Source organism: Meriones unguiculatus, chromosome 5, assembly GCF_030254825.1.
Source record: "Meriones unguiculatus strain TT.TT164.6M chromosome 5, Bangor_MerUng_6.1, whole genome shotgun sequence".
In the NCBI taxonomy this organism is placed as follows: domain Eukaryota; kingdom Metazoa; phylum Chordata; class Mammalia; order Rodentia; family Muridae; genus Meriones; species Meriones unguiculatus.
In genome coordinates, this window is record NC_083353.1 from 1,778,874 (window position 1) to 1,841,245 (window position 62,372).

Genomic DNA, 62,372 nt, shown 5'->3' on the forward strand with positions numbered 1-62,372 from the left:
TGGCCCCAGGGGGAAGGGCTGGTCCCAACAGGCTACTGCTCCCCACCCTTTAGTCTCCAGTTCCATCTCTCTCCATAAAGTTCAAGCTGCTCCAGTCCTCTCTCTCCCATCTGACCGCCGCCTGCTCACACATTGTGGTGGCTCCTGCTGCAGGCTGGCTGTGTAGCTGGCAGGCTCGTGGGTGACCTCCTCCTCCCCGGCTGCATGGCGTGGAAGCATGTCCTAGAGGGAAGGTCTGGGGTGGCATGGCGGTTGACAGGTCTCTGTCTTCCTCCTCCTCCACTGTGCTTCGGGGTGGCAGGCTAGGCTCTGTGTGTCCCTTGCCCCGCCTGGCTGTGGGGTGAGGGCGGGTCTGTGTGTTTCCCCACCCACACCCTGTGGCACGGTAGACCACAGGTCTCCTCTTCCATACTGTGCTACCTGGACTTGATTTTCGAGCCCTCGGCATAAGACAGCTTTGGCCACCAAGGCCACCAGGCCTAGGATGAACAAAGGACTGCCATCTTCTCTGCTCTCGACTGATAGAACTCCACCCCCAGCAAGCTGTCTCTCTGCCCAGTGTGAGGGGGAAGGGGGGCAAAGAAACTTTGAAAGCAGCCAAATGAGTCCCAGGCATCCACTGGCCACAGGAGCTAGTCCCCACCTGTTGCATAGGGTTGTGGTTAGCCAGACTGCATGTCACCCTTGCCCTCTTCAGGGAATGACGGCGTCTTTATGATGGGAGCCAAGTCCAACAGCATGTCTTATCTCTAAGCTCTGTCTTTTGCCACTCAATCTACACACCTCCTCATAACCACCTATGAACAATTTGCTGAAGGGCCCAGTGGCCCCTGTTAACATTCCTCTTTGCATCTTTGTGTTTCTCACATTGATTAATCTGAAGGCCTAAATATTTTTTTTTATTTGTATATGATGTTCATTTAGACTGTTGAATTCTTCTGCCGTGTTAGGTCATTGCTCAAGGAAGGGATCCAGAGAGAAACAGAAGAGAGAAGGAGGGAGACATAGAATGAGGAGAACAACAACAAGGAAAAGGAGGAGGAGGAGGAGGAGGAGGAAGGAGGATCAGGAGGAGGGGAAGTGCTGTGACTAGGAATTAAATCACTGTGTCTCAGCCACAGTCACTTGATCTCAATAGCTTTGCAGTGTTGAAGAATTGGGTCTGACAGTGGGGACAATCTATGGACCCAAGTACACATGTTTAGAAGGCAATTGGCCAGGCATTTCGTGTCCATCTAGTGAAACAATAGAAGTTGCATCCCAATGAAGACCTATGAGCTCCCTAGCGACAGGGGTTTTGTCCTAGCTTACAGTAGTGGGTATGGAACTTCCTCCTGTGGAGTCTGCCTTGAATCCAGTTGGAAGGCTGTTGATCTTTCCAGTGGTAGCCGACCCACTATTGCACAGGCTGTTCCAGGATTTTTTCAATAACATGATCAGATATCATACATATCTTTCCAGACCATAATACCTCCATGAATTGTACAGTTGTGTCTGGGCCCTGTACCTGGCATGGACTATCTCCCAGCCTCATTCCTTTAGGTGCGCCTGTATGTCTCTTCATGGCTTTCCAAATCTGCATAACACTCAGGGTTTAGCAGCATGTCACTTATCTAGGAAAACCTTCTCCAGAAGACAAGCAGGACCAGGCAGGACCCACGATCTCATAACCAATAGTGTGACTACAAAGATAACCTTGGTGAAGCACTCTTAAGATTCCATTGTCATAAGTTCTGAGCAAGTGTCAGGTGATCCCAGAAGCTTCCAACTCATAAGCAAGGCCTACGAGAGTGAGGAGAGGTTCTGTCATTTCTGTCAGCTGCTTCCTCCCCAGATTGAGGCTGGGTGCAAAATTACGAGAAGGAAGCCCCAACATAATTAGCTCTCTGTAATCCTCAGCCACTCTCTCTGAGCCACTGCATCTCCACATCCTCCAGCTCTCCCATGGCACCCCACTTCTCCAGCCTCGCTGAGCTCAGTGCGTCTGGTCGAATTTGCTCCAAGCTCCCCATGGGGACGGGGGACCAGGCTTCTGCTCTGCCCCGGCTCACCACCTAAATCCCTGGGTCTCAGAGGCTCTGGTGTGGCACTGTAGCTGCAGCCAGAGATGTTGCCTCTGCTCACCACCATGGCTGGGCAAACCACCTCCACCCCAGCGAAACCTATTGCAGGAAATAAACGTCCCCTCCTTGGTCAAGCTCGACTATCCTCCTGGATGTCATCTGTGAACTGATCCTCTGGCTTTCAAGGCTCCAGCAGCCACTTAGTTAGGATTTGGCTTTCTAGCTGTTTTTTCCCCTGTAGGACTTCTGGCTCTAAATAAAATGCTTTACCTTTTCCTTATCTCCTCTTGGTTTCTGTCTTTGCAGACACTTTAGATGCTGGTCTAAGTCACTCAGGTCTGGGAAAGCCTCTCCTACTTTAGAAAGATTTTGCCCCTCCACATGGCTCAGCAAAGTTTTTAAGCTCTGCATCCAGCTTTGAGGTCCCTGCTGGACCAAACTCTTTAACTCTGTGAGCACAGATCTGTCTGGCCTTGTGAACTGGAGTGCAAACAGAGCCTCTATGTCCAGTTCCTCCACAGCAGCTTCCCCCCCCCCCCCCGTGGTCCTCCAGCTCCTGACATGTACTCAGGCCTCAGAGAACAAGTGTTCCTAAAGGCACTAATAAGCCCATCCACCAGAAACTGTTTTCCCTCCTACTGTCTCACTTCTTGCAGCCTCTGCCTTCAGGAGGGGTGGCCAGGACTCAGTTCTTCTGTCTCCACAGCAGTCACACTGTACATCATAATACATTGTACATCATTCCTGTGGAACTCCAAAAGACAGAGCAGGGCTCTCTCTGACTACATTGCCTCCCTTTGGATCCGTTTCCCCTAACTGGGCTGCCTTGTCTGGCCTCAACAGAAGATGTACCTAATCTTTCTGCAACTGATATGCCAAGACTGGTTGATATCTATGGGAGGCCTCCCATTTTCTGAAGAGAAAGGGAGGAAGTGGGGGGTGTGGAGGGGACAGGCAGGGACTGGCAGGAGCAGAAGGAGGGAAAGCTTCAATCTGGATGAAAAGTGGATAACTTAATTAAAATATATCAAAACAAAAATATATATCAAAACTTAAAAAAGACTCAGCTGCACAACTGTCACATATGTGTAGGGGGCCTAGGCCCATCTCATGCATGCTGTCTTGTTGGCAGTTCAGTCTCTATGAGCCCCTATGGGTCCAGGTTAGTTGATTCTGTAGGTCTTCTTGTGTCCTTGACCCCTCTGGTTCCTCCAATCCTTTCTCCCCCTCTTCCACAGAATTCCCCAAGCTCCGCTTAATGTTTGGCTGTGGGTCTCTGCATCAGTTTCCATCAGGTTCTGGGTGACGCCTCTCTGAAGTTAGTTATGCTAGGCTCTTGTCTGCAAGTATAACAGAATATCATTAATAGTGTCAGGGGTGGGCTCCCTCTCATGGCTGGGGTCTCAAACTGGGCCAGCCATTGGTTGGCAAAATAAACCTTCCATGTTCTAAGTCAGCTCTCTCCGGTGTTTCTCACGCCAGAAAGCTGACTGTCACACCACACTAAGTTCAGTCTTACTGTATCGTCCGCCCTGACCCAGGCAGCTGTGCATTCTCCTGATGTCCATGAGAATGCAGGGGAAACAGAGATCACTGTGAGCTACAGAAACATTGCCTAGAGGAGGATGTGCTGTCATGTGCTTTTAATCCCCGCACCCAAAAGACAGGACCAGGTGATAGATCTCAGTGAGTTCAAAGCCAGCCTGGTCTACATAGAAACCTGTCTCTATAATGACAGCTCTTCCATATATGTACAAGCAAGACTTATCTGTGGAACAGTTCCCACAGGTGAGCAGAAAATTAGGATGATAACAGGTGACCTGACCCGGCCCAGCTCTGAGGGAGAGCCCGAGGAGGAGTAAGAGCTCTCCAGCCAGGACGCGAGGACCCCACACAGCTACACTCTGAACCTCACTCTCCAGGGGAGCTTCCAAAGCGCTCCCCACCCTCCTCTCTCCCCTCTTCATGTTCAGAGGTGTTTCACATACACAGGGGTCTGCACCGCGTGAGTGCCCGGTATCTGAAGAGGTGAGAAGGGGCAGTGGACCTTGGAACTGCAGTTACCGTGGCGTGCACTGCTCTGTGGTGGACGGGAAAGGAACGGGGGTGGCCGGAAAAGCAGTCTGTGCTCTTAACTGCTCAGCTGCTTCTCAGGCCACAAAAGGAGCTTTGGTTCATGAGAGCTGCTGTCAATTGACAGATTGAATGACAAGCCTTCAGAATGACTGCCTTCACTCAGCTTGGAGTCCCACTCCCTCCCAACCAAGGGCATCACCTGCCCCTATACCGTACGCTGAGGCTATCCATTTAATGCGAGTATATGGGTCGGTGATAAATGACTTCAGCAGGGATCACCTGTAAGAAGCATGTGACACTCTTCCTGAACTACGAGTCTTGGGGAAAGGAACTGTCATGTCTGGGTTGTGTGTTTTTAGCTGCCAGGTCACAGCCATGTGGGGCTGCTGTAGCCTTGTTGCAGGCTGGAACTCAGGCCCTTTTCATACATGGCACATGGGATTCCTTTGGCTTTCACCTGCTACAAGGACTCATTCTCTGTCTTTACTCAGCAGATAGAGTCTTGGGTTTCCCCTTGGAGCTGACTATCCAAGTTTGCATCAGTGTTCGGCGTCTGTGTTCCTGGACACGCATGATTTTTTATTCTGAACCTAACAAACCATATTCCATCCTGTTATCCAGTTCCTGCCGCTCCATTCCTGTTACAGTCCTGACAGTGGCAGGGAGAGAAGGAAACTTTAATGTTTGCTTTATTTGGCAGACCCTGAATTTGGAAGAGAGAGGAGGGAGGAGCACAGATAAGGAGACTGATGTAGTGACAATAATTTCTGTTTCTTTAAAATATGAATAATTCTATGAATAGATGAATACATTGTAAAAAATAAAAATTATATAAAAATTGGAAAAAACCCCACAAATATAAGTGTTTCTGTTTTAATCCCAGGTGTGGGAATATGGGGCTGCTGTGGACTGTCAGCAGCTGCTGTGATTTGCCTCGTGCTCTAGCAGAGGCATGCTCTGACAGCCCAAGGTAGTTTCTGTGGATGTGTGACTTAGGAATTCTGGAAATTTTCAGAGCGGACATAACCCTGAGAGGAGGGGTTGGTGGTTGGTGGTCATTTAGGGAGCTTGGTTGTAGTTTCTTAGTAGCTGTGGTCAAAGAAGAAGCGAAAGAAAAGAAATTAGGTTCAGGGATTTTCCTATTTCCTCTCTCCTGTCTAGAGTTAGGGAGTGAAATTAGAGAGATAAGGGATAGGAAAAAGAAGACCCTACAAAGTAGCAGAGACCAACTACAGGCTGATGCTCTGGAAAAAGCAAGTTTGGGGCCATTTACAGACAGAAAGGGCCATGAAGGAAGGCAAAAACTTTGTTAAAAAGGAGACTCAGAAGCCAGGCTGTGATGGTGCACACCTTTAATCCTGGCACTCAGAAGGCAGGGGCAGGCAGATCTCTCTGAGTTCCAGGCTGCACAGAGAAACCCTGTCTCCAAAACCAAAACAAAGCAAAAAACAAAAACCTCAGTGGAAAGTGCTCAGGGCAGGGCAAACAGAGCAGGATTCGGTGAATGTAATAAAGTGAGGCTGGGGCTAGGAGGACCAGCTTATGAGGAAAGACACCCTTGGTGCTTGCTTTTCCTCTGAAAGAACGCTGATGACAGGTGTCAGTTACGAAGACGAGCATGCTATGAATGCATTGCAGTGACAATTCTTCGCACAGTGTAGGGCTCCTGGGAGAAGTCCCAGCTCCCAGCGGCTGCAGATTGGTGCTAGTTCATGGCAACTCTAGGATGAACCCTGAGTTACAAACCAGCTCTAGCCACAAGTCAAAATTATCTCTGGGAAAGATGAGAATTCTTTCTGCTCACATGGAGCTGACTGGGTTGCCAAGGGCTGTGTAGCTTTTAGTAAATGTGGCTTTTTAGTCTTCAGGTTTTCTCTGGCTGCTTTGTGGGTTTTCGGGCTCTTCTCCTGTCTCCTAACAATATGTCTTAACACACTACAGGGGACTGAGAGATGGTGCTAGGTCCTTCATTTTGCTCTGACCTTGGGAGAATCCAGGGATTGTAGCAATCAAGGCTGAACCTGAGCTCTTCAAGAGCAGCTTTCAAGCTAAGCCGCTTTCTCATCTTCACAGTCATTTTCTTCAAAGACACCACTCTACAGTAAGGAATTATAGAGCAAGAAGGAAAAGATCCGAACACAACAAACTCATTTCTGCTGCTCTCATTTAGTTGGGATTTCTTTTTTTTTTTTTTTTTTTTTTTTTTAGGAAGTCCTGGGCTAGGGATACAGTGTAGCTTTATGGTGTCACTTTCTGGCCCAGTCAGCACCCAATAGTCTTGGGGCCCTTAAGATGCTGACAAACCCAATCTCCCTCAGTGCCAGCATCTCTGATCCTGGACATGTGGGATTTTTGCTTCTAAAACCCGACTGTGTTCTCATTTCTTCATCTGATTTTTGTTACCGTGTTGATATTATGTCTGGTAAAGAAACTTTAACATTTGTTTTCACTCAGTTTTCCCCTACATTTTGAAAATTCCAGACAATGTAGAGTCACAGAGAGAGCACTAAGCAAGAATTTGGTGCCCTAACTTCATTGCTGGTTCTAATATCGGGATTGTCCCTTTGGATAGGGCATTTCCTCTCCCAGAATGAATCTTCGCCTTCCACAGTGGAATAACGAACAGACTGGGCTCTGGGCTCTCTGACGGAGTGAGTCTTTAAGAGCACGATATAGGGAAGGACGCCAGAGACTTCCTCATGCCTTTCCACAGAAGCAGAGAGAGCTGGGGGTGTGGGCAGGCGCACTCAGAGCCGCACTCAGAGCCAAGGCGCTGCTCCGCCACCCTCCACGTGGCGTCTCAGTGTCAGTGCTGTTCAGCACTGTGTTGGGATGAGGGAACTGCCTCCTCATCTGCCAGCCCTCCGTGAGCAGCGTGGTCTTGGCGGACCTGGCTGGAGAGGCAGCTGTGTCCTCCTCAGGGCTCGGTGTGCAACCCTCCTGGACCAGGGGTTTCCAGTTAGAACTGGGCCTTCAGGAGAGAGCAATGGGACTGTGTGTCATGTCTAGGGCGCAAGGGCAACTGTGCTCCCTGCTGTGATCTTCCAAACTCCCTAGAAACAGTGCCAGGACTGCTTGCTCAGGTGTCTCCTCAGCACGTGGGCTGAGGCAGGGGGTGGCCACCGCTTCATGGCTAACCTCTGCTGTATGATGAGGTCCTAGCAAGCCTGGCCTCTAAAGTGAAACCCTGTTATGTAATACAGACTTTTTTCTCGTGTTGGGCATAGATTTAGACCCACTTTAGTTAAAATTCTTGTAAAGTGTGTGTCTCTGCCATGCATGTTTTGGCTTCCCTCCTCCCTCAGTCTCCCAGCTGCAGTATTACACGTTTGTATCACCATGCTCATTGTGATCATTGCGTTAGCAATGCACACACCAACGGTCTCCCCACAGAGGAACCTGCTTTCCTACCTACTTGCTTGTCTGGTGACAGGCAGTGGCCTTACGGAACCCCGGCGCTCAGACCACCGGAAGCGCAGGTCCTGCGGGTCTTCCACAGCTGGCGCTCCAAGTGAGCCAGGTCCACTGCAGCTGAAAAGAAAGGTGAGCTGCAGGCAGTCACAGGTGGCAAGCGTAAAAGCCCTGGCGCCCTTTTCTGCGCTTAAACCACACATTGAAGTTCACATCTTCCTCCAGGTGGTCCCATCACGTTCTGTGTTGCCAGTGGATCAGAGCAAACAGATCGCTACTGTGACCAGTTTGTCTTTAGAGAGCATCACACTTCTCCAGGACACCTCGACCTCCCAGCAAAGTTCCTGACAGGCTTGTGCAGTGCTCTAGCTCACGGGGCTCCCAGCTCTCAAAGGTTTACTTCCTTCTGCTGCTTCTCAGACCTAGTCCCAGACATGCTGAAACAAGGGACCCGAGCTTTCCTTCCTCATTGTCCCCCAAGTGTGCCTGCAGACTTCAGCATGTTACTGACCAGACTAATGAGCACAGCCCACCACAAAGCCTGCTGCTTCCGGCAGACTGTATTGTGGAAGACGAGAGGTGTGTCCCCGCCATGCTGAGGTGTCCCTCGTTGTCTCGGTGGCATCGGGAGGAGCCTATGTGATGACTGCTGGGTCTATGTTCACGTACAACCCTCTGGCGTGTGTGCACACCCACTGACTGCTATAAGTCTTCTAGTGCTAATCTCAATAGGCTGCTTGTGAAGGCTGTTCCTTAAATGCTCCCGAGAGCTCCTCTACATTGTTCTCAAGGGGCACAGGCGTCCCTAGTCCCTGCTCTACCACTTCACTGCCATAGCGAGAGTATCCCAGGTTGCGCTTGTTCTAAATTTACTGACCCAGTCACCACATGTGGGTGTCTTATTTGCTCTCGTTTCTTAAAGGAGAGCTCCCCGCCCCCCACCTCACACACACACACACACACACACACACACACACTACACTAATGGAATGCCAGGAGACTAGTTTTGATGTTACTGTCTCTTCTGTCTCAGAACGACACAATCTCCATTGGTGGTTGTCAGGACACCAGTCTCTTCTAGGCCAAGGAAGGTGGATCTGAGATCCAGGCCAGCCAGGGCTACATAGGCTTTGTCTCAAAGCAGTGAGAAAATGTGCAGAACGGACTGGTAGGGTGGCTGAGCAGGTAAAGGTGCTGGTGACCTGGGTTTGAGCTCCAGGACCCGCATGACAGGAGAAAACTGATTCACAAACCTTTTAGCCTCCACACAAGTGCAGTGGCATACATGAGCTCACAGGCCTACACTCACTCATAAATGTACAAAGTGCACAACGTGGTGAAATGGAGGCCAATGTCACCTTTAAGTAGTTTTGTTATTTCAGAGGAATGGTTACACTGGGAAATGGATTGTTGAACTTGGTCTTTGAGGAGACGCTGTTACCAGGCGGGGGAGGGGCTAGGGCAAACAGTGCTCAGAAAAGGCGCTGCTCCTGTTTGCTCAGGTTTCAGCTAAAGCTGTCAGGGGTTAGAGGGTCAGTCCCAGTGCCCAAAGGATGTCAGAAGTAGCAGAGCAATCCCTCTCAGTACCCTGCCAGCCTTTCGGGCAGGCTGTCTTCTGGCCATGGCCTTTGTTCATCTTCTCAGCACACCCAGAGGGTTTGCAGCTGAACCTAGGGGTCCACATGTGCATTCTGGTAAAAGACTTGTGGTTTTTGTGGAGTTTATTCCACAGCTGAACTTTGAGTCCTAAAGGAGAGCACGTTTAAAAGCGTAGCTACCGAATATGGTAGACTTGACAGAAAAGGTTGCTCTTCAACACAGAATTGTTAAGCCGTGTCTGGACAGTGTGACTTATCCATGTTGCTACACTGACTGGAGAGGCGGAGGGAGGCTCACGGGGAGAGCTGCAGTGCCGCGTTGAGACTGGCCTCCCGAGAGCCCGTCATAGGTGGTCTTCCAGCTGCTCCATAGGAATACATGTACTGAGCGGGGACGCCCCTTCTTCCTCGTATGTTAGTATATGGATCCGATGAACTTAGGAGGGCTGAGCTTAGTGCGGTCCGTTGCTTTGTGTTTCCTCGTAAGCTGAGCACTGAGGGAATGCAGAATTGAATGGGAACTTAGCCAGTACATCTGTCTAAAGGCCTGCTGCCGTTTTGTCACCTATGAGTTTTCTGTAGCCAAGGAAGCCAGGATTACAGTTTTGGCTGACAGACTGAGATGGCATGGTGTATTCTTGGCTATTAAAGTGCTCACGTAGCGTGTGGTTCTTAGTTGGTGAACGCTCACGGAGTGGAGGAAAGCATGGTACTTCCTGCGAAATCTGTTACCTAAGTGTGTGTGCGCTTGCAGGGCCTAGAAGGGCACACCGACCTGAGCTGCTTGTGACTGGGGGACTGGGTTCTTAGATTCCTGTGATTTGCTTCCTGTAATGCACATATTAAAAAATAAAAGATTCTTTTAAAAGCTTAAAAAACAAAAACAACAAAAACAAAAACAAAAAAGACACCAGTCTCCCACCACCAGGGTGACTTAGGATTGTAAGCGATCTTGGCTAAAATGTCAACAATCAAGCCTTTCCTGTCCCTCCTACTTTGGCCTGGGAAATAATATCCTAGATATGGCATCAACACTTTACAAAAGCAGGCATCTACAGGCAGCTTTCGTCCATACCATGAATTTCTAACATGAGAACTTGCAGTTTCCAGCTCCTTTTCCGTGTCTGACCCTTGCTCATCCTGCCTCCTATTCATGCTTCTCACCTTTGCTGACAGAACGGAACTTGACAATGTCATAGTAACCATGTTTCTGGCAGCTCACACACATGCTTGTCTGTGCTAGCAAAAGACACATGGGCCAAAGTTGGTGTGTCATGACCCATGAGTAGGAGACTTAGTTCTTGAGAATCTGGCCCACGTGGCCCAGCTGTTCGGCAAGAGTTGGCAGGTAAGCAGGGTGTGTCCATGTTGGTGTGCGCCCCGTGCAGTCTCTTCTGCTGGATGCTTTGTGGAGAAACTGAATAAAAACAGCACATACAGATGCTCTGTTGGCACAGGGACAAAGGAAGAAGGTGGTTCATCTCCTGTCTCTGTGGCTGACGTAAAGCTCCAGAGCAGCACAGACCTGTCTCCTGTCAGGTCAGAACCTGGCCTGCTCAGGCCCTGAGCACTGGGCAGAAGGAGAGCAGCAGAGAGGATCACCATGGCAGGTCTGGGGTTAAGTCATGAGTGAAACACTGCTGCCTCTCCCAGCCTGTCTTCTCTTTTCTGACAGAACTCTTCTAACTCTTCATTTCTGCTTTGTGTCTCAGACTGTCAATGTCATTTTTTTCCAGGACGGAGAACCCGAAGGGCCGCCTCCTACAGAGGTACACCAGGGAGTAAAGCAGCTGGTGGTGAAGGTCAGTGTGAGGATCCCAGAGACGAGGACTGGGTGTCAGCTCCTCAGCTGGTGCCTTTGGACTGTGCTGTGCTGCGGCCAATGGAGCCTGCGATTTTACCCGCCTCGTTCATATTGGGGGCATAAAGGCCATTTCCAGTGGTGTTATGGAGGATTCAGGAGGGTGACCTGCGGACAGACATCTGTGACCTTTCTGCCATCTCTACAGCAAGAAACCTGACCACAGTGAACATAAGGTGCTTCAGATCACGGGGGAGACCTTTGGATCAGGTGCTGGTCCATAAGGCAGCGCTTCTCAACCTGGGGGTCACGGCCCCTTTGGCAAACCTCTATCTCCCCAAATATCTATATTATCATTCAGTAGCAAAATTACAGTCATGAAGTAGTAACAAAATTATTTTATGGTTGGGGGTCACCACAACATGAGGAACTGTATGCAAGAGACAGCATTAGGAAGGCCGAGAAGCTTGGCCCTGAAGCTTTGTGCAGGCACTGATCTTCCCAGGGGCCTGCAGTGGGCCTTGTTGGGTACAGTTAGTTTCGGCTCATGGAGCTGATCCCAGGGCCCTGCAGTGCTCCGGTGGCCGCCAGGGACGCACGCTGAGTCACCTGCACACACTGCGTGTCTGTCCGCTGGGCTGTTCGTGTGCTGGTGTTGATGGTCAGCAGGGGCCGAGCTGCTCTCACTCAGACATTTCTAAAGCACTGAGTGAAAGGAGTTTATTACATGACATCTGTAATGTCACTGAAGTCAAGTGATCTTCAGCTGCAAAACTGGAGGCTTCATTTCCAATTGGAATTCAGCTGAGACCAAAACAGCAAGTCTAACTGTGGAGCTGGTTTGGCCGTTCAGCCTTGCTTGGGATACAGATACACATGTCAGCACAGCTACGGGACGGAACTATAGATGACAGGTTAGAGGGACAGACAGTGAAGGTGCACCAAGATTACAGCAAGGAACTGCAACTGACAGGTTACAGGGAAGAGTGAAAATGAATCTGAGATTATAGCAAAAATTAAAATGAAGACTTGAGATCCTCAGTCCAGGCAAGAATGAGGATCTGAGCTCTAGCCCAAGAACTTTGGTGTTGTTAAAAATAATGGTAATAAAAATATTGCAGAGTTATGCTTGCAGCATCAACAGAAGGCAGCTTCAGGTCGCCCGCTGGGGCTCACTGGCCAGCCAGAACAACTGTGTGAGTTTCCAAATGAAGACCCTTTCTCAGAAAACACGAGGCGGAGCACACTGGAAGTGTACACAGAAAATCTCTGTCCCACCTCCACACTCACTTGCACACATCTGCACATGCACACACACACACGTGAGTGAAGTGGGGTCCTGAGAAGACACTGAAGACAGCCGTGTGGCGGCTGAGGAACAGCGGCACCAGGGTTATGGAGGCGAGCACGGACTCCACGCTGAGGTGCAGTCATCCCTGTGCTGGCTAGGCTTTTTCTTCCGAGATTTTAAGTCCTTTTCTCCTTCCGTAGAAGAAAAAGGAAGTGGCACGGAGTGCTGCCTTCTGGAAGGACATGAAAAAAACATTCTACAAAAACCTCAGAAAGGTTTGCCAAAGGGGGCTCTCATTCACCCTGGGCCAGTGGACGGTGAGGAAGAAAACTGCAGTGGGGAGGGTGGCCCCGGTTCAGCACGCCCCCCTACAAAGCCTGAGGCCTCTTCAGCAGGAACCACACCTTTCAAGCCAACACTGGCGTGTGGCCTAGGGGAAGGTCCGAGGACCCAGCTCCCAGCACATCATCAGCTGCTCAGCCTGGGGACAGTGACGGCAACAAGGCCAGGTAAGTCACCACCGGTTCCTGACTCAGAAAAGACTTGTGTAGAAGTGGTCCCCATTGCATCCGGGTCGGCCACACAGGTGGAGCCTGGAGCTCACTGGTAAGGGAAGGCAGAGCCGGTGGACAGGTGTCTGAAGTCCGGGGCACCAGCACCACAGGGAGTGCTGCGTCCCCTTGTCCGTGTCCCCAGTCTCGTTTGCTTCCATGGTCACACTTGCTGTGGTACCAGAACCTCATGTGCTGAGTATGCCTGTCTAGTAAAAATGACCGTTGACTTGGATGAGTCAAAACCTTTTCTCGAATGAGGAAGATCTTCACATTGCAGTGCTCTGTCTCAGACATGGGCGAGACAGCCTTGCCCGGCTGTAACCACTATGCCTCCTGATGAAGGGCAGAGAGCCAGCCTTCTCCAGCCTGGAGCCTGTGCACTCAGCAGTCCATACACTTCCAGATGCAGGTGAGAGTCGGATGCCTTCTCCGGCTGTGGGCCTGTGCGCTCGGCAGTCTACACACTTGCAGAATGCGATGAAGGAGCAGGAGTAAGCTGCTCAGTTCCTGTTCATCCTTAAGAGATGATCAGGAAGGGGTGGCTGGTCCCAGCTAAGCCAAGAACCCTTCGCTGCAGCTTTGCCGGGTCTGGTGCACCATCTTCACAGGTGGCGCCTCAGGCCACAGCATTTCCAGGCTGTGTGTGTGCAGGGGTCGCCCTGCTGTTCCAGGGTCTCAGGGCGCTGCCCCATCCAGACAGCATTGCTCTGATGGGGACACGAAGGCCATATGCCTGATCATTCCCACAACAGGTGTTCTACAAGGTGAAAATCTGGAATACTGGTAGTTTGGCTCAGTCCATCTCTGAAAGGCACAGACCAGGGAAGCCACTTGTATGAGTCTCAGTCTGAGTTGAGAGTCCCAACAACCCAGGGAAACATAAGCCCACACCTCAGAGTCCAGAGGCCAACCGGCCTAGAGATCTGAACTAAGGACAAAGAAAGCATGTCTACCCGAGGACAGGCACAGGAAGTGTCTTTTCCACAGCACTTCGTCCAGTGCAGCTACCAGAAGGCTTCACACTGCCACCTGAGTTGAGGGGGGGCCTTTGCCTAACTGAGTCCGTGAACCCACACAGAAGTTTCTTTAAAATTGTTTCACAGTCAAATCCAGAAATATTGCTCTGCCCTCTCAAGCTGAGAGCAAAGTCCGCAGTCACAGCTCTCAATCAGTCTTGGCCTGACTTTGGAGAAGAGATTTTCTGTTCACTTTGGGTCATTTTGGCAGAGGGGGAGCTCGTGCAGGAAATCCAAATGGCTTAGCATTTCTCTCCCAGGATGTCATTGCAGTTCCTGTGCCCTGTGGTCATTGTACATGACTTGTGAGCACGGTTCCTCCATTTACCCGAAAGAACGTTCAGAGAGGGATAGAAACACGCAGTGTCCTGTGTGAAACACTCGTAAAGAAAGGAAAACTTCTTCCTCATCTGACATCATTTCTTCCCCCTTGGCTTCCAGTGATTCTCATAGAATATATCCAGGGTCTGTGTCTGTACATGTCGCTGCAGAGAGGGAAGAGTGTGTGGCAAGCCCTAGCCACATGGGCAGTATCACTTTGTATTTGATTTTCAGAGACTCTTGAATTGAACAATTTGCTTCAGTGCTATAGTTAGAAATATTCATTCTAGGGGTGGCAAATGCTGGTGTTCCCAGCCATTTGCAGACTGAGGCTGGAGGCTTCCCACAAGTTCATGGCCAGTCTGAAATAGTGAGGCATTGTCTCACAGGAAAAGAGAGCAGGCAGGCAGACAGGCAGGCATGGGGCAGGGAAGCAGGCTCCTTGACTAATTCTAGATGGAGGAGGACCCAGTTCCCTTTGTGTCTTGTTCTGAGCTCCTCTAGAGGAAGGAGGACTCAGTTTCCTTTCTGTCTTTCCTGTCCTGAGGAAGGCCTGGGGATACAAATCACCCAAGGTCTTCGTGTGTGTCCACAAAGCATGCAGTCCTTTGCAGAGATGAAGACACCTGGGATGGAGAGTGCTCAGCAGTGTGTCCACTAGGAGATGTAGGAACTGTGAGGAAGGCGAGGCTACTGAGGGGAGAGCGTGGTCCCATTCCTCATTCCCAAACAAACCAGGGAGTGTTGTGAAACAAACCTCACCCAGGCCTTAGATGAGGAGGCAGGAGCAGGGAAGCTGCTTCAGGCAGCAGAGGGATGGGGCTGTTTCCAGAACACCTCAAGATCCCTGAGCAGGCCTGCTGGCTGCTGTGGGAAGACCCTCTGCCTGGATGAGCTGAGGGACTTCTCAGGTTTATCTCAGTATCAGGATGGGCTGAGGGACATCTCAGGTTCATCTCAGTATCAGGATGCGCTGAGGGACATCTCAGGTTCATCTCAGTATCAGGATGCGCTGAGGGACATCTCAGGTTCATCTCAGTATCAGGATGCTCTGAGGGACATCTCAGGTTCATCTCAGTATCAGGATGCGCTGAGGGACATCTCAGGTTCATCTCAGTATCAGGATGCTCTGAGGGACATCTCAGGTTCATCTCAGTATCCGGATGCGCTGAGGGACATCTCAGGTTCATCTCAGTATCTGGGCCTTTATACAGTGCCCCAGCAGAGCCCAGGAGCAGCCAAGGTGGTGAAACACTGAGGAAGGGGGGACAAGAGTCATTCAGCGGGGTGGGCGGGGCCTCACTGACTAGGAGAGAGAGAGAGGACTCAGAGAGCCCCAGGGGATTGTGATGGGTTGTTTCCTCTTGGCAGGTGAGAGAGGTGTACATCATAACACGTGATTATCCCTACAGAGGGCCTGATCACTGTCACGCGCAGAATGAGGAGAGCTGCTCTTCATTCAGGAGGACCTGGGGCTGCACTTTAGGCTGGATCCACGTTAGCAAATCTGACTTCCCCGATGGTGGGGCTCCTCTTCTCTGTCCCTTAGAAGCACACTGGGCAAGTCCTTCTCTCAGCTGAGTTAAGCCATTCCACGAGTTTGCTCTCTGAGAGCATGTGAGTGTTTGTGTTCCAACAAGGAAGGCTTTTAAAACAATTGTAAACTTTATCTGTTAATAAAAGTGTTTTTTTCAAAGTTCCAGTTCCTCGTGAGCCCGGATGGTGGAGGTCAGCTGTCACAGGCAAAGGTGAGCATGCTGTAGAGCCCACACCTGAAAGCTGTATATTGGGAACATTTCAATAAGCCAAGGGAGTTCTTTCTAATGGTTGCATGTTCTTCTTTATGGGGCGGACTTGCCTTTGTGCACGCCCAAGAGCTCCTCCACGTCTATTTTCCAGCATACGTACATGCCACACATGCTCTGATGATCGCCAAGGAAACACAGTTCCTTCCTTGGAGTGTGCTTCTCAATGCTGTTCTTTCAAGACCTGAAATCCACAGAACAACTGCTTTCCTTGGGATGTAACAGGTATAGGAGTACAGCTGGGTGGCTTATTTCTAGATTTGGGAGCTCACAGCCCCTTGAACTCAGCTCTCGGGAAGTGCTGACCTGCGAGACATCATCTTGTGCCTTCATCCTTTTCTGTTCAATTGTATAAATCATTACTGGCTTGCATGCTGTGCCTGGGGACACAAATGGGAGATCACACGAAAATGAGCACCTCTTCACACGAGGCAGAAGGCACTACGTTCTCCAGGAGGCAAATACAAGGTAGGGACTGTGGGCTTCAGAGGCGGAGGGGCCACACCTGAGCTCACTTATGGTGACTTGTAAAGACGACCAATGGGGAGTTTCATGGGGAGGGTCAGCACTGAAAAATTACACTGTGCTCCTGGGTCAGCTAGTTCTGTTGGCTGAGATTTGTGGTTGGTATCAGAAAGGCATAAAGATATGGTTGACATGACCCATCAGAGCCATGCTCTCCCCATGGAGCCACATGTGGTCAGGAAGAACCTGGCTTTTGAGTAAAGGGAGAACTCCTCAGGCAACTTCCGGAAGAATAATGCTATGACCAAAGCCAGACTGCAGAGGTGAAATGAAGGAGTTGCAAGACTGGTTGAGGTGTGGAGGTCAACTAAGGTTTAGGGGTGCTAACACTGAATGATGATGAGAGGGTGATGACGATATGTGGGGGGACGTGGGATCCCAGAGATCCAGGGAGTGAGGACTAGGAGGTGACAGGTCTGTAACAGGGCAGGCTTGGAGCTGGGCTCTGAGGATGGCAGTGACCTCCCATAAGCATGAGTCGGGCATCTGAAGGAGGACTGACTTTGGAAGTGGGGTTCAGTCCTAGTGTGTGTAATTTAAGGCACTTGTGAGCTCAGATCTGAGGGGCCATGGCTGGCAGTTGGAGGCAGATTTTGGGCAGCCAGATAAAAGCAGGAGAGGGACCTGGAAGGCTTTTGCCTGGAGCTGGCCTAGGAAGCCTGGGGAATGGGAGTGCTGGCTGCAAGGGAAGTGATTCCCTGCAGCTGAGGAGGAGGCTACAGAGGGGAGAAGGGGACACAGTGGGGGTGAAAGACAAACAAGGCTGCAGGAGAGCTGGTTATGAGGTTCCCAGAAGCAACATAGCAGGGACAGTGGCAGAAGGAATTCAGGATGTGACCCAGGGCCAGGCTTCAGCAGGAAAGGATTCAGATCTCCTGCTGGAGTTGGAGCTCATTGAGGAGGTTGGCTTCATGGGTTGTAGGCCATGGTGGGCAGAGACTGTAAGGTCTAAAGGATCATGGGAAGGTGGGAAGTGTACTGCCACACTCCTGGATTCCCGGCGCTCAGGTGGGTGAGCCTGCTGGGTGGTGAGTTTGGAGCCAGCCTGTGCTACACAGGAAGACCCTGCCTCAAGAAAAAAGTCATCGCATGAGAGTTATGGCTATGGTGGAGCCTGTCACTACTGTCACACTGAGGCTCGGATCTAGGGGCAGGGAGTGTGATGAGGCCACTCTTTGCAGAGCAGCCTGCAAAATTCTGGGTTAACAGAGTACTGGCATGTGTGGGAATGATGAAATGTTTGATTGTGGTTTTGTCTTTTTTCTTTGACTTCTTTTAGTTATCCAAATGCTTGATGTTTTAAAATGTAGCTTATGTCTTCGTGCACATACATGAACAGTGTAGTTTAATGACTCCTTGAGCAAACATCTCTGTGCATACACTACTTAGAGAAGGAAAAAGGAATCTGCCAGGAGCCTGACCCACCTTTCCCACAACCTTCCTCTGAGCCTGACCCCTCTCTTGCTCCCACCATCCTGTCCTCACGTTCTTTAGAGCTCACCCCTAAGTGTGCCTCCCTGCACGCTGCCCCTCGGCACTGCTGGGTCTCGCCCTTGTGAGATGCAGCGCTGAGGTACGGAACTTCATCCGCTTGCGTGGTACAACGTCTGCAAGGCTCACCCCACTCAGCCGTGCACTTGTCTGGGGGTTTACACCCGGAGAGCCGGGGGGGGGCAAGGGCGTGAGGTAACGTGACGGTCGGACAGTACCCCATCAGGGCGGCAGAGGCTCCTCTCACATAAGGAGAAATCACACAGGTCCCATGGACAGGACTGAAGCAGGCAGCTGAGGATCCAGAGAGATGCTGAACTCATGTTTGAGGTAGCCATGGGAACTCTTCGTGAGGATGGAATGAGAATCAGCTGTTGGCAGATGGAAAGCAGAGGTGTTAGAAGCTGGAATGTTACTGTTTACACATCAGGTAGAAGTAAGCCTGGATGAAGAAGAGTCTTGCCCTCAGTGAGGGACCATCTAGGAAGAAATTCAGAGAACCTAGGCTTATTTTGACCTCCATGAATCAGGAGGACAAAGTAGATTGTTCCCTCTTCCTTCTCCACCTAGCACACCAGAATGTTCCCCTGGCATGCTTTGAGGAATCATGGTGGGGCAAGTCGCTGAAGCTCCTTGGCCTACCTTCCTTGGTGGATCAGGCATGGCTGGCTGGGCTCACTGGGAATCCCTGGCTTAGTCTTCTCAAAGCCTTCTCACCCAGACAGCCTCCTGTGCAGTTGATTTACAATGCCATTTTGGGTAGCAAAGGATGATGCCTGAATCCGTCCCAGTGGTGTGTTCCCCTGGACACAAACAGTGAGCATGTGGGGTTCAGGTCTAGAGGGTACAAAAGCAAAATTCTCCATGGATCAGACTATTTAAAAACTTAATAAAACAGAGTACCTTAACTGTTTGCTGTAACAGCCTCCCTTTCAGGGACATAGTCTGATTAACACCAGCTGCTTTGAAAAGATATGGTGACACCACTGAAGGTTTTCTAAGACAAACCTCAGAAGACTCCTCAGGAGCCCGAGGTTTTACACATTCCACTCCAGACACTATCTGAGTGCCATCTCTCTTCACTCCCAACGCCATGTTTCCTCTGAATTCGTCAGCAGAGCTAGTGTCGGGAAAGCCAAGAACCAGCCTGCTTTCCTTTGCAGTAAACTTCTGTGCCCTGGGTGCTGTCCCAGGGTCTAGCAGACTCTGGGTTTAGCCTTCCCTCTTTATCCTCACACTGGTAGATCTGAACAGACCTAATTCTTTGCTTGATTCTTCTTCCTACTCATTTCTACTGCTGAGTTCCTCTGCCCCGTTAGGTGTTTGTGCCTGCTGAGAGCATGAAGCAAGTCGGGCTGGTGTAGCTCAGTGGCTGGGTATGTGCTCAGCAGCTGAAGGCCCTGGATTCTGTCCCCAGTAACATGGGGAAAGAAGTAACAAAGTATGGAATCCATTAGCTTATTCAATAGTTAGGAGATGTTACTTTGTTCTTCATCAATACCACATAAGCTAAGTAAATTCCCAGCAATGCTTATAAAAGAAAGCATTTAATTGGGGCATGTTTATAGTTTCAGAGGTTTAGTCTATTACCATTGTGGGGAGCGTGGTGTCATGCTGGTAGTCATTGTGCTGGAAAAGCAGCGGAGAGCTCTACATCTGGATCCACAGCAGCAGGAAAAAGGAGCCACTGGGCTTGGCATGGACTTTTGAAACCTCAAAGCCCACCTCTACTGACATACTTTCTCCAAAAGGCCACACCCATTCAAACAAGGCCACCCCTCCTGTTCCTTCTCAAGTAGTGCCAATCCCTGACGACCAAACACTCAAATCTATGAGTCTATATTCAAACCAGAATAGCCAGCTATCTGAATACAAAGGAGAAAGCCAAGTAGGAGGGCAAATCAAACATATTTGATTCTGGAATTTAACCTAGAAAGTAGGTCTCACCTCCCTAGAAGTGGTTTCTTCTCCCAGTTGTGTGCATCTCGGTGCATCAGATCAGCCTCGGATCAGTGACATCCTGGCACTTTACTCCACATCAGCTTGGACTTTTCCATAAAGTTGGGAGCCAAAAGAAATGCAGCAACATAGTGAAAGGACCAGAACCCTGTCCCAGAAATGTGTAAGAGCCAGGGATGTAGCCACAGAGACCCAGAGAAGGCTAAGATCCTGGGATCAGAGTGCTAATCCCAAGAGGCAGAAGTGTGTGTGTCACTACACATGTGTGTGTGTTTGTGGTTTGCATCATACTCCTGATCCTAACAATAAAAACCAAATGAAATTTCAGCTTTCTTTTGTAAAACATATATATAATTCATTACTTTTGTTTATTTCTGTAACTTCATTGTGGAGTCTTTTAAAAACAGATAATGGTTTTATGTTAATTCTGTGTCTCTGTAGATTTGTGAACGTGAGTTTAGTGCCTGTTGTGGTTAGAAGAGGTGATCCAATCAATGCCCTGGATCTGGAGTCAAGCAATTCTGCTCCCCTGCCCGAACAGTCGGTGCTGATAAACACAGCACCGTCTCTCCAGCCCTACCGCGCAGTCTCACGAACCAAACACAGATGAGGGCTCAGCTAAGTGTGAGGAAGAACTATGTAACAGTTCTGTTCCACAACACCTAGATCTATCTTGGGATATAATAATGTTTAGGTACCAGGATGCTGACATAGAGATTGTACAATCAAAAAAAAAAAAAATCCTGGAACAGCAGTGCCAGGCCTGGAACCCAATGTAATGAACCTTTCCAAACCTGGCCATGGGGAAACACATCTGTAACGTCAGCACTTTGGAGGCTGCAGCAGGAGGATCACCAGTTTGAAGCAAGATGCGCTACACAGCCAAACTGCGTCAGACTGACAGACTCTCAGGGCTTTGTATGTCAAGGGTGAGCATGCCTTCGGGCACAGAACACCTCACCTTTACCATCTGATTGGCATCATGACTCCAACACTGCAGTGAACTTACTGGTCCCCATAAAGACTAGTTCACAAATGACTCTGGAAAATCTGTGCAAAGATATATGGGAAGACACTGCCTCTGACCGTGAGGAGTACTAGGTAGGCGTGCTGGGTCCCAAACCCTTTACCATAACTGCCACTGACATCACGATCTCACCTCTAGGCTGAGAACTATTGGCCTTCAGTGAGCTTCTTACACCAGAGGCTCATGGCTGGGGACGTGGCTCAGCTGGGAGGGTGCCCCTGCTTCAAGCACAAAGCCCTGGTTCCAATTCCCAGCACCAGCGAAATCTGTCATGGTGGTGTTTGCCTAAAACCCAGCACTGGGGAGGCGGCAGGAGGATAAGTTCTGAATCATCCTGGGATACCTAGGTTATGTGGTCTAGCCTGGGTCACATGAGACCCTCTTTTGGTACGATAGAAAAAGTGTAAGTGGTTTTTAAAAAGGAGTTTCCCATGCTTTACCCACATTTCCTTTTCTCCAACCGCAGGACTGCAGCCATGTCACCATCCAGAGCAGTGTGGTGACTGTCACAGATCAGACATAAGTTGAATCCCACACACCTACATCAGTGGGAATTTGTGTGTGTGTCTGTATGCGTGTGTCTGTGTGTAGTTTTCTATATATGCGTGTGGTGTATATATCTGTGTATATGTTCAACCTGTGTCATATATGTTACATCTGTGTCATGTATGTTCACTGGTGTGTATGGACGGCACACTGTGCTTATTCACAGAGCTCAGGGGAAGACACTAATCTATCCTCCACTAGCGAAGCTTATTTCAGGGTAGAATAGTATATTAGGAGTTCAACGCAAGTGGAGAAGGACTTTGTTAGATGGTGTGTTTTCTAACAGGTTAAGATTCTATTTTCTAGCCAGGAACCAGTATGGCTATAACGGCCCAGTGCACTCAATGCTGACCTGCCTCACCTGCCTCAGGATGCCTGAGGACAGGTTGTAATGCCAACACTCACAAACCAACTGAAGAAGGATGAATCCTTCCATCGGCCAACATCAACACACATGTCTGACTCAGAGGCTCAGAGGGTTTCTGTGAGACACAAAGTCTTGTTTAAAAAGGCGAGGCACAGAACTTGACCCTGATGATGTGTAAAGCTTCTGGTGCAGGAGAGCTTTGTTGCTTTTTGATTGTAAGCCCAGACGAGGCTTACCACCACTGCAGAGTTTTTGGGAGAAGCTGAAGTCCCTGGTACAGGCAGCATGATGTCTTCCCAGGCGAGAAGCTTGACTAGTCAGCATGGTGCCCCAACACCATGGAAACTGAGAGCGACGCCAGCGCTTACAAGAGAACAGCCTGTTGATGGGGATTCTCTGCTGGGCTCCCAGGAGAGCCTTCGAGGATGCTGTTTGGAGCTTAACCTCTCCGTGCCCTCATCTTTTGGGTTTGATCATCACTGACTTGTGAGGAGGCTCCAGAGCGTCACAGCTACGATAAGGACTTCTGGAACAGCGTGGACCAGCTCACCAGCTCTGAGGGACAAGAGGGGATGACTGCAGCTCTGTGGACTGTGTCGCAGTTGTCTCCTGTAAATCAGTGTGAGGCGGCCCTCCTGCCCTCCTCATTCTCCACGTCAGCCCCGCCAGAGTGCCTGGTCCTGCAGCCATGTTTTCCTGATGACCATCGTCCTGACTGAGCGCTGTGGCCAGCAAACACAACTCAGCAAACCACGAAAGTCTGGCCTGCAGAGAGTAGTCTGCTTGCCTGAACAGGTCTCCTGGAAGTCAGAAATTGCGCTGAAGATTTAATGACCTCCCTGCTGAAGGTAGTGCCTGCTTCTGTCCACCAACAAAACTGGTGTCCTGCAAAGGGATGACAGGACAGATGCACCGTCAGTGATAGACTGGCAGAAGCAGCTCACAATGGACTGTGGCTAGGTGTGACTGTCTTTGCTGCTTCTGCTCATGTTGGCCCTGCCTAGAAGGGAAGCTATGCAGAACACACAGTCACTCTCCATAAAGTCCACAGAAACAGATGTGTAGTTTCCTCAAATGCTATTTAATTCTACAATAAAAGTTCACGGTTGTGTGACTCTCTTGAGTCTTCTTTCTGACCAGGCATCACATAAACATACCAAATGAGAGATGTGCTTGCCAGTAAATAGGGTTAATGAGGTATTGGAGGGCAGCTTATTCCTGTTGTTTATGTATTCCTCCTTTTTTTGTCTTTCTTGATTTTTATTGGGACTGGATCTCACAGTGTGAAGCAATATCTGGCCTGAAACTCACTATGTAGCCCAGGCTAGCCGGGAACTCACTATGTAGTCCAGGCTAGCCGGGAACTTAGAAAGAGCCATTGGCTCCTGCCTCCCAAGTGCTGGGATTAAAGACTTAATTCTAATGCCTATAAATTTTAAAATGTATTCTTTGACATTGTCTCATATATCTATAATATATGTTAATCATATTTGCCTGTCACTGCTCTCTTGCATCCTCCTCCAACTCCTTTTGGAATCCCTATTCCCAACACATCCCCCTCCCTCCTACTTTCATTTCTCATTATAAATGTACATTTATTCTCTCTCTCTCTCTCTCTCTCTCTCTCTCTCTCTCTCTCTCTGTGTGTGTGTGTGTGTGTGTGTGTGTGTGTCTTATAGATCTGGACCTAACACTCAACACTTGTTCTCAACCCTCTGATGAGTAATGAGTCTATGCATTAACCATTCCCCATGCAAAAGAAGAGTCTCTATAAACATAAATAAATATTTGGGAGGCAGTTTGGCAACATGTCCATTTAGAAAAATGACAATCGCGTGTTTTCCTCCCCTGGGCCTTTGTGCTCCATTGTATGAGATTATGATTACAGCCTTGGGCATATCATCCCCAGCAGGTCAGCATTACTGTGTGTAGAATCCACTACTGGCCAGACACTGATGACTGTTTTCTCCCAGCACCACCCTGCATAAAGAGAACTAGGCAGCAGGATGAAAGTTCACCGTTCGGTTTCAGCTAATTTCTCTATGTGCCAAGATCAAACTGTGGTTTGAACAGTAGGGTCTTATAATTTACTTCTGGTGGGTGACCAGGAGAAATTATAATGGCGTGTATTGTGCTGGGAGCCTCGGGCCTCCCTGACTGAAAGCACAGGGGGGTTAGCTCACAGTGTGACCGAACTTTTTCCCTGGCAGCCCGTGGCAAAGGAAGCAGCCTGAGCACCCCATGCAGGGGCTCTCTCAGGCAGACCTTTCTCCTGAAGACTCTGTCTTCAGCTGGGGTGTGGAAGCCTTTTCAGGGCCCAGCCTACATACAGCTTCCTGGTTCCATTGCCTACACATTTACCCACGCTGCTGAGTTCACCTGCTGACCCTTCCAGCACCACGCCAAGCCTGGCTCATGTGGCGAAGTTTCTGGCCATTGAGAGATCTTGTCTCAGAATTGGAAGATGCCTGAAAAGCAACGTCCAAGTTTGTCCTCTGACCTCCACACCTACACGCTGGGCACACCATCTTTGTTTTTAGAGCCTCAATTTACCTCATGGGACTGTGCCAGGCAAGGGAATGGTGTAGCTCCACCTTAGTCTTTGTAGCTGAGAGAGCCAGCTTCCTGCATCTGTTTCCTTCTCTGTGGAATGGCAGTAGCTGGAGAAGACCCTCCTGGGCTAGTGTGGGACCTGGAGCCACCAAATAGAACCCTGCCTGGAGGTACATGCATGGGATTTCCCACTTGGGAGATAGAGAAAGAAGGATCAGGAGTTCAAAGTCATCTTTCATGACAGCAAGTTCAAGGCCAGCCTGGACTACATGAGGCTGATCTCCAAAAGACAAATTATTATATAGGATGAATCTAGAGTCAAACTTTCCACATAGTTCCCATCATCCACCTGTCCAGTGCTTACTGGGTTGAAGATGGGCTTTCTGACTCCCTCCTCACTCCACGGAGAGATCTCTCTAGCCCAGCCCTCAGCAGACAGGGAGACCTGCTTCTGAGCTTTAGAACATGCACACAGTTTAGTCCAGGTTTCTCTGGCCCTCATCCTCTGCTGTGGCTCCCAGCCCTGCCTGGGTGGCAACTCCTCTGTGGTCAAAGCACACACGGGGCTCTGCACAGGCATTTTCTTGTGACTCGTGGCTCTGAAGGGCCAAGTGGAGAACAAGAAGGGTTTGACCCGAGGGTCCTTGGGAGGAAACGGTCTCTGGCTGTTCCCTCGGGAGGAAACCAGGGCCAGCGCCTGTGTATCTGTTTCCCAATTTTATCTCATTTTAAAATTTCTCTCCCCACCCACCAAGTGTGGGTTGACATGCCTGTGACTTCAGTGCACTAGATCCCGAGGCAGGAGGATGATTTGAGCCCAGAACTTCAGGCCTAGCCTAGGCAGTATAGGATCATGTCTCAAATAGCAAACACATTGAGTAATTAAGCTAGGTAAAAGACGGTTATAATAGTTTGGGAAACATAATGAAAATGGTAAGTCAGGAAGAGAACGAGGTTGCAGCAGTTAGCAAGTGTGAGGTCTGAGCCATGGCAACTCCTCCAGGCTCAGGGGTTCTCTGCTGTTACGCTGGCAACTTTGCCTGCAGCCTGGTAGTTTGAGCTGGGGATGGAACCCAGGGCTTCACAGTGCTGGGCAAGGAGTCTACATCTGAGCTGCATATTGCCAGCTTCATTTTAAACATTTACGAAGTATGTAAATGTATATTTGTGTCTAAGCATATATAGCTGAGTGCATCCGGGAACTCAGACCCATGAGGTCAGAACTTTGGACATAGATATATCACTGTGTAGAAGTCAAGGGGGAAAAGGCTCCCCAGTGATTCCAGCTTGTGGGCAAGCCTTTGAGCCTGTGCTGTGACCCAGTGTTCCCAGTCAGCACCTGGCGGCTATTATGGGATGGCCACAGAGAACGCACAGGTCTACAGCAATGAGGCACAGTGCCTGCAGGTGGTGAGTTCCCCCTGGGCCCTTCCTCCTCCTGGAGCCCATGGTCTCATTCTCTGGACTCAGTCTTTTGCAGTTCTAGAAAGTGAGACAAGCATAATGCTCTTTGATCAATAGCTTCCCAGTGTCCCCCTCTCCACACACCTGGTTCCTTCATGGGAACTTGGCTAGACCTCATGCATGATAAAAGTAGGTATAAAATCTTGAACCATGGACCTCCTTGTGTGCCATCTTGAACCTAGATCTCCCTTCTCCCCACAGCATGTCCTGACACACAGTGAGTCCTGCCCTGGCCTTCTCAGCTCAAAGAGAAGGTGCAGAGGGTCTAAGACCCTTGGGCCCTAGGTCTGTGGACATCTAGCCTAGCCCTGCCACGCACTGAGCTCATTAGAGCAGTAGCCTTGTCCTGGCCAGGAGACAGCATCCCACAGCACCCCTCCCCACCCACAGCTCTGTCTTTTTATCACCTCTTCATCAGCGTGCCAAGAGTGGTGCATCGTTGACATAGATTCTCTCACAGGGCTGGGCACTCAGCTGTCACTTTTCTCTGCATTTGGACAACTTAGGGTTGTTTATTACGAGAGGCTTTTGAGACAGGATTTCACTATACCAGGCTAGTCTGCAATTCAGAAGTGTGTAACACCATGCCTGGGTCTTAAAAAAACAAAGATGTGAGTTTCAGGAATTAAACTCAGGTCCTCAGGAACATAGCTCAATGTAATAATGTGTATACGCAACAAGCCAATAGCCAATATTATACTAAATGAGAAAAAGCTCAAACGGTTATGTAAAATCAGGAACAAGACAAGGGTATCCCCTTTCTCCCCTCATGCAATAGTCTTTCTAAAGTCTTAGTCATGTCAACAAGAGAAGTAAATAGGGGGAAACAAATAAGAAAGGGAGCATTAAAGTGTCCTCATGTGCAGGGGATGTGGTGCAGTGCTTGAGATCCAAAGACTCCTCCAGAAAACTGATAAACATTTTCTGCAAAGCTGCAGGACACAAAATTAACACTTAAACTGATAGGTGCCGATGGAGCAGAGAGTGCGGCTAGCATCAAGTATTGAACTGTGGAGAGAAAAATCACTGCAGGAGCCGCAGTCCAGGGCATCCTGGGACTTGCCTAAGTGGAACTGAACACGGGCACTGAATACATTAATGTGCAAAAACGGAATTTCTATAAAAATGTTCCACAAGCCGTTGTGTTAGACATTTAGTCCCCAGCTTAGTTCCGGTGAAATACGGTGAAAACAGTTATAGAGCGCAGAACTTACCGTCATGCCTGCGGTAATGCTGAAGATGGTGACCTCTGCAGAGGAAATGCAACCTAGCCTATCTTCTTCCGGCTCTCTCGCTCTCCTTCTATTTTGTTACAGACAGGGTCTCATGTAACTAGGCTAACCTCAAGCCTACTATACAGCCAAAACTTACCTTGAACTTGTTTTTCTAATGCTCTGATAATCTTCCATGTCTGTAGTGTATTTGGTCGTTTTCACACATACCCCATCACCGTCTCCCATCCCATCTACCCCAGCCAGTCCTCTTCTTTCCAATGCGTGCACCTCCTACTTTTAGACACAACCTGTTTCATCGGCCTCCCTCCTTTCCTCTGAAACCAACAAGAACCACCACCCCAACTCTGTCATGTGGGCCTAAACCCTCTTCAGAGCTTTCGTCATGTGCCTGTCTATCTGCCTGTGGCATTAATGACTCTTCTAACAAAGCAAGGACAGTCCACCTCAGTGAACTCCTTGAGCCCCAAACCCAAGACATTTCACAGAGTAAACAGAAGGACCATGGAAAGGGTTTTTATGAAATAGGACACTGAACTAAACAGAAAACAAAACCTTGAAAACATCACATATTTGAAGCCATATTCCTCACTCTCAAATCTTCCACACACAATCCTGGAAATATAAAGACGTATTAAAGGACTATATATGCAGTATTTATCTTTAGAAGTCTGTCTTATGTTCCTTTCTCTCGTGGCCCTGGGAATCTTATGTCACTTACTCACTTATATTATTAATTATTTATATTACTTACTTAATATTCTTATAAGAATATAATTTTATATCACTCACTCGCTCATACTTAAGAAATCCCCAGGCAACCCTAAAAAGTTAGCAGCCCAAGAAAGGATCGAATCCATAGATTTCCTACCACACAGCAGCTTACTCCTCAAGTCAACCATTAGCAACTCAGCCCTGACTCACTTTATCACTGAACAGAAGCTAATGAGAGCCACTCAAAAGTTGCAGCAGAAGCACTAGACAAGGGCTTAAAAGCAAAGGGAGTTCACCAAAAGCTGGGCTGCAATCACCTGACCTTGAAATTGAGGCATGGTGTACCTTACTGCATTTCTCAAGTGCCTTTCTTTCTTGTTTCCCATAAAGTCTATCAGGCCAAGCTGGTTTGTGCTGCTCTTAAAAAAACAAAAACATAGTTCTCATGAGAAAGCACTCAGTATGCCTCATGAGAAAGCATGCAGTATGCCTATGTTGCTTTGCCTGAAGGGGTAACAGAACATGACTAGGAAAGGATACATGTAGTGAAATATAAGTCGAAACCTAGTCTTTAAAAGCCAACTATAAGATTTTTTTTTTTTTAAATAGCAAGTATTGACCCTTTGGTGGGGTCAGAATGTGATGGCACTACTTGGCAGTGACAGAAACTAGCAAGTGGGACCTTGTTAAATGCAGTGTGTCAAAAGGGGTGTGCTTTGAAGCTTGGGTCTTAGTCCCGCCCCACCCCTTCCTGTCTCCTCCCCAGACTCCTCCTGCTGATGCTGTCTCACCACTGGTCCAAAGCCATGTGGACAATGATGCCCTGAAATGCCTGCAACTGTGAGCCACAGTAAACTTTCCTCTTTCGCGTTACTCCCTCTGCTGGTTTGTCACAGTGATGAAAACTGACTAACACATCTAGCTAGGTGAGGGATAAAGGCAACCCAGGCTCTCATGCAGGAAGTTCCTCTTCCAGCATTTTGGCCAGCACTATTTGAGATCCAGTACTTAAAAGGCCGAAGCTAGCGAATCTCTAAGATGGAGACCAACTTGTTCTACAGAATGAGTTCCAAGACAGCCAGAGATACACAGAAAAACCCTGTCTCAGAAAAACTACAACAAAAAAAGATTTTGTTGGACTGAGATTCAGCTTAGTGGTAGAGCACTTGCTTGGTGTGCATGAGGCCCTGGGCTCAATATCTAGCACCTCAAAAAATTAAGTGGGTTAAGATAGTTAAGTGGATACAGTTAAGGCAGTGTCTTTTTGCTGAGTTTTTAGGCCACTAAAAATGAACTGTGTATAAATGCCTTTGTGAACCATGAAAAGTGACTTACCATCTGCATGCACACTAACAGGAGACATAACATGAGAAACCATGTTTAGATTTCCTCTTTGGTACGCGAATTTCATGGCCATTTCCAGACTCCCTTGCTACATAACCGATAATCTAATTGCCGGCTCTGAAAATACAAAGGGAGGCAAGGTGAGTTGGTTCATTTCACACGGTAAAACATAAAAATCCACACAAATGCATTTTTTTTCTGGACCAGTACTTTTCCTGGCCTTCACTAATATCTTCTTTCTTTAACTCTTCAGTTTTTGCCTGATCCTGTACCCAAGGGTAGTACAGAATGCTAGAGGGTCAAGATTCTATACCGGCAGTTTGCAAGCTGAAGTAAGCCAGTTATAACTGCCACACCGGCTACTCCCACAGAAGAAGCATGTAGCCGGGCAGCTGGCTCACACCCGTGAGCCTATCGCTGAGCTAACGTAGCAGAATCGCTGTGTGTGTGATGCCTGCACAAGCTACCTGGTGAGTTCCAGCCCACAGTGGGCTTCTGGTGAGACACTGTCAGCAGGGTGGGGGAGCCTCTTTTCAGGTATGGCCTAGGAAATGAAAGGCAGCAGAGTACCGGCAGAGCTGAACCAACTGAACCAGGAAGTGGAGAGGTATTTCAATTCAGAACATGCTGTTCTGACAAGACCAGGGCTGTGTGATCCGGCTGGAATACAAACACACCTTTAATCCAGGAGGCAGCAGCAAGCAGATCTGAGTTCAAGACCAGCCAGCCAAGAACTCATTAAGAACAAAAAAGGGTGATCTTATTCAGCAGTAAGTCTCAGAGACTGAAAATGTTCTAGGCCTAGCTTAGACTCTACAGAGGCTAGAAGCTTCCAGGACTAGGCGTAGATTAGCAGTAAGCCTCCCAGACAACAACCGAAGCAGGCAAATTAAAGTTACTTTTACACAGAAGAAGGAAAGCTTGCAGTGGCTGCTCCCGCCTCTCTGCTGCTTGCTGCTAGCGGGCAGAGTTCACTTATGTCTTTAACATGGTCGTTCCCTGAGTGGCGTATGCCATGACTTCACCCCACTGCTGAGCCCAGTTAAAGACAGAAAAGGATCTTTTTAACCCCATTCGTTTGCTCCTTGAAAGTTGTCAGCAGTTCATGAGTCAGATTCAATCAATCAAGGTCTTTGTTGATATATGCTGACATCATCAGTTAGAATGGGGGAAATCTTATGCAAGTGATAAGCACATTTATCAGTAAACATTTAAAAGAAACGTGGAAATGATCTCCCTAGCCTAAGAACCTGGGGAAAGAGGAACGACCATGTCTGTCTTTCCGGCTTTCACCATCATGCCTGGCTTAAGCATTCATTTTTAACAACACAAATACGCACTGATGATGTTTCCAATGAATTGTCAGAACTTATTTCCCTGGCTTTTCGTTCTTGGTAACAGGAAAGACCTGTCTTCAAAGAAAATGGAGTTGAAAACTACAAGGCCCTCGCAATGTTGCTATGACTCCTGGACTTGGAGATTTGGGCCAATTAATTGAGGTGTGCTCTATAGTTGGAGCTAAGTATCGGGTACGTAATTTGCCGGTAATAATAGTGCACAGATTTAAAGCTTCGGTGCCTTTTCCTGTGTTTGAGCCAGTAAAACCACATCTTTCTCCACAAGTGCTCATGGCTCCCCTTTTTGTCTTTTTCAGTCCCAGTGGGCTGACAGCAAAGAGGTCAATGCTGTGACCAGTTTGTCTTTAGAATGCACCGCACTTCTCACAAACACGCTCCCGCCTCAGCCAAGTTCAAGACAGGCTTGTGCGTGTTTGTGGTGCAGGAAGCTCGCAGCTCGTCCTAGTGATTTCCTTCTGCTTCATCTCACACCTGGCAGCCTTCCACAGCAGGAAGTGAGATTCTCTTCCCCAGTGTCCCTCAAGCGCTCCTGCACACTTAGCATCTTAGATACTTCCTAAGTTAGGGAGGGCACCTCATCCCAACGCCCTCTGCCCCTCGTTCTGGTTGACTGGTAGGGAAAAGTCGGTTCCAAGAACAGAATGATCTGCCTATCATCTCCACTTTCACAATTGGTTAGTCCACCTCATCATCTCCGGGACCCTTTATCTCAGCAACAGCTTCACATCCAAGAATATGTGCTGGGATTGGGACTATAAGCCATTATAGGCACTGAGGATAGAGCTGTAAGAAAAAAAAGAAAGAAAAGTCCCTTCTTTTGAGAAATCAGTTTTAGGAGAATCCGGTGAGAGTGGGAACTATGAAAATTGAAAACAGGGCCAACACGAGCTGGTAAGGTGGGTCAGGGGGTAGAGACACTTGCCAGGGCTGATGACCCGAGTTCGTCTGATCCAGAACCCATATATATATGGTAGGAAAGAAACAAGTTGTCCTCTGACAATCACCAACCGTGGCATGCTCCCCCACCCTCACACACGATTCACACACACGATAAAAATGAATGTAAGTTAAAAAACGAAAACAAAGGCAAGACCCACTGACAGAGGGTGGCTGGGTGGCTACTTCGGTAGTCAGGGAAGTTTTGTTTGAAGAGGTGACGTCACCTAGCCGTGAATGACAAGCTAGACAGCAATCCCCCTTGAAATGTAAAATTGCTATCCTCCGATGCACTGGCAGGAAAGTCCTGCTTCGTAATAATTTTTAGAACATACTGGTTGGTTCTGCAGCTCAGGTCCCTCTTTCACTTGGTCCCCTTTTCTTCCTGGTTCACTTTCCTTTACCAAGAGGGCGGCTGCAGAACTCGCTCTCATTGGTGGACGACTCCAGTCCCACCCGCCCGTTCTCCGCACCAGGTCCTAAATCCTTGGAACGCGGCTGAAGTGGCGCGAGTGGGCGTGTCATCGGAGGTGACGTTTCCGGAAGCTCCGACCGTCATCCTTCAGGAAAGGTGGGAAGGGTCCGGGGAAGGCTGCGGGACGGGGGATGCTGGCGCGGGGGGACCCCGCGGGGGGAGGTGCGCGTCGTGGGGCCCGCGTCCCTGGCCCCGGCCCGCCGCGCGCGAGCTCCGGGACGGCTCTGTCCCCGGGGCTGGCTCCCGACTGGCCAGGCCCTGACTCAGTACTCCTTGCATTTTCGAGAAACCAGACTGAGTGCCTTCTGGAAGGGCGCTGCAGGCAATTACCGCTGGATCCCTCTCCCATGCACCCGCCCCTAAGCTTCTGCAGTTTCCCTTCGAGTCCTCCAGAGCCCCTCTTTCCATAGTCCTTCCCCCTTCTCTGTGGACACTGCCTTTCCTCCGTGGGGTTACTGAACCCCATGTTGTCCCGGGCCACTCGACGGCTTCCGTACCCACAAGCGCCTCTCCGGAGAGGTGCCGAGATGCCCAGCGCCCCATTCCAGTGAGCTCTGCTGGGCCCCGCCCAGTTCAGCAGTTAGGGACTTGGGCAGGTTTGACAGGAGGGTGTGTTTTACACACGCAATGCCCCCACACTCCTAGCAGCTAGGCAAGACGGAGAGTGTGATTTGCGGTTTCCTGGCAGATGGAAATTCTGACTGAGGAATAAGGTACAGAGATGGGAAAAACAAGACTGCTCCAACCCAAGATGAGAGTATCCTTAAATTGTCTGGCTGGGATGTGCTGTTAGCCAGTGACACAGACAACCCCTATTCCACTCCGGATTATGTGGGATGATGGCGTCATTGGAGCCGCGGTCTAACAGAAGCGACAGTCTAGGAAGAATGTAAACTCACTGGAGTTTGGTTTCCAATGAGTAGGAACTCCAGGAGTGCCCCACCCCACCTGTCGCTTTGCTGTTCAAGCCCTGCTTGGCTTGTGGAGACAAGTAGACACTGATGCTTCCCAGCACTGACTTCCGGGCCCTGGAAATGGCAAATGTGATGGTTTAGTGAGCAGAGTTGGGATCCTTCATCCTAGAAAGCACCCCCCCCCCCCCAACACACACACACCTTGTTTGAACACTGAGGAAGTGTATCCTGATAAAATCACTTATTCTCTGGTAAAATGCAGTGGTCAGCGTGAATTAACCGGGCCGTCTTCACTGGGGCTCACTGAAAACACTCGTCAGGGTACTGGGTAAACAGAAGTAGGTGTCTGGATAGAGAAACAGAACAAGTAGAAGATGCTTTCTTACAGCTACAGTGCTCTTGGTGGACCTCCTACTGATGGAGCGTGACTAAGGGCACAATAGTACCAATCCAGAGTGGCCTGTATTCTTTGTAGCATCAAATTGTGGGACAAGGACTGATTTGTTTTTTAAACCTTTCAGTCCTCAAAGCAAGATTTGGGTGTTCTTGTGGATAGGAGGGATAATTTATTGATCAGAACCACTACATCTATTTTATTTGCTCATTTTTTATTTGTTTTGCGTTTAATTTTTGTTTTGAGACAGGGTCTGTCTCTGTAGCCTTGTCTGTCCTGGAACTCGATATGCAGACTAGACTGGCCTTGAAATCAGAGATCTACCTGCCTCTGTTCATCAAGTGCTGGTATTAAAGATGTGCTCAGCCATGCCTGGCTCTTTCTTGAAAGATTTGTGATACACTCATCCAGTGCTAGACCACTCTGGAAGATACAGCCTTGGCTTTGATGTTACCTGTTTTCTCTTTTCTGTCCCAGACCTTATTGGTCCAATGTCTGACCATGGAGATGTGAGCCTCCCACCCCAAGACCGGGTGAGGATTCTGTCCCAACTCGGGAGTGCTGTTGAATTAAATGAAGACATTCCACCCCGCCGATACTTTCGCTCTGGCGTTGAGATCATCCGCATGGCATCCATTTACTCTGAAGAAGGCAACATTGAACATGCCTTTATCCTCTACAACAAATACATCACGTAAGACCCCCACAGTTCTCCTTTCCACTCCTGTGACTGGCACCCCTTGTGTTCTGTGCTCACCTGTGGCTCTCACAGTTGCCAACAGTAGGGGCCTTGACAATGTCAGCCGTCAATCAGGCTCCAGGCAACTTCCACACGTGAAGTGTCCTTGCCATTCAAAGGCACAAGCACCGAAGGTGGTGGTATTTGACTCAGCAATTCCCTGAGTCAAATAAGTTTGCAGTCTGTGCCATCATGTCCCAGCTGTTAGACGAAAAAATTGGCCAAGTGTATCTGTATTGGTGAGTGTTTTGCCTACCCTTTCTATGCTTAGGCAGCCGGTTTCAGGTGTGGGAGCCCAGATTCCGGAACTCATCCCATAGCTGTCACCGTACTCACATAGTCAGCGGACGACCCGTCACAGTCAGACCTTTCCTGAGCTGTTCCTTCTGAGAAGGCAGATTAAATACAAGATTTCAAGGCTGTCACCAGGGAACAACTCCTATGCCCCAGTGATGAGTGCTGTGTGGTTGAGGAAGAAGTCTTGAGTTTAGTACAGTAGGACCTAAAGATCTGACTGACTGAAAGGAACTCAGGGGCTCAAGAGAGGTTTCCCTGGCATGACTTCCTCCATGTGCACAGGGCAGTGTGCACCGAGTAGGCACATCCCCGTCCAGTTCTGTTCTGCAAAGGAGCACACTCGGGTCAAGGATGAGCTGGGGCTTCGGTTTACGGTGGCACCTCCGAGGTTTTGCAGCTCCTGTTTCAGGTTTCCATTTAGACTTGCAGAAGGCATTCTCTAGAGATATAGTAAATCTCCCCCTCTCTCCGTCTCCCCGAAAGAGACACTGACTTAGCAGTTCCCCCTGTGTGCCCCCAGACAGACACACACACACCAGTCCTGTCACACTGAGTTTCTTATCAGTCGCGACGCACTGAGTCTGCTGTCAGTCTTAAGCTGGTGTCTGGCCCAGTAGGGAATGCTTCTTGGCTCTGACTGACCTCAGTGTTGGAGGGGTTAGCAGCATCCCTGGCTTGTGCCCGCTAGGTGCCAGCAGCGCCCCTCCACTAGCTCTGGCCAACCCCAGTGTCTGGATTTTTCCAGGTTGTTTTTGTTTGTTTACAAGAAAAGATGGCTAGCTGGATTTGGCCGACTAGTTTTACTTTGCCAAACCCTGGTGTAGACGGGTTGGATTTTTTTTTTTTTTTTTTATGGTGGGGGTAGAGGGAGGAATGTTTTGGGTTTTTGAGTGTTTTGATTTTTTATTGTTTTGTTTTGTTTTGTCTTGATTCTTTGATTGGTTCCTTAAGGCAGGGTCTCCCTACGTGTAGCCCTTACTCTCCTGGAACTCACTGTGTAGACCAGGCTGCCCTTAAACTCCGAGATTCCCCTGCCCCTGAATGCTAGGATTAAAGGTGTTCACCACCACACATGGCTTAGACAGCTCTTTATAGAAACTGGGGTAATATACAAAACAGAATAATGAGGAAGTCACTGAATGAAGATAAGTGTGAGTGTGCATCTCTGTATTTTAGGAGGGGAAATTCTAGAGCGTGTTTTTTGTTTTTGTTTTTGTTTGTTTGTTTTGTTTTGTTTTTTCTTAAAAGATCTTGTAAAAAAAAAGAGGATAGTGGTCTAATAGAAAGTGTTAAGTATAATAAGCTCCTAAGAAATAGAATCAAATGTATTAATGCTATTAGAGTCCCTGAGGACTCTTAATATGCAGCTCAGTGATGCAGAATTTGTGTAGAATGTGGAAAACCCTGAATATGGGTCTGGTCCCCAGCACCACCACCAACAACAACTATAATAATATGAATGGATGATTAAGAAATTGGTTCTGTCTTTTTTATGTGACCTGGTGTTACCCTGAATGACAAATACCAGTGTTAGTTCTGAGACTGAAATGGAGTTCGATGTCTGCCCCTGTACATGGTGAGCTAGGCCTGGGGCAGAGTTATGGTGGGGGGCCGGGGGGATTGTGTATCATTTGCTTGATTTGTTGAGACTGCATTGGGTTGACTAGGCTTGAAGCGATAGATGCAGCTACCTTCACTGCTCTCCTGACTCCGAGGCTGTGAAGTGACAAATGGTGGCTGCAGAGAATTAGCCCAGTGAGTTTCAGACTGCTGTTCACTTGGAATGCTCCTGCCAGGTCACACCAATGGCTCATTCTGCCGACTACTACAGTTGGGGGTGGGGTAGACCTCTACCTCACCACCCTTCTGCCTCCCTCACTCTTAAGAATCTTGCTCTGGGCCTTTCATGGATGCTTTAGTGTAGGATTTAAAAGGCATGTCTGTCCTTCCTCGCAGAGACGTCCAGGCATCTTAGTGATCTCAGGCATACCACCCCCTCGGTAGTAGTTTCCCTGCTGAAGGAATGTGTTGCCTTTTGCAGACCCCAGTATAGAAGAAAGAGCTTCTGTGCATACTTTCCTGATGAGCACAGACAATAAGCCAGGCCGTGGGTTCTTTCACAGCTTTTTATGGGCATCAGAAGGCTGCACAGAGGGGACTTAGAATACTCAGGCAGTACGGGTCGGCTGCCCTGTGTGAGCTTAGCACAAGTCCTCTTTCTGCAAATGAACCATTGCCTGTACTGAAGGCATTTCCTGGGATTAGGGTTTATAGACCACAGGAGGTCTCCTGCGCTCGGGCTTACTCCCATGATTAACTGCAGAAACCGGAACACATGAGGTGAGGGTCCTGAACATGCCCTTTATTGACTGACTGCTCGACTTTTTGAATGAATTATTTTCCTACAAAAATACTTTTCACGATAATTTTTCTTCAAACATTAGAAGGGAGGAATTCAGGTTAAATTTTTTTTTAGTGGCGGGCTGGTGAGTGTCTCAGTGGCAAAGCACTCGACATGCCAGTCAGGTTTCGAACCCTGGAAGTAGACGGAGAGAACCGCCTCCGCAGGCTGTCATCTGACCTCCACATGTGTGCTCGGGCACCCCCGGCACATGCACACGCAGAGGAATAATAGTGAATCCCACCGGCACATACAGCACCACTATGGACTTGCTCCTACATGGTAGCTTTTACACACACCCATGCACCTTTGGCCTTAACGCACGAATCAGCTGCAGTCTGTTTTCTGTTCTAGCTTGTTCTCTAGTGATACTGTGTTTCTACGTGGGAACACGTGGAGCCTTCTCCATCCACCCGACTCTCCTGGACCTCTTCATAGCCAACTCTCTTCCAGTCCCCACTCAGACGTCATCTCTTGCGCTTCCCTTTACTCCACCTCAAACCCCTTGCTCTAGTCACCACCTGTCCTCCTGCCCATTAATAATGAGCTTCCTTCCACTGACTCCTTTTCTTCTTAGTTTATGTATTATGTGTGTAAGGTGTTTTATCTGCATGTATGTCTATGTACCACATATATGCCTGGCATCCGAGGAGGCCAGAAGAGAGTGTCAGATCCCATGGGCCTGGAGTTAGAGATTGCTGTGAACTTCCATGTGAGAGCTAGGAATTGAGTTCAGTCCTTGGAAGGCCTGCTGGTGCTCCTAACCTTTCAGCCATCTCTCCAGCCATAAAAGTACTAGTTTTTTTGTTTTGTTTTGTTTTTTGGCATACTTTAAAATTTTTTTATTACAATTTATTCACTTTGTATCCCAGCTGTAGCCCTCTCCCTCTTTCCCTCCCAATCCTACTCTCCCTCCCTCTTCTCCTACCTTCCCACTCCCCCAGTCCACTGATAGGGGAGCTCCTCCTCCCCTTCCCTCTGTCCCTAGCCTATCAGGTCTCATCAGGACTGCCTGCATTGTCTTCCTCTATGGCCTGGTAAGGATGCTCCCCCTCCCCCCAGGGAGAGGTGATCAAAGAGCCAGCCACTGAGTTCATGTCAGAGACAGTTCGTGTCCCATTACTGGGGAACCCTCTTAGACACTGAGCTGCCATGGCTACATCTGTGCAGGGTTCTAGGTTATCTCCATGAATGGTCCTTGGTTGGAGTATCAATCTTAGAAAAGACCCCTGGGCCCAGATTTCTTGGTTCTGTTGCTCTCCTTGTGGCTCCAGTCCCCTCCAGGTCTTTCTATCTCCCCCTTATTTCATAAGATTCCCTGTACTCTATCCAAAATTTGGCTATGAGACTGAGCATCTGCTTTGATACCCTGCTGGGTAGAGTCTTTCAGAGGCCCTGTGCAGTATGCTCCTGTCTTCTTCCCTGTTTTCTCCATCTTCTGAGGTCTATCTCATTTGCCTTTGTGAATGAGAATTGATCATCTTACCCAGGGTCCTCCTTCTTGCTTAGCTTCTTTAGTTGTACAGATTTTAGTATGATTATCCTATATAATATGTCTAATATTCACTTATAAGTGGGTATATACCATGTGTGTCTTTCTGCTTCTGGGATATTTGACATACTTTTTAAAATGTCTGTTCTCCATTGTAATGGGTGCCCCATAAATGAGGGAATATTTACAATATTTCCCTAGCCTTCAGAGCCGAGCATGGCACTTTATAGAGATGCCCAGTAAATAGTTTTTGAATGAATGAGTGATTGATAACATTGTTTTACCTTTGGATACAATGATTTATTTGGCTTTCGTGCCTTGATGGACATTGTTGTTCCCCCTGCTTTTGTAATTCTGTATTGAATCTCCTTGTATGTATAATCTTGGTGCATGCATATATGTTGTTATGTTGATCTCTGTGATAAATTCCTTGAGACCAAACTGGGAGTTTTGTGGATATGTGCATCTTAAGTTTTGAAAAATTGTCTCCCATCTCTTCTTTCCAATAAGAAAAAAGTTAGATCTGTTTACTGTCTTGCTAACACATGAGAACACACATTTTCCTACGCCTGCACACGACCTACCTTGAGACCTTTGCCAATCTGATGGTAAAACTGCTATCTCACCTTTCCTGTTGCCTTCATCAGAGGTGAAGCCGAGCGCCATGCTTCTGTGTACTTACTGCTCCCATTCCTCCTTTTCTGTTGTTGTGTCGGGTGGGTTTTGTGTGTTTGCTGGTGTGTCTTTGTTTGGATGTATTTGCTTTCTCTAGTCTGCAACCAGATGTAACCCCAGACAAATGCATCCATCTGGGCCACTGCTGTGCTGTGTTACCCCTAGGAGGTTTCCAGCCTGGTGTTAGATCTCCGCAATGATTCTCGTCCCCAACTTTTGTTCCTGTGCCTGCTACTGACCAGAACTATATGAGTACATGGCACAGCTTGGCTGGGGACACGGTCTTTTAATTTATTATTATTATTATTATTATTATTATTATTATTATTACTATTTAATGGGAGCACACAGGGAGGTGTGGCAGCTTGCCGTGTGCATGTGCGGAGGCCGGAGGACAGCTTTCGAGAGTCACTTCCTTCTCTGGATGACTGGGCTGGGCTCTGCAGGCTGTGCAGCGTGGGATTGTACCCACAGAGCTCTCTCGTCGCTGTTGGCTTGTGCTCTTTATCGTTAAATAAGTTTATGGTTTCGTGTTGAGCTGCCTTCACAGTTACCCTTAGTTGTATCAGCCTGTGAGCCACAGGCTGCACATGCCTGGAAATGTTCCCATACTTGATTTGGTGCAAAACATTCTTCTCTGGAGGATTATGAGTCCCAGGAGAAACTTGTAGAGGACAAGGTCGCAGGAGCAATAATGGACATGGTTTTCCCTTCGCCTCAGTTCTGGTCAGCATCTCGGTTGCTCTGACCAAAAGGGATTGGGAGAGAAGGACTTAACTAGCGTATGGGAGCCGAGGCACAGAGAAGTATGGGGGAAGGCACAGGGAAGTGCTGCTTCCTGGCCGGCCTCACTGCCGCCTCTGTACAGCCTGGGCCCGCCTACCTGGGGAAAGCGTGGACTATGCCTCCTCCATCAGTTAGCGTCGACACGGTGCAGGTAGGCCCAGGCGGTTCCTCAGCTGAGCTTCCTCTTCCCAGGGGTGCCAGGTAGACGACCAAGATTAGCCAGCACAGAATGCAGGAGGTTTTATGACAGAGGCCCTTCTGTCACACCACAAGGGAAAGACCTTTTTCCTTGGAATTACAATCCGGGCATCAGACAGGCTTTCTTTACATTTGGCTTGCGATTTGGGAGCTTTTCTTCTCTGTTTTGAAACATTCTTACAGTCTAGTTTAAAACGAACTTTGTCTCTTCAGAGCTGGAATTATGAGCATCAGTGGATGCTACATCCTTCTTGGCCAATTTCATTTATTTTGGGCGGGGGTGGGAGCACCTGAGGTGTGGTGCTATGGAGGTTGGGCGGGGATGGGAGCGCCTGCCGTGTGGCACTCATGGAGGTTGGTAAGCCACTTGGGTGAATCCGTTGTCCTGTTCCAGCGTGTGAGTACAGAGGTTAAACTTTGGCTCCCAGCCTTGGCTGCAGGCACCTTCACCTGCTCAGTCACATCATCCACCTGCCGCTGTCCTTTTTCATGTAGGAATCTCCCTGCGTGGGGAGAGGAGAGCGGTACCTCTGTCTGGGAACAGGGCCCGTGTGCTGCGCCTGGCCTCACTCCCCAGCACCCATCTCAGAGACATGCGACATTTTTTGTGTATCCAAGTCATTCTGGTCTGTTTCCTCAGGCTGTTCATTGAAAAACTTCCAAAACACCGAGACTACAACAAATCAGTTATCGTTACTGAGAAGAAAGACGCGGTCAAGGTGGGTCCTTGTTTTCACTGGTGTCCATCTCTAGGCTCCAGAGCAGCGCAGAGTGACTGACGTGCAGCCTCAGAGCATTGTCTGCCCATCAGAGCCAGAAAGAACTGGGCTGCCTCTGCAGCATGGGACAGAATAGTGGGAGAAGGGTGGAGGAGTTCAAGTCCTGTGTAAGCCACTGCCGTCACTATTTTTTTTTCCCCGAGACAGTTTCTCTGTGTAGCCTTGGCTGTCCTGGACTCACTTTGTAGACCAGCCTGGCCTTGAACCCAGAGATCTGCCTGCCTCTGCCTCCCAAGATGCTGGCATTACAGGCATAAGCCATGGCACCTGGCTGCTGCCACTCTTTTTATTTTTTATTTTTTTACACAATTTATTCATTATATATCCCGAGTGAAGCCCCCTCCCTCAACTCCTCCCAGTCTTACCCTCCCTTCCTCTTCTCCCCTATTCCCTTCCCCTAGTCTACTGGAAGGGGAAGTTCTCCTCCTCTGCTCTCTGCCCATAGCTTATTAAGTCTCACCAGGACTGCCTGGATCCTCTTCCTCTGTGGCCTGGCAAGGCTGCATCGCTGGGGTGTAGGTCAGGAGAGTGATCAAAGAGCAGTCAACCGAGTTCATGACAGAGGCAGTCTCTGCTCCCCTTACTCGGGAACCCATATGGAGGCTGAGCTGCCTGTCACCTCATCTTTTTTCTCTCTTCCTTGGCTGACATTGGAACATTCTGATTCTTAGGTTCGGTTTTGTATTTCAGAAATTAAAGAACATTGCTTTCCCTAAAGCGGAAGAACTGAAGGCTGAACTCTTGAAAAGATACACAAAAGAATATGAGCAGTATAAAGAACAAAAGGTTGGTGTGAGCAGAGCAGGGATGAGGACAGTGTGTGCCTCTTAGACAGCCCCAGGTCCGCGATGTGCCGTAGCAATGGAGTCTGCGGTTAGTAATGGACTAGTTTGTTTTGGGGGCTCAAAGGCCAGTTGCCAGCCAGTGGTGACGTGAGAGAATCTAACAGATTTGGCCTCTGTGTCCAAGAGGACAGACCCCTGTGACCTCTCTGCCGTGCCTACAGCAAGAGACCTGACCACAGTGAACATTCCCAACTGAGCATAAAGTTTCAGATCTTGGGTGCAGAAAGTTTCGATCATGGGCTTATCCCCAAAGCTTTGTGTGGTCGCTGATCTCCCCAGTGGTGTGCAGTGGGTCTCGTTTAGAAGAGTTAGTCTCAGCTTGTGCAGAAATAGCCACAGCCCTGCAGTGTTCCCTTCTGGGCAGGAACACACAATTGCAGGGGCACCTACATCCTAATGTGTAGCTGCCTCCTGCTGACAGTCAGGAGGGGTTGATAGCTCGGAGCCACAGATTCTTAAGACATTAAGTGGAAGGGGTTTGTTAATCGATATTTTTTAGTTGAAATGTCACTGTATTTCAATAACCACTAGAAAAGTTTTGGAGTCCCCCAACATGGAAGGTATAAGTTTGGGTTTTGTTTTATAGCCTTGCTTGGGATACCAATCATTTTATATAGATTTAGCGGAGATACAGATATATCAGATATAGGTTCAGGTTATGTGGGACAGACACTTAAGGTGTATCATGATTTAAAGGAAAAAATAAAGGGTGGTAAAGTACCAAGTGCTTTAGTTACTTCCGTATCAGCAAACTGAAGGGAGAAAGTTTACATTTTAACTCAAGTTCAAGGTGCAGCTCATAGCAGTGGAAAGGTCAAGGCAGCCAGAGGTTAACGCAGCTGACCGAATTGCATCCACAGATAAGAAACAGAGCAGGAAGGGGCTGGTGAGGTGGCCCAGCTAGTAGATGCCTCCAAGCCGGATGGCCTGAGGTCAGTCCCTGGCCCTACATAGTAGAAGCAGAGACCTGCCTTCCACAGGTTGCCCCTCACCCACACGTGAGCCTGGACGCATGTCCTCACTCTAGTAAGCATGTAAGTAAATGTGATATTTTTAAATTAGAAAATGAGACAGCATGAATGCTCGCACACTGGTGCTCAGCTCCCTTTCGCCTTTTCACACACTCCAGGATCAACCCCCGCACAGGGAATGGTCCCATCTGCTACATTCAAGTTGGGTCTTCCCACATGAGGTCATATGATCAAGATGAGCCCCTACAGACATACCCAGAGCCCTGTTCCCAAGGTGATTCCAGAGTCTGTCAGGTTGGCAATGGACACTGGCTTTCACACCAAGGTACCCTGAAGATAGGAACTTGAGCTGTCCTTGAAAATAGCTTCATGGTGGCCTGATAGAATGGGATGTGACTGTCCCCCATGGCTTTAGACAGATCTAGTGAAGCATGAATTCTGGATCGGGAAATGAGACCAGAGCAAAACTGTGCTTTGGACATCTCTGTATGGGAAAGCTTTTCTTCTGAGAGTTATGTATTAACCTTTTCTTTCTCTGTAGAAAAAGGAAGAAGAGGAACTTGCCCGAAATACCGCCATCCAGCAAGAGTTGGAAAAAGAAAGACAGAGGGTTGCCCAACAGAAGCAGAAGCAGCTAGAGCAGGAACAATTTCATGCCTTTGAGGAGATGATCCAGAAGCAGGAACTGGAAAAAGAGCGGCTAAAAATTGTTCAAGAGTTCGGAAAGGTAGACCCTGGCCCATGCGGGCCTCTGCTACCTGATCTGGAAAAGCCTTGTGTAGATGTGGTCCCCATTTCACCTTTCTCACCCACCCAAACTTCAGACTGTAGCACAACCGTGAGACCAGCTAAGCCACCTGTGGTGGACAGGTCCCTGAAACCTGGAGCACTGAGCATCATAGAAAATGGTGAGTCCCTTAGTTACTGATGCCTTCTTCCATCTCTCTGGCCTCCATGGTCCCATGTACTTGGCTCTGTCAACAGAACCTCATGTGATAACACTGTCTTTTTTTGTCTTGCTACCCTGACTATCTTGTTGAAAAATGGCCTTGAACTTGAGTATTAGTTTTCTAAAGACTTCCTGGAAGTCGACCCTCGACTTTTAAGGGTTCCGCAGAAAGGTGAAGCGTTATGTGAAGTGGTGATCATAGGTGGCTCTTCCTAAAAGCAGTTTTAAAATGTTTAGGGCCACGTGCACAGCAGGGCTGGCTTTTTAAAAAGGCCAGCGAGTCATCCTGACCTGGAGGTGTCCCTCATCTGTAAAGGGCTTGGTCAGTGTGAGTGCTGTGCCTCGCACGTGGTTACTTGGTTCATTGGTAAGCCCGAGTGTCCCATCTTCAAATGCCTGTAAAAGGGAAGATTGGCTTCCAGACCTCCTCCCTCATTCCCTCTACAGCCTTCTCTCCCTGTACTGCTCCTTCCTGCACAGCCTACGCTTTTTTTTTGTTTATTTTTTGAGAAAGGGTTTCTCTTTGTAGCCTTGGTTATCCTGGACTCACTTTGTAGACGAGGCTGGTCTCAAACTCACAGTGATCCACCAGCCTCTGCCTCCCTGAGTGCTGAGATCACCTCGCCCAGCCCGAGGAACACTTCCTAACATCTTAGCCACAGGTCTGTTATCTTCTGTCTAGATTTGGCTTCCTCCTCCCCTGCTTTCCTTGGAGCTTCTCCTCCTCGTTCAGTCAGATTGATTTCTGATAGTGCCCTCATTTGTCAATTACTGCATTCTAACTTCCTGCACTCTAGGCCTTGAGTTGTTCTCCTTTTGTGTTTCCTGTGGGATGAGACGTGCTTTCCGAGAGTGGACTGAGTGATCCCTGGACTGGCTGGAAGTGTGAGCCAAGCCTTAAACTCATCAACTGCTCTTCTTAGGGGACAGAACTGTTTTCTTAGTGGGGAGCTTGACTTCTTTCTAGTGGGTGTTCCTCAAGCACACCAGGTGATCAGAGGACAAGCTTGAGTGTCAGTCCTGGGCTTCCACCTTGTTTGGAACAGGGCCTCTTTGTTGTCTGCCATGAGCTTCTGGTGAGCCTTCTGTTCCCACCTCTCCTCTTCCCAACAGGGCTTGTAGACAGGCCCTACTGTACCTGTATTCTGTGTGGCTTCTGGGGATCTGAGCTCTGGTCCTGATGCTTATGTAGCAGTCTCTGTACCCATGGAGCCATCATCTCCTCAATGTCTGTCTGTCTGTCTTTTTTTTTCTGAGTCTCGATGTATAGCCTGAACTTGTGATTCCCCTGCCACAAGATTCTGAGAATGGGGATCACAGTGGTGTGCCATCATACCTCACTTTTAAAAAGTAGTAGATGATCCTTATCTTACCTTGAGTGGTTAATACCTCCTTTTCTTGGGGCTGGAGAGATGGCTCAGAGGTTAAGAGCACTGCTGCTCTTCCAAAGGTCCTGAGTTCAATTCCCAGAAACCACATGGTGGCTCACAACCATCTGTAATGAGATCTGGTGTCCTCTTCTGGTGCACAGGTGCACATGCAGGCAGAGCACTGTATACATATATACATAATAAGTAAATAAATCTTTCCAAAAAACACCCTCCTCCTGAAGGATCAGGATCATAACACAAGAATTCAAAGTTCCACCTAAATCAGCTCTAGATGAGGCAGTCAGCCTTCTCTAGCTGTGCAGTTGCTCAGTCAGTAATCTACATTTACAAAACGCAGCAGAGAGGCAGGAGTAAGCTAGCACTATGCAGAAGGGAGAGACAAGCAGGAGATAGGTGACTGGTCCCAACCAAGTCCAGAATCCTGTCATATGGCTTTGCTGGGCCCAGTTTACCAGCTTCAGTCATAGTTGGAGTCAGGCTACCAGCTCTGAGCTCTGCTCAGGGACCCCTGGCCCTGTGGCCTCAGACTTTTCCCTCTTGTCCATTTCAGTTCCCACCATTGAAGGCCTGCGCCACATCGTGGTGCCCCGCAATCTGTGCCCAGAATTTCTCCAGCTTGCCAGTGCCAATACCGCCAAAGGCATTGAAACTTGTGGAGTCCTCTGTGGAAAATTGGTAAGGGAGTGTACCTTTCCTGAACAGGGACTGCTTCCTCTGTGGATTCCTGGGGCTCTCAGGCTGAGTGTCTGAGGTCTGACTCTGTACCAGTCCCTCCGCCGAGAGTGCATGGCTTCCTCCCTGGAGAGCTAGAGATGCAGATTCCTGAAGCTTACAGGCCAGACAGACAGCCTACGTGACAAGGCCAAGGCCAAGAAGAGCGCACACCTCGAAAACAAATTAATTGAATGTGAAGAACAGCACACAAGGTTTTCCTCTGGCCTACACACATGTGCATACACACACACACACTATACTTCGTTAGGAGTGGAGCCTCACACCTGTAATCCTACCCCAAGTTTGAGGTCAGCGATGCTAAATAGTGAGTTCTGACCAGTATTAGCTACAGAAAGAAAAAGAAGGAAGAGGAGGAGGAAAGATGAAGGGAGAAAGGGCTAATTCTAGATGAAGGAGGACCCAGTTCCCTTTGTGTCCTGTTCTGAGCTCCTCTAGACGAAGGAGGACTTCCTTCCTGAGGAAGGCCTGGGGATACAAATCACCCAAGGTCTTCGTGTGTGTCCACAAAGCGTGCAGTCCTTTGCAGAGATGAAGACCCCTGGGATGGAGAGTGCTGAGCAGTGTGTCCACTAGGAGATGTAGGAACTGTGAGGAAGGCGAGGCCGCTGAGGGGAGAGTGTGGTCCCATTCCTCATTCCCAAACAAACCAGGGAGTGTTGTGAAACAAACCTCACCCAGGCCTTAAATGAGGAGGCAGGAGCAGGGAAGCTGCTTCAGGCAGCAGAGGGATGGGGCTGTTTCCAGAACACCTCAAGATCCCTGAGCAGGCCTGTTGGCTGCTGCGGGAAGACCCTCTGCTCGGATGCGCTGAGGGACATCTCAGGTTCATCTCAGTATCAGGATGCGCTGAGGGACATCTCAGGTTCATCTCAGCATCAAGATGCGCTGAGGGACATCTCAGGTTCATCTCAGCATCAGGATGCACTGAGGGACATCTCAGGTTCATCTCAGCATCAGGATGCGCTGAGGGACATCTCAGGTTCATCTCAGCATCAGGATGCGCTGAGGGACATCTCAGGTTCATCTCAGCATCAGGATGCGCTGAGGGACATCTCAGGTTCATCTCAGCATCAGGATGCGCTGAGGGACATCTCAGGTTCATCTCAGCATCAGGATGCGCTGAGGGACATCTCAGGTTCATCTCAGCATCAGGATGCGCTGAGGGACATCTCAGGTTCATCTCAGCATCAGGATGCGCTGAGGGACATCTCAGGTTCATCTCAGCATCAGGATGCGCTGAGGGACATCTCAGGTTCATCTCAGCATCAGGATGCGCTGAGGGACATCTCAGGTTCATCTCAGCATCAGGATGCGCTGAGGGACATCTCAGGTTCATCTCAGTATCTGAGCCTTTATACAGTGCCCCAGCAGAGCCCAGGAGCAGCCAAGGTGGTGAAACACTGGGAGGAGGGAGGAGGGGAGGAGGAGCCCTGCTCTGGGTGGAGCGGCTTCACCTCCCTCTGCTGTGAGAGGGGGTAGAGAGCCCCAGGGAACTATCAACGGCTGTCGTTTTCTCCTTTGCAGATGAGAAATGAATTCACAATCACGCATGTTCTCATCCCCAGACAAAATGGTGGGCCTGATTATTGTCACACAGAGAATGAAGAAGAAATTTTCTTTATGCAGGATGATCTTGGACTCCTCACCCTTGGCTGGATCCATGTAAGCAAATCTGCCTCCCTGAGGGCAGGGCACTTCTGTTTGGTGCACACTGCCTGTACCGCTCTCTAAGCAGAGGAAAACCTGGCCAAACTATGGTCTCTGCACACATGACTCCTGGTGCTCCAGTTTTGACTCAGAGTATTGCTGAGAGCTTCCCGTGGTTTCTAAACATTATCTTGTTGCTAAAAATAATTCTTGACTGTTGTGCTATCTCTTGAGTCCAGGTGGTGAAAGGAAGCTTGCCTAGGATGTTTGCGCACATGCTATTGAGATTATGCACCTAAAAGCTGTATAATGAAAGTCTTTTAAATAAGGCACAGGAGTTCATTCTGATGGCTGCACTTTGTCTTTCTGGAGCAGCACTTGGCTTTGCATGCGGTTTTCAAGTGTTCGCATGTGCTGTGCATGCTTCTGATGTCCAGAAAGGCAGTTCCTTCCCTAGAGAGCGCTTCTGAATGCTTCCCTCATTCTTAAGGCCTTGAACTCACAGAGCAAGCTGCTTTTCTTGGCGTGTGACAGGGGTGAGCTCTGATCGGGTGGCTTATTTCTAGGTTTGGGAGGTCTCACACACTTGGTCTCAGAACAGGGAAGGGCTGATGCAGGGAGTGGTCTCCGGCTCGCTCATCCTCTATCTGTACCGGCTTTTCACTCAAGGATATAAGATGGTGGGCAGAAAGCTTGTCCTGTCATGCCTCAGCACCTATTCCCATGAGGCAGAGTACACTGTGCCTGAGCAGATGACCACAGGGCACTGTGGGTTTCAGAGGAAGAGGGGCCACACCTGAGGTGACTTACAGTGATTTGTAACGAGGGGCCAAATGAGAGTTCCGTGGGGAGGGGTCAGCACTGGACAGACATGCTGTGCTCTTACAGCAGTGAACGGTCCTTTGGCTGGAATTTATAGTTTTCGTCAGAAAAAGATGCAAGGTCAAAGCAGAAGCTTGACTGGGAGGCTTCTGTACCAAGCTGGCTTTGGCAGCCTCAAACATGGAGAGGGTTGGCAGCAAGAAAAGTTATTCTCTGGCAGCTAGGGAGACAGGCCACTGAGGGAGCAGAAAAGGAAGTGGCTGGTGAAAGGAAGCCAGGATGGGGTAGACTGAGGAGTGTGTAAATACAGACACCACAGAGCAGGGACACTGAATGAGGAAATCTGGGATGCTCGCCTGTCCGGTGCTCCAGCATGAAGAAAACCCACATGACCTGCTAGCTGCCTGATACTAACCCAGTGAAACCCCCTGCTGCAGTGGAGGGGCGGAGCCTAGAGTCGCAGGAAGCTGGGTGGGGTGGCGGCACCCACCTGTAATCCGCACTCAGCAGGGTGAGACAGGAGGGTTATGAGTTGTGGCCAACCTGGGATACAGAGCAAAACCCTCTCCAGAAAACAAGACAGAGGAAGGCATGAAGGCATGATTGCAGGGATGGTAGAGGCTGCTGCCTTGAAGCTTAGCTCTGGGGGAGGGGAGACAGATGAAGTGGCTCCTGGCAGAGCTGGGTTGACAGGCTGATCGCCTGCTGAGGTGGAATGGCTTGACCATGTTTGCATTATCCAAAAGCTTTGTGAGTGGACATGGACCCACTGTGTGGCTCACTGAATCACTAAGCCAACATCTACATGCACACACTCCCTAAAGGAGGAAGCAGAAGCCCGACCCACCCCTCCCACTTTCTAGTTCCAAGAGTAAGCCCCCTCCTGCTCCCTCCATCCCTTCCTCCCTTTCTTTAGAGTTCACCTCCTACGTGTGACTCCCTATTTGCTGTTCTTCTGCTCTGCTAACCTTAAAATGCAATTGGAAGATGCTTAATTTTTACATGCAGCTGTCTGGTCTGTTTTTACCCATGGAGAGCAGTGATGGGGGGAGCAGTCAGGGCAAGGTAATGTGACTTAGGAGGTCACCACACAGAAGGGCACGAGGAGCCTCATATTTGCATAGGGAGAAAGCACACAGCCCTGGAGTCAGGACTGAAGTCAGAGAGCTGAAGACACAGGAGCGGTTGAAATGATGTTTGGTGGGGTTGTGGACACTCTTGTCTGGCAGCCTTCACCTCGGTGTGGTTGGAGTGAGGGTCCGAGGCTGTGCAGGGGGTGAGGGGCAGCAAAGAGGGCTAGACGCTGGAGGAGGAGCTGGAGAGACAACTCAGTGGCTAAGAGCTCTCGCTGATCCCTCTGGGCAGCTCACAGCCTCCTAAAACTCTGACTGAAAGGATCTGACACCCACTTCTGGCCTCTCCAGGACCCCGGCACACACAGCAGCATGTGTTCACACAAACATGAGTGCACATAAACATAAGTAAAACAATTTTTGTTTAAATAGAACTTTTTTAAAAAAAGAAAATTGAAACTAAAGGAGAGGACAGGCTCCAATATAGTTCCACTCTTTAGGTTCCAAACATAGTTATTACTGTTTAGAGACATCAGGTAGAGCTAAGCAGGAATAAAAAACGAGTCTTGTCCTCAGTGAGGGCCCAGCTAGGAACTCATACATAAAAGTTTGGCTTACTTTTATCTCTATGACATTTCTGTACCATTTCTTCATAATCTGAGATTTAAAACAACAGAACAGGGCTGGCCAGATGGCTCAGCATGTAAAAGCATTGCTGCCAGGCGCCTCAACTGAATTCAGTTTCCAGGGCCCACCTGGTGGAAAGAGAAAACTGATTCTCACAAGTTGTCGGCTGAGCTGGACATGCATATAAGACATGGACAGGAAGACATGCATGTACACTCACACACATATCTAATTTTTTAATGAAAAAAGTGGGCTCTAGGTCATCTCAGATCTTTACATTTCAAGAGGAAACTACAAAGGTCAGCTCTTTCTCTCCCTCAGCTCCATCTGCTTCTTACCTGGCCACAGCCTCAGACGTCCCCATGGTTTCCCTCGCTGTTATTTCTCAGAGTTTTTAAAAGCTTATTCTATCAGAACAAGACGACAGCCCACAGACTGGGAAAGGATCTTCACCAGTCCAATAGCTGACAGAGGGCTGATATCCAGAATAGATAGAGAACTCAAGAAGTTAAATAGCAACAAACCAAGTAATCCAATTTAAAAATGGGGTACAGGGCTAAGCAGAGAATTCTCAATAGAGAAATATCGAATGTCAGCAAAACACTTAAAGAAATGCTCAGCTTCCTTAGTCATCAGGGAAATGCAAATCAAAACGACCCTGAGATTTCACTTTATATCCATCAGAATGGCTAAGATAAAAATCTCAGGTGACAACACATGCTGGAGAGGATGTGGAGAAAGGGGAACCCTCCTCCATTGTTGGTGGGAATGTAAACTTGTACAACCACTTTGGAAATCCATCTTTCGCTTTCTCAGACAATTAGGAATAGTGTTGCCTCAAGATCCAGCTATACCACTCCTAGGCATATATCCAAAATATGCTAAACTATACAACAAGGACATTTGCTCAACCATGTTCGTGACAGCTTTATTTGTAATAGCCAGAAGCTGGAAACAGCCCAGATGTCCCTCAACTGAAGGATGGATATATGAATTGTGGTACATTTACACAATGGAATACTACTCAGCAGTTGAAAACAAGGAAATCATGAAGTTTGCAGGCAAATGGTGGGAACTAGAAAAGATCATCCGGAGTAAGGTATCCTAGAAGCAGAAAGACATACATGATTCACAATCACTTAGAAGTGGATATAATATAGGACAAGCAAATTATAATCTGTACATCTAAAGAAGCTAAGCAAGAAGGAGGACCCTGGGTAAGATGATCAATCCTCATTCAGAAAGGCAAATGGGACAGATGTCAGAAAAGGGAGAAAACAGGCAACAGGACAGGAGCCTACCACAGAGGGCCTCTGAAAGACTCTACCCAGCAGGGTATCAAAGCAGATGCTCAGACTCATAGCCAAACTTTGGGTGGAGTACAGGGAATCTTATGAAAGAAGGGGGAGATAGAAAGACCTGGAGGGGACAGGAGCTCCACAAGGAGAGCAACAGAACCAAAAAACCTGGGCCCAGGGGACTTTTCTGAGACTGATACTCGAACCAAGGACCGTGCATGGAGATAACCTAGAACCCCTGCACAGATGTAGCCCATAGCAGCTCAATATCCAAGTGGGTGCCCATTGTAATAGGAACAGGGACTGTCTCTGACATGAACTCAGTGGCTGGCTCATTGATCACCTCCCCATGAGGGGGGAGCAGCCTTACCAGGCCACAGAGGAAGACAATGCAGCCACTCCTGATGAGACCTGATAAGCTAGGATCAGATGGAAGGGGAGGAGAGCCTCCCCTATCAGTGGACTTGATGAGGTAGAGTAGGATTGGGAGGGGATGAGGGTGGGAGCTACAGCTGGGATACAAAGTGAATAAACTGTAATTTATAAAAAAAAAAAAAAGTTTTTTAAAAGCTCCAAAAAACTGATTCTATGCCATGATTTCAAGGCATAAAATTGACAAAAATAATAAAACCTGTATATGATGTATGACATGTTTTGAGATGTGTACGCTGTCTGCTGGGTTGGCTATGGTCTTTGTGTGAAAATCTGATTACCCTGGGCCTGGCGGCTCACATCTGCATCACAGGACTTGGGAGGCTGGGCAGGGTTACATAGCGAGCTCCAGGGTGGCCCGGGCTACAGTTAGACCCTGTTTCCAAACAATCTGCCCAGCCATTTTCAAGTATGTAGCACCTGATCTGGCACTCTGCACACTGTATTACAAATCTCTTGGTCTGTGAAGGGCCTTGAGAGTCCTCCCACTGCTGTTAGACTTGTTTACAGTGCTGGGAAGGAACTTGCTGTGAGGGTCAAGTCTTTCTCATGGCTGCAAATAGCTCTGTGCTTGGGGAAGGGTTTGGGGCCAGCTGTTGGAAGCTCCTTGGACCTGCCTTCTTTAGTGGACCACATGGCAGCTAGGTCACTGGGAATTCCCTGATCTGTTTCATCTTTCAGACTCACCCAACCCAAACGGCCTTTCTGTCCAGCGTGGATCTACACACCCACTGCTCTTATCAAATGATGTTACCGGAATCCATAGCCATTGTCTGCTCCCCCAAGTTCCAGGAGTGAGTACCTGGGATGTGCTTCTGGGTCTTACAAGGAGCAAACCCTCTCTGCTATTGCAGCAACCATGTGGTGTGTGTGTGTGTGTGTGTCTGTCTGTCTGTCTATGTGGTGTGGTGTGGTGTGGTATGCTGAGCTGTGTGGTGTGTGTGTGTGGTGTGGAATGCTGTGTTGTGTGTGTTGTGTGTGTTGTGTGTGTGTGTGTGTGGTGTGGAATGCTGTGTTGTGTGTGTTGTGTGTGTGTGGTGTGGAATGCTGTGGTGTGTGTGGTGTGTGTGTGTGTGTGTGGTGTGGAATGCTGTAGTGTCTGTGTGTGTGTTATGTGTGTCTGTCTGTGTGGTGTGTTATGCTGAGCTGTGTGTGTGGTGTGGAATGCTGTGGTGTGCATGTTGTGTGTGTGTGTGTGGTGTGGAATGCTGTGGTGTGTGTGTGTGTTGTGTGTGTCTGTGTGGTGTGGTATGCTGAACTGTGTGTGTGTGTCTGTAGATGCTGGGGATACAGTCTTGGGTTCTCATGTTTGTATGTCAAGCATTTTACCAACTGAGCCATCCCCCAGCCCCAAGACCTTTTAAAAAATAAAATTTATAAACTCTCTTAATTGGCTGCTCTAAAAGGTGTCCTTTACACTTCATGTTCTGATAAACACAATCTACTCTTTAAATGATATATTAATAATGTTGGTTTTCTAAGAAATTTGAACTGTTTGATTTAAAGTCATAAGATCTCAAGAGTCTTAGGTAAAGGTTAAAGAATTCCTCCACTGTAAACTATCTCCAATTGTTATTTCTTTTTGCTCTAAATGTTCTGTTTACTCTGAATTCCCTGGCAGAGCTGATGTGCAGATAGTGATGAACTAGCCTTTTTACTTTTCATTTTTCAAGCTTTACTTTTGTGCCCTTCATGTTAGCCCACAGGGCTTAGAGACTCTGTTCTTGCCATTTCCCTATCTCTTCCTCAGACTGAAGACTCTTAGCTGACCTAATTGTTCATTGCTCCTTTTTTTTTTTTTATTCCTACTTAAATCTGTTGATGCTTTGCTCAAAGGAATTTTTCACTTTTGTTTTTTGTTTGTTTTTGTTTTGTTTTTCAAGACAGGGTTTCTCTGTGTAACCTTGGATGTCCTAGACTCACTTTGTAGAGCAGGCTGGTCTTGAACTCACAAGGATCCTCCTGGCTCTGCCTCCCTGAGCGCTGGGATTACAGGCATGTGCTACTGTGTCCAGCTAGTTTTAATTTCAACTAAAGCATTCCTCTTTGGAGACTGGAGAGAGGGCTCGGTGGTTTAGAGCACTTGTTTTTCCAGAGGGCCTGGGTCCCATTTTCATCACCCACACGGTAGCTTGCAGTCTCCTGTCGCTCCGGTTCCAAGGCTTCCGATGCCCTCTTCCGACCTCACTGTGTACTAGGTATCGAGGCAAAGCACTCATACAGAGTAAATTGAGTCTTAAAAAAGAAAGAAAGAACTCCTGTTTGATTCCTATTTATAGTACCAGATAAATTATTCTTTAGCCATGACCCACCCCAAGAGAAGATCTGTTGGCCACTATACTGTGAGAGCTGTCTCAAAATGCCCTACTGAGCCGATGTGCCCACTGAAATGCGTGTGGGTGAGAGAAAGGGGATGTCTTAGGTGGCTTTCTATCGCTGTGTAGAGACCCCGTGACCATGGCAATCCTCATAAAGGGTAACATTTAATTGGGGCAGGGTACAGTTTCAGTGTGGCAGTGTGCAGGCAGAGTGGTGGAGGAGGAGCTGAGAGTTGTGCATCTTGATCCACAGGCAGCAGAAGGAGACTGTGTGCCATATTTGGCATAGCTGAGTAGATGAGACATCAAAGCCTGCCTCCACAGTGCCACACGTACTCCAACAAGGCCTCACCTCCGAGTAGTGCCACTCCGTATGACCTAAGCCTTCAAGCACGCTGGTCTGTAGGGGTCATACCTATTGAAGCCACCACAGGGAGGGAGACAGGAAGACAGGCTGTTAGGATGGAGGGAATGCCTTTGCTTGACTCTCAGCGTGCCCCTTCTTATTTCAGAACTGGATTCTTTAAGTTGACCGACTATGGCCTTCAAGAGATTTCAACCTGTCGGCAGAAAGGCTTTCATCCCCACGGCAGAGACCCACCTCTGTTCTGTGTAAGTATCTGTGTAGGAGCCTGCAAGCACACGAAGCTCATGAGTGCATGGTCCTGCCTGACCCGCCTGCTTTCAGCCCTGTCACTCACCTTCCCAGAGTTCATAAATGCATGGACACAGGAGTCAGGGAGTGGTGGAAGTAGGTTGGGCTCTCAGTCTGTCGCCCAGTGGCTTCGTGTCTGTGAGGCTGCTGGCCCTTCCTGGGTCTGTCATCTGACATGTGGGATAATAATAACTTACTTTGCAGGGTCGTTGAGGGGAAGAAATAGGTAGGTGTGCGTGTAGCCCAGAGACGAACCTGTGCTCAGCATGCCTGAGGCCCTGGGTTCCATCGCCAGCACCACTGGAAAAGGAAGTAATAGCAAAGCACCTAATGCTATCTGCTAAAGCAGATAATGCTATCTGCTTATGAACTGTTACTTTGTTCTTCATCGCTGTCAGTTACTAAGTGCCAGTCAGTAGTCTGAATGCAAAGGAAAAGCCATGTAAGAAAGTAAATTAAGCATATTTGATTCCCAGATTTTGCTTAGAAAATACGGTTCTCACCTCCCTAGGTAATAGTGCCTTCTCCGGGGTTGTGTCCCTGACAACACGTTTAGCTGGTCAGGCCAGTTAGCCCCAGATCAGTGAGATGCCGGGACTTCCCTCCACACAAGGTTGGATTTTCCCCTTTGGGTTCAGGGAAAAGCAACATAGAGGAAGGAGCCAGAGCCCTGTGCGTGGAGAGACACGGGAGGCTAGGACCATGGGATCTGAGAGGCGGTTTTGTATGACAGAACGGTTATTATGTATGTATGTACACATATGTGTGTGTGTCGCTGTACCTTATACTTTTCCAAGCACAAAAATAAGCTTCATAGAATAATGTATTTTCATTTGATAATGTATTTCATTCATAGAATAATACATTAACGTATATGTAGTATTGATTTATATAACCTCGTTGTTTTTCAAATTTTTAATTAAACTTTATGTTCAGTCTTGTGCATCAAATTCAGTAAAAGTTTTCAACAGAATGTGAGGAAGAAAATAAATCTTAAAATAAACAAACAGAGCCAGGATTGAGGGTTGACATATGCCTTTAATTCTCGTATTCGGGAGGCAGAGGCCAGCTTGGTCCACAGTATGTGTTCTAGGATGACCAGGACCACATAGGCAGACTCGTGTCTCAAAGGGTGCGTATACACACACATTTGTATAGCTGTATATATATCTTGGGATATAACGTTTAGATGTCAGGATATTGAAATAAATACAGCACCATCAAATAGCCCTGGAACACCATTGTCCAGGAGGATCACCAGTTTGAGGCCAGCCCGAGCTTTATAGCCAGACCCTGTCTCCAATAAATAAACAGGCTTTTAATGTTGAAGTGAGAACCTGCTCCCCACCAAGGTGGTGGCAGGTCACCTTCGTTATCTGAATGACACGATGACCCAAACCTAATTCTTCTGAATTAAGGAATATTTGACATCTGACTTTAGAAAGTATGCAGAAAGATGCTGCTCTGACCTTGAGCAGAGCCTGATGGGAGTGACTGTAATTGCCGCTGGCATCGTGGTCTGGCTTCTGGCTAGGAACTACTGACCCTGAGCCAGCATTTATGTGCTTAATTTCCTTCAGAACTTCACAGGGTGCTGCAGCTCCATCACCCCACCCCTGCCCCCCTCCAGTTCCTCCGGTGCCCTCCCCCCTCATGTTCTCCTTAACTGTTAATACACGTGCACACATGTGCATACAGCCTACTGGGTCCATTTAGCTTTGCTCATATATACATGTGTCCTGGGCTGACCACTTGGGGTTGGACAATGTACACAGGAGCTCATCCCCAAAGGAAACTCTCTCAACAGACAGCGACCTCAAGCAGCCTTTGGGCGGGGGTTTCTCCCATCCATGTTTGCATATCAAACTGATGTTGTCAGCATGCTTGTCTTGTTCATGCAACCATATTGTTATTTCATGGATGCGCTTTCCCTGTCAAGTCTAGGGGTCTCTCCTGACAGCAGGCACCCTGGGCCTCCAGTTCGCACAATCTTTTTGTCCCATCTTCTGAGAATTTCTCTGAGCCTTAGGTTTCCTGATTGCATTGTAGATATGTCACTTTTTTCTGCATTTGATCAGTTGTAGCTTTCTGTAACAGTCCCCATCTGTTGCAAAAGGAAGCTTTGTTGGCTTGGGGTGAGAGCCACGCTTACCCGTGGGTAAAAGGGCAAGTGTTTAGAACACAGTCAGGAACTGCACAGGTCTGGGGAAATGGCAGTAGCAGGCTCGTCTCTCAGGTCTGTGCCCTCGCCAGCCGTGGCCAGGTTTAGAGTCCAAGTACGAATTCCTTCCCTGGCAGAAGGCCGTAAGTCCAATTAGGCAACTGTTAATCGCCACCCCCATTCCCACCCCAGACAAAAACGCCCCTGTTGCACGCTGTAAAGCTCTTGTCTGGTCATTGTTGGGGTTTGTAGGCCTTGCAGGCGGGTAGGACATGCAATTGCTCCTCTTCCTTAGCAGCTTGCGTATACCTTTCAATAGTGTGAGAGCCAGTCCTCAGCAAGGAGACTCGCAGGTCAGTTGTCCAAAAGCATGGGATCTTACCTTCAGGTTCCGGAAGGCGACCAGGGTCAGTGACAATAGCTCCTACTGTTCTGGGAGGGTTGTGTTCTTCCGCAAGCCTTAAGCTCGCAGAAACCCACCTGCCTCTTGCTGGGATTAAGCACGTATGCTACCATAGCTGGAATGTTTTATATATGTTTAAAGTAAACTTATAAAACAATGTTTCCCTGTGCCTTCTAGCACCATGTTATCTCTCCTTCCCTCTCTTCCTGTGCCCCCATTATTCTCTTAAACCCCTTTGTAGCATCTGACTCCAACTGCTCCCCTCCCTAGAGCTCCTAGCCACCCTCCCTGCTGTGGTCCCTTTCTGCTTCCCTGACTTCTGATACTCAAATGTAAAGATTTCAGATCCACAAATAAAAGAGAATATTTGGTGTTTGTCTTTCTGGGGCTGGGTTACCTCTTGAGGAGGCATTTTAAATGAGAGGTTTGGGGCTGGAGATGTAGCTCAGCTGGCAGGGTGCTTTCTCCACAGGCCCCAGACTCTGGCTCCAATCCCCAGTAGTAGTGAACCGAGCATGGTAGTGTGCCCCTGTGATACCAACACTCGGAGGTGGCAGCAGGAAGACCGAGGCCATCCTGGGCTACCTAGGGAATCTGAAGCCAGTCATCCGACACAGACTCAAATAAAATAGAAATGACTCATTTTTTAAAGGACTATAAAGGATTTTCCACAACTTCTTTGCTTTTCCTTTTTCTCTGTTGCAGGACTGCAGCCATGTCACTGTCAAGGACAGAATTGTGACCATCACAGACCTTCGATAAATTTCAATCATGATTCAGGAAGATGGCTGAAGGCACTTGCCACCGAGCCCAGCAGCCCTCGTTCAATTCCTGATGCCCACATGCTAGAAGGAGACACCAACTTCCCCCAGGTCGTCCTCTGACCTCCGCTGTGCACTGTGGTATGTGTGCACCCACACATATACACACGCACACACCCACACATCAACCAATTAACGTAAATTACAAAAAGCCTCCCCTCCCCCCAGACTGCTCCATTTACTCACCCCCAGTGGAGTTAAGCTTTTAAGACACAATAAGAAAGGTCAACCCAAGGGGAGACTGTTGGTTTTTTTAATTTATTATTTGAAAATAAGTCATTTTTAAATGATAAATCTTAAAATGAGCAAATCACTCCAAGCAACTAACTCAAAAATTAGGGTGCAAGAGAAGACACCTCTCTGCCTGCCTCATCCAACCACTGGCCTTTTGTCCCTCTTGCAGTTTATCTGCCAACTTGTTCATATCTACCTTTGGGCTAAATAAGGGCATCTATGCAAAACTGTGAAAGCCGTTTTGAAAGATTTGGCTTTTTCTTGTTTGTGGTACTACTAAGGGGGGTTGTCACTCTGGCAGGAGGAGAGGAGGAGCTCACAGCCCCCACAAATCGACACTGATCTTGTTTAAAAGTCTGTTATTTCCAAGGATGTTGCTCTGTAATAAAACAGCTCGCTTGTGCTGTGCCCTAGCGTGATCTGTCTGAGCAGGCGTCACGTAAGCGCTTCCAACGAAAACTCTGGTTGCTGGCGAATGGGACGGCGTGTGCCACACGGAACTGTGTTCCGCTTAGTGTGTAAGAGCGTGGTTGGCCTGCCTGCTGCCCTCTTCCATGGCAGGAAGTCATCTCTTGTTTCGGTGTCTCCCCGAGTGGGATCTTCTTGCTTCCTCCTCAAACCTAACATTCTTCAGCCAAGGCACTGGAGCATGTCAGAGTCCCGGGTTACATCCAAGTCGACGGTAGAGTTCCCTCGCTCCCTACCCTGCCAAGTCCACCGTGCTGGCTTCGTCTTCTTGAGAAATGCCTAGGATGGTGCGTGAGACTGTAGGTGACCCCTCCCTCGTTTTCATGACCTGAGCTACAGTAGAATTCTTTTCTTTTGGCGTGTGTGTGTGTGTGTGTGTGGTGTCCATAGTGTCCATACAGGTGCCCACCAAGCCAAAGGGTGGGGGGAGGCTTTGGATTCTCTAGAACTGGAGTTACAGGCAGCTGTAAGCTGCCGTGAAGGGTGCTGGGAACAGAACCCAGGTCCTCTGCAGAAGCAGAAAGTACTCTTACGTGAGGAGCTATCTCCACAGCCTCCCAAATAGATATTCTCAACCGAACCATGATGCTGCCTTCCTAAAATATACATGGACACGTGCATTCTGTAAAGGATGGATTTGTATCAAAGAGTAGGATTGTGAGATGATTTTATTTCCCCCTCTATCCTTTAAAAATTTCTCCCACTAGAAAGAACATATACTGCATGATAACATCAGAAAGAGCAATACCTCCTGTTTGTTAGAAACCAAAACTCCACTGTACCCCCCAATGTGGGAACCCAGCCAAGACCTGCTTCCTGGACAGGCTCAGTGAGGGGCCTTAGGCAAAGCAGCAGACCCATGTCATATATGGAAACCTTCCGCGAGGCTGACCTCACTGCTGGAACTTGTTCAACATAAACCTTGCCTTCGAGAGCTGGCAGAGCTCTTTGGACAGAGCCTGGTGGGTGCCGAGCTGGGACCTGCCTAAGCAGTGACTCGCTCATGTTCCACCTGAAGAAGTCCAGACCACACTTCTGGGCTCAGCAAATCGCTGATCAACCCACGGAGATGGGTTGCTTTTTACAACATCACCCTCCTCCAGAGAAAAGCTGCTGCAATGGCCTACTATTGTTCCTGACATCTGAGCTTGGAGAACGCAGGCCGTTGCTTGAATTGAGCAATGGTTGCTGGTGGGTGACGGAAGTGGAGCCGTGTCCTACACAAAAGGAAGCAAAGCCGTTCTTAGATACTCCTCTGCCTGTGCCCTGCCTAAAGCTTTGCCACCCCAGCAGTCCTATCTTCACCTCATTTGCCTTTAAGAAAAGGTACTGGTCCTGGTCATGGTGACGCGTGCTTGTGATCCCAGCACTGTGGAGGCTGAGGCAGGAGGCTCGGCCTGAACCATACAGTGAAATCCTTTTTAAAATGTTAATGGCGTTGCACCAAAGCAAAGTTTTTTCCAGTGTGCATCCATGCCACCTAAGCATTGGCCATGCTGCCACCTTGAACAGCCCCAAGTCCCTGTTCAGCACACTAGCCTTTGTGTCCAGCACGTCTCTGAACCAGCCTGGTGCTCTATCCCTTTCCCGAGACTTGAGAGCTTTGAATTATCTTTAATTGATTCATGGTAAACCCAGAATATGGTCACACAAGTATTTTCATTCCTAATGGCAACATGGCTTTGAAAGCACACCATCTCTAATAACTATGATGTTTGAGGGTTTAGTTGGCCCAGGAAGAGACCACAAACAGAGAAAGGAACTTTGTGTTAGTTCAAATTCTTTTCACTGAACTGACTGAAAATCCAGCTGGCATTGAGACATAGCTGGATCAAGTGTCCACCATGGCCACCATTTCTTGGGTTCAGAATTTGGTCATTTAAGTCAGTTATTCCATTAAAGTAATGTAGACAGCTATAGTTTAATAGCCTATTGTCCTGATAAATCTAGCTGAAAATGAACTGAGTTTGAGCACAACTTCTGAAATTGAGTTGTGGAGTTGGAGCTTCGGCCACAACTCACGCCTGGTCCAATCACTGCAGCCAGAAGAGGAAATGTTCCGATTGCTCAGGCCTGGCTTGAAAGCTGCATGCTTTGAGATCAGGGGGCATTCTTTTCCAAACAATACCGTGGTGGCAGCAGAAGCAGAAGTGGATGCTGAAGGGCGCTGCCAAGGATGAGAATCTAAAGCTGACTATCACTGCTGTGGGCACTAGTCCCAACAGTAGGAATTAAGCAGATCAAACACCAAGTGCTGTGGGACTTAGGTAACAGCATCTGGACAAGGGGGTACTGACACTCCCCAAAACATGAGTCGTCCATCCAGACCATAGCTCAAGAGTGCCTACTATGTGCAGAGCACAGTTGGAAGCATGAAGGAAAGAGGCCCTCGCCTCCAGAAGCAGATGGTAAATGAAGGAGCGACACTCCTCTTGAGAGCACGAGACCGATTTCCTCTCATTTGACAAACGTGAGCAGGACAATGGCTGAGCCCCAAGAGAGAAAGATGTTTTCCCTGTAGTTATAGTCCACTTTCCATTCACTCAGCAAATATTTACCATGCACCTACGAAACACCAAGTCCCATTAGTCCGACTCCTTGGGAGGCCAGAAAAGGGCACCAGATCATCTGGAGCTGGAGTTACAAGGGGTTGTGATTTGCCTGTCATGGATGCAGGGAAGCAAATTTTGGTCCCTCTAAAAGCAAGTTTTTAACTATTGAGCCATCTCTCCAGCCCTGAGCCCTACTTTTCTCTTAATCCAAGAGACTTGGATTAAGAACTCTTGGTTAGGCAAAATAATCTTTAAAAAGTCAAGTGAAGAAGCTGTGGGAAATAAAAGGCTACAGAAGATCTCCTAAAATCAAAAGTTTGCAGTGCGTTTTCCACTGGCTTAAAAAACACTTCAGTAAGACAGCTGCTGCGGACCGTCAGTCTGCCTCTCTCTGCCTGAGCTCTAACTCAGAACAGCTTTTCTTCTCTCTCCTCCCCCTCTCTCTCTGCCTCTCTCTCCCCCCATCTCTCTCTCCCCCCTCTCTGCCTCTCTTTCTCTCCCCCTCTCTGTGTCTCTGTCTCTCTCTAGATCCCTTGAGCATCATGTCCCTGGTGCTCTTTCTCTTCCTCTGAAGCCCACCCATTCCTTACTCCAGGCTGCTGCACATGGCCCAACCCACCCATCCATGTGTGTACACGCAAGCTCACACTCTGCTGCCTTGCATGTCTCGCACAGAAATTCACATAGGCACACACGCAAAGCTAAATCTAAAAACAGAAAGACAGACAAGAGAACATATAATAAATGTGGGGCATGGTGGCACATGTCTGTAAGCCCAGCACCAAAGAGGTGGAAGCAGAAGGAGGGAGGAGTTAAAGCCCATCCTTGACTGCATGCTTAAGTTTGAGGCCAACCTGGGTCGCATGAGACCATATTTCAAAAAATCACCACGACTGTCATCAACAACAACATAATGAGCGGGATTTTATACTAGACTGACCTGGAAGAGGTGGCTTCCTGGTTTCCTCATTACTGCGTGACTTCTATAAGAGACTTCATCTCCCTTGGCCTCAAAGTCTGCAACACTAAAAAAAAAAAAATTCAGGAATACTAAGATTAAGTAGGCTTACGCGGGGGCCAGAAAGCTGGCTGGGAGTGTAGAGGGGCTTTGCCCAGCAAGCCTGCGACCCGAGTCAGCTGAGCAGCGTAGAACATGTGCACACAACCCAACCGAGGCAGCTCCAGTAGCAAGTATGATAGCGAGCCTGTGTCACAGCTTGCTGGAGATCCACCTCGGGGCTCAGTGCTGGAGACCATTCTGGCCTTGTCTCACTGGCTGGGCTGAGGGAGTTTGTCCTGTCCCTATGGGTCCCCGCTCCTCCGAAGGAAACCGAAGGAAGGGTCCTGCTTCCACTTAAAGCCATCTTC

General features: G+C 48.6%; 1 protein-coding gene and 1 long non-coding RNA gene across 3 annotated transcripts; one reads left to right on the plus strand and one right to left on the minus strand.

Moving 5' to 3' along the window:
- Positions 1-16,177: 16,177 nt before the first annotated feature.
- Positions 16,178-31,938, minus strand: LOC132654178 (uncharacterized). Its single transcript, XR_009591809.1, has 6 exons — positions 31,788-31,938; positions 29,150-29,275; positions 19,900-22,736; positions 18,595-18,789; positions 18,171-18,323; positions 16,178-16,316 (listed from the first exon to the last, which is right to left on the minus strand). It is a non-coding gene; the product is annotated as an uncharacterized LOC132654178 (long non-coding RNA).
- Positions 31,911-58,392, plus strand: Stambp (STAM binding protein). Of its 2 annotated transcripts, none has more exons than XM_021641684.2 (10): positions 31,911-32,023; positions 33,713-33,929; positions 40,464-40,542; positions 41,293-41,388; positions 42,960-43,326; positions 45,309-45,433; positions 47,018-47,155; positions 52,074-52,186; positions 54,223-54,322; positions 57,635-58,392. In XM_021641684.2, exons 2-10 carry the CDS (start codon positions 33,727-33,729, stop codon positions 57,689-57,691), a joined length of 1,278 nt encoding a protein of 425 aa, XP_021497359.1. In that variant the 5' UTR covers positions 31,911-32,023; positions 33,713-33,726; the 3' UTR covers positions 57,692-58,392. The 2 variants fall into 2 exon arrangements, with proteins under 2 accessions (XP_021497359.1, XP_021497360.1); XM_021641685.2 differs by lacking the exon at positions 31,911-32,023 and adding an exon at positions 32,030-32,640.
- The last annotated feature ends 3,980 nt before the right edge of the window (positions 58,393-62,372 follow it).

Coding starts and splice junctions, on each gene's coding strand:
- Stambp (XM_021641684.2), top strand. CDS start 33,727: ATGTCTGACCATGGAGATGTGAGCCTCCCACCCCAAGACCGGGTGAGG. Junction 40,543..41,292: donor AGAAGAAAGACGCGGTCAAG/GTGGGTCCTTGT, acceptor TTTGTATTTCAG/AAATTAAAGAACATTGCTTT. Junction 45,434..47,017: donor GAGTCCTCTGTGGAAAATTG/GTAAGGGAGTGT, acceptor TCTCCTTTGCAG/ATGAGAAATGAATTCACAAT.